Genomic DNA, 72,089 nt, shown 5'->3' with positions numbered 1-72,089 from the left:
TGAGGCCCTGCCTTAAAATAAAAAATTAAGAGAACTGGGGATGTAGCTCAATGGTAAAGTACCTTTGGGTTTAATCCTTACTACCCAAAAAAGTGTGTGTGTGTGTGTGTGTGTGTGTGTGTGTTTAAACAATAAGGTTGTGGTGAGGCACAGATGAGAAGTAATAAAATGGTGAAGTCTAGTGTCACCTCTTGCCATTGTTATTCATCATGACCTTCATGTGCTAGGAATTTATACTGTGTAGTTTTGTTATCCCCATTTTGCAGATGTGAAAAGTAAGACTGTGGCTCCTTGCTCAGAATAGTCAGTTTATGTGTGTTAGAAAAACCAGAACTGCATTTTTTGTTCACTTGTCATACAGTGCTTTGTGACCTTCAGCAAGCTATTTGTCCTCATTTGACACTGAAAAAAATCGCCCAAGGCCATGAGGCATGAATTCCCTCAACTTCTCTGTCCTCCATCCTGACACAAAAGTTAGGAACACCTCCAAAGAACTAAATGAATACCTGTGTAAATAGACAATCAAATCATCCTGCGATCCCCTCCCCCCCACCGCACCATGTTTGAAGTCCTGCTTTCTCATTACCATCAACATTGTCACAGCAAGGTCTTCTCATTTTATCACATGGGGCATAGGCGGTGTGTACTCAAAAATACAAATGCTCACGGATTTTCTTTGTTAATGGAGACAGCCAGTGTCATAAAGAATCTTTCACAGGCTGGGGATGTGGCTCAAGGGGTAGGGCACTCGCCTGGCATGCGTGCGGCCCGGGTTTGATCCTCAGCACCACATACAAACAAAGATGTTGTGTCCGCCAAAAACTAAAAAATAAATATTAAAATTCTCTCTCTCTCTCTCTCAAAAAATAAATAAATAAATAAATAAAATAAAGGATCCTTCACTAGCATTATCTGTAGAACTGGACTTCCTTACTATAAAGAATCAGCAGACACACAACCTCAGGAATGTGGGGCTGCCCATGCCTTATTTGGATGAATCAGACCAAAAGCAAATCCAACTGAACTCCACAGTGCCCTGATCTAACTAGCTGGAAATGTTCTATACCAGCAAGTAGAACTGTTTAACTCAAGTGTAGCTTTTCTTCATATAACATTTTATAAACAAATGCTTAATTCAAAAATGTCTCTGAGCCAGAGAGAATGTAATGGGGGGAAAATCAGGATATTAAAAATTATGAAAATGGACTACTTTGGAAGAGAGTTAACTTGTCTTATGTGTGCCTCTTGCCAGAGACCTTGCTTAGCACCTCTATGCTTTCTTGCTTCTGTCTCAAGTACAAATGATAATGTTCCTGCTGAGACCATCAGGAAATATATCTGAATCAGGCATATTTCACCACTTCATGCTTGAAAAGCTTCCTTTCCTTCATGGCTTTAACTTTTTCCGTGGTTCTTCTATCTCTGACCATTGATGGGTTGATTCAGATAGGGTCTGGCTATGTTGCCCTGGCTGATCTTGAACCCTTGAGCACTTGGGCTCAAATGAACCTCTTGCCTCAGGCTCCCCCCACCAGAAGCTGGAACTACAGCAACAATGCTAGCTTACCCTTTCCCTTTAACTATTTCACAAAATTCTCCTCTGTCAGAGTTAAACATTTGATCTTGTGTTGTTTCTTCATGAACCCTCCATTTTCAACCTAATCCGTTCCATGGTGCAGATTGTCACATGACTAAACTATGCTTTCTACCTAAACTCACTCCAGAGTTCCAGGTAGATTCTCCCTGACCACTGGCTTCTCTCCATAGCAGCACTGTCACTTCTACTTCTCCCATTCCCCAGGACCCCTCTCTTCCTCTTAACCATCCTCCATATCTTCTCCATCCTAGGCCTCCTCACCCACTTCCCCTGGCCACTCCTGCAGCTCTTGCTTGAGCTTTCATAGCAGTCGTCTGATTCCTCAACCCCAGTCTTTCCTGATACTTCTAGAATGGCCATTTCCCAAACTATATGATTTTGTAACTCCCATGCTAAAACATGGGAGAGGGCTTCTGTACGGAATGTAAACAACTCCTTCAAAATCTGGTCCCAAATGGACACTGAATTTCTCATCCTTCCATCCACCCTACCTAACCACTGTCAGCTTTCCCAAAGCTCATGCCCTTGCCAATGCAACAGGGTCTTCCCTGAGACACATCTCTGTGATCCCTTCTGAGAAGCATACTGTAATGTTTCCAGGACAACCCATTCTGGTCTGCTAACAACACCTGGTCAATCTGTGCATACCTGATCCCCATATGCTATCAACATCACAACTCAGTAAAAGTTTGTTAAATGATGAATGAGTGAACAGCCTTACAAGTAGGTTATCAAAGAGCTAACAAAAACCTAGGCCCTGGACTCTGGGTATAGCATGTAGAAATCCCTGGGTTTGATCCCCAGCACTGCACCCCTCATAAAGAAAAGAAATCAGAAAAGCTGTGTAAAATAACCCAGATTCAAATAGCATCACATTACTACCCCTAAGAGTTGGGCAGACCCAGAAAGTATATTTTTAAAAAATCAGAAAGCCTGTCAAATTCATACCTGGTCAGAGAGAAAAAAAGACTTTCATGGAGGATTGGGGTTGTAGCTCAGTGGTAGAGCTTGCCTAGCATGGATGAGGCACTGGGTTCAGTCCTCAGCACCACATTAAAAAAATAAATAAAAAATAAAAGTTAAATTCTTTAAAAAGACCTTCATGGAAATGATAATTTTATAAAGTAAAAAGATACACTGCTTTACGTAGCAGTAAAGAAGCAAAAATTACCCACACATCCCACCCAAGGTGCATTGTAGGGAGACAGGACTCTGCAGGCCCAAATAGGAATCTTTCTAGGAAAGGTACCCAGGAGTAGCCAAAAGGGCTCTGTCTGCAGCTAGGCCAGAATGTTGTTGCCAGACATCCCAGGTAAGTGGTATATGTAAGAGAAGATGGATTGCAATTTCATTTTTAAAATAATAGATATTGCTATTTAATTACAAATAAAATGTACAGTAACCTTTTCTCACTTTGGTTTATATATGCATTTTCAACAGCTTTTTCCTTGCAGGGGTATTGAGGAGGGGGCGCTGCTGGAGATGGAACTCAGGGCCTGGCATATATTAAGCAAGTACTGTATCACAACTCAACAGCTACCAAGGATTCAACTCAGGGGCACTGCAGCCCTAGCCCTTTTTGAAAATACTTTATTTAGAGACCAGGTCTCTCTGGGTGGCTTAGAGCCTTGCTAAGTTGCTAAAGCTGCCTCTGAACTCACAATTCTCCTGCCTCAGCTTCCCAAGACACTGGGACTATAGGAGTGCACCACCTGCCTGGCTCCACAACAACTTTTTGAAATATACTTCACATACCATGAAATTCACATTTTAAGGGCTGGGGTTCTCCCTCATTGCTACACAAAATTACATATAAGAGGTTGTGAGGGGAATGGGAAAAAAACAAGGAGAGAAATGAATTACAGTAGATGGGGTAGAGAGAGAATATGGGAGGGGAGGGGAGGGGGGATAGTAGAGGATAGGAAAGGTAGCAGAATACAACAGTTACTAAGATAGCATTATGTAAAAATGTGGATCTGTAACCGATGTGATTCTGCAATCTGTATTTGGGGTAAAAATGGGAGTGCATAACCCACTTGAATCTAATGTATGAAATATGATATGTCAAGAGCTTTGTAATGTTTTGAACAACCAATAAAAAAAAAAGGGCTGGGGTTGTGGCTCAGTGGTAGTGTGCTCGCCTAGCATGCATGAGGCACTGGGTTTGATTCTTAACACCACATAAAAATAAAGACAATAAAGTCCATCAACAACTAAAAAAAAGAAATTCACATTTTAAACATGCAATTCAATGATTTTAGCCAATTCCAAGATGTACAAACATCATCCACAATCTAATTTTAAAAATTTCCCTTGTTCCCCCAAAGAAATCTGTGCCTATTTTTGGTAACTCCTTGTTCCCACCCAGTAATTCATTTTAAAATATGTTCTTAAAAATTGATTTAGACTTGTGATTTTGGTTTGGAATATTAGCTTACATTGCATTTTAACCCTTAAAACACTTAAATAAGTTCAACATATTTAAAAGTTTATCTGTATTATTTCATATTCACAGAGGTTTTCTTTGTTAATTTGGACAACCAAGTACTCTTTTTTTTTTTTTAATACTGGGGATTGAACCCAGGGTTTATTTACCACTGAGCTTCATACCTAATCCTTTTTATTTATTTATTTATTTTATTTTGAGACAAGGCCTTGCTAAGTTGTTGAGGCTGGCCTTGAACTTGCAATCCTCCCACCTTAGATTCCTGAGTTGCTGGGATTACAGGTTTGTGCCAATGAACCCAGCTATATAACAAAGTATTTTAACAGGAAATCAAATGTATTACATTGACAAATGTAGTTTAAAATGTTTGAATATGTATTAAAAGAACTCAAATTTGCTATATTTACAAGGAGATTAATATGATTTGTAAGCTAAATTTATTTATGTATTTATTTATTAATACTAGAATTGAACCAGTAAACTAAACCTAAAACCAAGAAAAGAAGTAGTTGTTTTTTTTTTTTTTAATTTTGGGGTTTTTTGGGGGGTACTGGGGATTGAACCCAGGGATACTTTACCACTGACCCACATTCCCAGCCCTTATTTTATATTTTATTTTGAAACAGGGTTTCAATAAGTTGCAGAGGCTGACTTTGAACCTGTGATCCTACTGCCTCAGTCTACCATGCCACTGGGATTACAGGCATGCGCCACTGCACTCAGCAAGAAGTAGGTTTTAAAATAGTAACTTTAATCCCAGCGATTTGGGAGGCTGAGTCAGGAGGATCACAAATTTGAGGCCAGTCTGGGCAACATAGGGAGATCCTATCTCAAATAAAATAAAAAGGGCTGGGGATGTAGCTTATTGGTAGAATGCTTGCCTAGCATATGAAACCCTGGATTCAATCCTTAGTATGGCCAAAAAATATATGTTTGTATGTATGTGTGTGTGTGTGTGTGCGCGCGCGCACTCACATGCACTATTATGTATATAGCAGCTTAAATAGGGACTTAAGCATGGAAAATATGCACAATATAAAATTAATGATTTTGATAATTTTTAAGTATACAGTTCAATGGTATTAACTATATTCATACTGTTAGGCACTTACCATCGCTATCCATGTCCTCCTGTTGGAACACTTTTCATTTTTCCAGGCTGAAACTCTGTATCTATTAAACAATAACACCCCATTTCATCTACCTCTAGCCCCTGAAAACCACCATTCTGCTTTCTGTCTCTATGAATTTGACTCTAGGGTACCTCACATAAGTGCATCCTACAGTATTTGTCCTTTTGCACCTGTCTTATTTCACTCAGCACATTTTTCAAGTTTCATCTATGCTGTAGCACATGTAAAAATTTCTTTTCTCTTTAAGGCTGGATAGTAATTCATTGTATGTCTAAACTACATCTTGCATATTCATTCATATTGACATTTGGGTTGCTTCCATCTTTTGTGCTATTGTAATTCTATTATGGACAAATACTGCCATCTTTGGGGAGGGGTACTGGGGATTGAACCAAGGGGCATGTAACCACTGAACCACACCCCCAGTCTCCCTTTTTAAAATTTCTTAAATTTTGAGATAAGCTTTCACTAAGTTGCTTAGGGCCTTGTTAAGTTGCTGAGGCTGGCTTTGAAATTTGTGGTCCTCCTGTGTCATTCTTCTGAATTGCTGGGATCACGGGGGTACACTTTTTTTTTGGTACTGGAGATTGAACCTGGGGGTGTTTTACCACTATATCCATAATCTTTTATTTTTTATATTTTAAGACAACATCTTGCTAAGTTGTTGAGGGTTATCACTAAACTGCTGATATTGCCTCCAACTTGTTATCCTCTTGCCTCAGTCTCCTGAGTTACTGGGATTACAAGGGTGCCCCAGTATGCTGGGAGCTACTTTCAATTTTTTTTTTTTTGGCAATATATCCAGCAGTGAAACCATTGAATCAAAGAGTAATTTTGTGTTTATTTTTTTAGGAACTTCCATTTTTTAAAATTTGTTCTAATCAATTATACATGACAGCAGAATACTTTTCGATTCATTGTACACAAATGGAGCATAATTCTCTGGTTATACACTAAGTAGGGTCACACCATTTGTGCAATCATCTAGGATAATGATGTCCATCTCATTCCACCATCTTTCCTATCCCCATAACCCCTTTCCTCCTCTCCTTCCCCTTTTCCCAATCCAAAGTTCTTCCACTCATCCCATGGCTCCCCCATTATGGAATAGCATCCATTTATCAGAGAAAACATTCGGCCTTTGTTTTTGGGGGGATTGGCTTACTTTCAGCATGATATTCTCCAACTCCAACCATTTACCTGCAAATGCCATAATTTTATTCTCTTTTATTGCTGAGTAATATTCCATTGTGTTTATATACCTCAGTTTCTTTATGCATTCATTTATTGAAGGGCATCTAAGTTGGTTCCATAGTTTGGCTATTGTGAATTGTGTTATTATAAACATTGATGTGGCTGTGTCCCTGTAGTATGCTGTTTTTTTTTTATATTTTTTAGTTGTAGGTGGACACAGTACCTTTATTTTTATTTATTTATTTTTATGTGGTGCTGAGGATCAAACCCAGTGCTTCGCACATGCTAGGCAAGCGCTCTACCTCTGAGCCACAACCCCAGCCCCTAGTATGCTGTTTTTAAGTCTTTTGGGTAAGAGCAAGGAGTGGGATAGCTGGGTCAAATGGTGGTTCCATTTCAAGTTTTTAAAGGAATCTCCATACTACTTTCCAGACTGATTGCAGCAATTTGCAGTCCCACCAGCAATGTATGAGTGTGTCTTTTCCCCACATCCTTGCCAACACTTATTGTTGCTTGTATTATTGATAACTGTCATTCTGACTGGAGTAAGATGAAATCTCAGAGTAGTTTTGACTTGCATTTCTCTAATTACTAGAAATGTTGAATAATTTTCATATATTTGTTGAGTGAGTCTGAGAAGTATCTGTTCAACTCCTTAGCCCATTTATTGATTGTGTTATTTGTTTTTACTGTTAAGTTTTTTGAGTTGTTTATATATCCTGGAGATTCGTGCTCTATCTTATGGGTGTGTGGTAAAATTTTTCCATGGTACCTATACCATTTCCATCAGCAATGCACAAGGGTTCCTGTGTTTCCACATTTGTATCAATATTCATTATCTTGTGTTTTAAACACATATATAGGCCATATACGATGGCATAATGCCTATAATCCTAGCAGCTTGGTAGGCAGAGGCAGGAGGATCATGAGTTCAAAGCTAGACTCAGCAGCTTAGCAAGATGCTAAGCAACTCAGAGAGACCCTATCTCTAAATAAAATTCAAAACAGGGCTGGGGATGTGGTTCAGTGGTCGAGTACCCCTGAGTTTAATCTCTGGTACCTGCCCCCCAAATATGTACATAGTAGCTATCCTAATAGGTATGAGATTTTATCTTACTGTGGCTTTTTTTTTGGTACGAGGGATTGAACTCAGGGGCATTCAACCACTGAGCCACATCCCCAGCCCTACTTTGTGTTTTATTTAGAGTCAGGGTCTCACTGAGTTGCTTAGTGCCTTACTGTTGCTGAGACTAGCTTTGAACTCACAATCCTCCTGCCTCAGCCTCCCAAGCAACTGGGATCACAGGCAAGTGTTACCATGCCCAGCAGCCCTTCCTGTGGTTTTTGATTTGTGCTTCTCTAATGATTATTAAAGCTGAGCATCTTTTCATGTGTTAAGTCATTTCTAAACTCTTCTTTGGAGAAATGTCTCAAAAACCTTTACCCACTTTTTAAATTGGATTGTTTGGTTTCATTGTGATTGAATTTTAGGAGTTCTTTACATATTCTAGATGTTAACTTCTTATTAGATATATGATTTACAAATATGTTCCTTCATTCTGTAGGTTGCCTTTTCACTCTATTGATAATGTCCTGATTTTTTAAATTCAATAGATTTTTTAAATTTTTTGTACTGAGGATAGAACCTAGGGGTGCTTTACAACTGAGCTACATCTCAATCCTTTTTATTTTTTATTTTGAATCAGAGTAATGTTAAATTGCTGAGGCTGGGCTCCAATTTGTGATCCTCTTGCCTCAGTCTCCCAAATCTCTGGAATTACAGGTGCGCACCACCACACATGACTCTGATTTTTTCCCCCTGCAGAACTAGGGATGAATCCAGACCTCTCAGATGCTAGGTAAGCACTCCACCAGTAACCTACAGCTCCAGCCTCAATGAAGAGTTTTCTTTTCTTTTCTTTTCAGGGGCACTTTATCACTGAGCCACATCTCCATTTATTTATTTATTTATTTTAGTTGTAGATGGACACAATACCTTTATTTTATTTATTGTGATGCTGAGAATTGAACCCAGTACTCATGCATGTTAGGCAAGCATTCTACCTCTGAGCCACAACCCCAGACTTCCCCAGCCTTCCCCAGCCTATATATATGTTTTTTTTATTTGTTTGTTTGTTTGTTTAGAGACAGGGTTTCACTGAGTTGCTGAGGCTGGCTTTGAATTTTCAATTCTCTTCCTACCTCAATCTCCCAGCCTGCTGGGATTACAAGCATGTGTCACTGCACCCGGCCCCATTTGGCTATATGTCACGTTTAGCTCCATAATAACCCACTTTTAATTCTGGTGTGGATTTGGGTCCTACCACCAAATGTAAGGTCAACATTTTCTACAAGACTCTGTTCTCCAGGCTGCTGGGTGATTTTGACAAAGCCCTGGCCATGACCATCTTGACCTCTGCTGCTGAAGGCAGAACTGCAACAAGTAAGGACAGAAACAGGGGAAAGAAGAGCAGAGGGAGATTCAGTCTGCTGTTCAGGAGCAACTACACCATGTGTGGGACAAAATGAAATGTGGAAGCACCTGTTTAAAAATGGTCAAGAGGCTTAAAAGCCGCAAGAGAGAGGAATCAGATTACATATAGAGGGAGACCAATTTGTATCTCAGCAGATTTTTCAACCCAGACCCTCAAAGCCAGGAGATCATGGAACAACCTATACGAAGCTCTGAAAGAAAATGGATGCCAAACAAGAATCTTATATCCAGTAAAACTAAACTTTAGATTTGATGATGAAATAAAAACCTTCCATGATAAACAAAAGTTAAAAGAATTTACAACTAGAAAGCCTGCACTACAGAACAACCTTAGCAAAATATTTCAAGAAGAGGAAATGAAAAGCAATGATGAAAATCAGCAGAAAGAGGTGTTACACTAAAGGAAAATCTAATCAGAGGAGAAACCAAGTCACATTAAATACCAAAAACAAACAAAAATTCCTGGGAATACAAATCATGTATCAATAATAACCCTTAATGTTAATGGCCTAAACTCACCAATCAAAAGACATAGACTAGTAGATTGGGCCAAAAAAAAAAAGAAAAAAGACCCAACAATATGCTGCCTCCAAAAGACTCATTTCATAGGAAAAGATATCCACAGACTGAAGGTCGGGAAAATCATATCACTCACATGTACTGTGGAAGCAAGCAGGGGTTTCCATCCTCATATCAAATAAAGTAGACTTCAAGCTAAAGTCAATCAAAAAGGATAAAGAAGGACAGTACATACTGCTCAAGGGAACCATACACCAACAAGACTTAACAATTATAAATATATATGCCCCAAACAATGGAGCGTCTATATTCATCAAACTCTTCTCAAGTTCAAGAGTCAAATAGACCACAACACAATAATTCTGAGTGACTTTAACACACCTCTTTAATCACTAGATAGATCTTCCAAAGAAAAGTTGAACAAAGAAACTTTAGAGCTCAATAATACAATCAGTAACTTAGACTTAACTGACATATATAGAATATTTCATCCTTCAATAAGAGAATACACTTTCTTCTCAGCAGCATGTGAATCCTTCTCTAAAATAAAACATATATTATGCCACAAAGCAACTCTTAGCAAATATAAAAAGTAGAGATACTACCCATTCTATCAGATCATAATAGAATGAAATTAGAAATCAATGATAAAATAAGAAATAAAAGCTACTCCAACACCTAGAGATTAAATATTATGCTACTGGGGGCTGGGGTTGTGGCTCAGTGGTAGAGCACTTACCTAGCATGGGTGAGGCACTGAGTTCGATCCCCAGCACCACATAAAAATAAAACAGATAAACAAAGGTATTGTGGCCATTTACAACTAAAAAATATTTTTAAAAATATGCTACTGAATGAACAATGGCTTGCAGAAGACATCAAGGAGGAGATTAAAAAATTTTTAGATGTGAATGAAAACACAGATACAACATATCGAAATCTATGAGACACTATGAAAGCAGTTCTAAGAAGAGAGTTCATTGCATGGAGTTCATTCCTTCAAAGAAGAAAAAGTCAACAAATAAGTGACTTAACATTATATCTCAAAGCCCTAGAAAAAGAAGAACAAATCAACACCAAAAGCAATAGAAGACAAGAAATAATTAAAATCAGAGGTGAAATCAATGTAATTGAAACAAAAGAAACAACTTAAAAATTGACAGAACAAAAAGTTGGTTCTTTGAAAAAAATAAATAAAATTGACAGACCCTTAGCTACGCTAATGAAGAAAAGGAGAGAACTCAAATTACCAGCATACATGATAAAAAAAAAAAGTAATATCACAACAGATACTACAGAAATACAGAGGATAATTAGAAATTATTTTGAAAACTTATACTCCAATAAAATAGAAGATAGTGAAGGCATCGACGAATTTCTTAAGTTATACATCTTGCAGGTTGAATCAGGAAGATATACACAATTTATTTATTTTTTATTTATTTAAAAAAATTTTTTTTAGTTATAGATGAACACAGTATCTTCACTTTTATTTATTTATTTTTATGTGGTGCTGAGGATCGAACCCAGGGCCTCATGCATGCAAGGCGCTCTGCCACTGAGCCACAACCCCAGCCCCAGGAAGACATACACAATTTAAATAGACCAATATCAAATGATGAAATAGAAGATGCCATCAGAAGCCTACTAACCAAGAAAAGCCCAGGACCAGATGGATACACAGCCAAGTTCTATAAGATCTTTAAAGAAGAACTAATACCAATACTCTTCAATTTATTTCAGGAAATAGAAAAAGAGGCAGCACTTCCAAACTCATTCTATGAGGCCAATATCACCCTGATTCCAAAACCAGGCAAAGACACATAAAGAAAGGAAACTTTAGACCAATATCTCTAATGAACATAGATGCAAAAAGTCTCAATATAATTCTGGCAAATCAAATACAAAAACATATCAAAAAGATCAAGCACCATAATCAAGTGGGATTCATCCCAGGTATGCAAAGTTGGTTCAACATAAGGAAATCAATAAATGTAATTCATCACATCAATGGACTCAAAGATAAGAATCATATGATCATCTCAAAAGATGCAGAAAAAGCATTTGACAAAAATACAGCACCCCTTCATGTTCAAAACATTAGAAAAACTAAGGATAACGGGAACATATCTCAACATGGTAAAGGCTATCTATGCTAAGCCCCAGGCCAATATCATTCTAAATGGAGAAAAATTGAAGGCATTCCCTCTAAAAACTGGAACAAGACAGGGACGCCCTCTTTCACAACTTCTATTTAACATAGTCCTTGAAACACTGGCCAGAGCAATTAGACAGACAAAAGAAATTAAAGGGATGCGTATAGGAAAAGAACTTAAATTAGCACTATCTGCTGACGATATGATTCTATGCCTAGAAGACCCAAAAAGCTCCACCAGAAAACTTCTAGAACTAGTAAACGAACTCAACAAAGTAGCATGTTATAAAATCAACACCCACAAATCAAAGGCATTTCTGTATATCAGTGACAAATCCTCTGAGAGGGAATGAGGAAAACTACCCCATTTATAATAACCTCAAAAAAATAAAATAAAATACTTGGGAATCAACTTAATGAAAGAGGTGAAAGATCTATACAATGAAAACTACAGAACCCTAAAGTAAAAAAAAAAAAAAAAAAAAGACCTTAGAAGATGGAAAGATCTACCTTGCTCTTGGATAGGCAGAATTAATATTATCAAAATGTCCATACTTCCAAAAGCACTATACAGATTTAATGCAAAATCCCAATGGCATTCCTCATAGAAAGAGAAAAAGCAATCATGAAATTCATCTGGAAAAATAAGGAGACCCAGAATAGCTAAAGCTAACTAATAGTAACAAAAGCAGCATGGTATTGGCACCAAAACAGACTGGTAGACCAGTGGTACAGAATAGAGGACACAGAAACTAACCCACGAAATTACAATTATCTTATATTAGACAAAGTCTCCAAAAACATGCTTTGGAGAAAAGATAGCCTCTTCAACAAATGGTGCTGGGAAAACTGGAAATCCATATGCAACAAAGTGGAATTAAACCCCTATCTCTCACCATGCACAAAACTCAACTCAAATGGATCAAGGACTTAGGAGTACAACCAGAGACCCTGCGTCTAATAGAAGAAAAAGTAGGCCCTAATCTCCATCATGTGGGATTAGGCCCCAACTTCCTTAATAAGACTCCTATAGTGCAAGAATTAAAACCAAGAATCAATAAATGGAATGGACTCAAACTAAAAGTTTTTTTTTTTTTTTCAGCAAAATAAACAATCTGTAAGGTCAATAGAGAGCCTACATCTTGGGAGCAAATTTTTACCCCTCACACATCAGATAGAGCATTAATCTTTAGGGTATATAAAGAACTCAAAAAGCTAAACACCAAAACAACAACAACAACAACAACAAAAAAAAAAAAAACAAATAACCCAATCAATAAATAGGCCAAGGACCTGAATAGACAACTTTTCAGAAGAGGACATTCAATCAATCAACAAATATATGAAAAAATGTTCATCATCTCCAGCAATTAGAGAAATGCAAATCAAAACTACTCTAATATACCATCTCACTCCAGTCAGAATGGCAGCTCTTTTGAAGACAAATAACAATAAGTGTTGGCCAGGACGTGGGGGAAAAGGCACACTCTTACATTGCTGGTGGGACTGCAAATTGGTGTAGCCAATATGGAAAGCACAGTATGGAGATTCCTTGGAAATCTGGGAATGGAACCACCATTTGACCCAGCTATCCCTCTCTTTGTTCTCTACCCAAAGGACTTAAAAACAGCATACTACAGGGACACAGCCACATCAAAGTTTATAGCAGCACAATTCACAATAGCTAAACTATGGAGCCAACCTAGATGCTCTTCAGTGGATGAATGGATTTAAAAAATGTGGCATATATACACAATGGAATTTTACTCAGCAATAAAAGAGAATAAAATCATGGCATTTGCAGGTAAATGGATGGCGTTGGAGAAGATAATGCTAAGTGAAGTTAGCCAATCCCAAAAAAACAAATGATGAATGTTTTCTCTGATATAAAGGGGCTGACTCATAGTTGGGTAGGGAGGGGGAGCATAGAAGGAATAGATAAATTCTAGATAGGGAAGAGGGATGGGAGGGAAAGGGAGGGGGCACGGGATTGGCAAGGGTGATGGAATGTGATGGACATCATTATCCAAAGTACATGTATGAAGACATGAATTGGTGTGAACATACTTTATATACAAACAGAGGTATGAAAAATTGTTCTATATGTGTAATAAGAATTGTGATGCATTCCACTGTCATGTATTTAAAAAAACAGGGGCTGGAGTTGTGGCTCAGTGGCAGAGTACACGCCTAGCGTGTGGGAGGCCCTGGGTTCGATCCTCAGCACCACATAAAAATAAATAAATAAAATAAAGCTATAAAGAAAATACAAATAAAACATAAAACCAATAAAAATTTTTTAGTTGTTGATAGACCTTTATTATTTTTTACTTATTTATATGTGATGCTGAGAATCAAACCCAGTGCCTCACACATACCAGGCAAGTGCGCTATTGCTGAGCCCCAGCCCCAGTCCCTTAACAGAACTATTAACCATGATAAGCCAGGCACACTGTTAACACACCTATAATCCCAGCGGCTCAGGAGGCTGAGGCAAGAGGATTACAAGTTCAAAGGCAGCCTCAAAAACTTAGTGAGGCTCTGCCTAAGCAATTCAGTGAGACTCTGTCTCTAAAGAAAATATAAAAAGGGGTGGGGAATGTGGCTCATGGTAAAGAACTCCTGGGCTCAATCCCTAGTACAAAATAAAATAAAATAAATAAAAAGATAAATACATCACAGGATGTGGGTGGCATGCATGGAAACGATAGGATATTTCAGCAGAGATACAGAAACAATGAAGAGCCAACGGGAAATGATGCAAAAGAAAAATATGATATCAAGATGAAGGAATTTTTTTATAGACTTGACAACAGACTGGGCCCAGCAGAGAAAAGTATCATGAAGTTGAAGACAGTTAACAGAATTTATCCAGCTTGAAACACAAAGAGAAAACATAATGAGAAAAAATAAGACAACAAACAAAACACTAGGAGACAATATCACACAGTCTAACTTACATGAAATTGGAGTCCCAGAAGGTCAAGATAGAATGAAAAGGGCAAAAGAAATATTTAAACAGTTCATTTCCTAAAATTAATGAAATATACCAACTGATTCAAGAGATCAGTATGGGCTGGGGGTGTAGCTCAATGGTAGAGTGCTTGTTCAGCATGCCTGGAACCCTGGGTTCAATCCCCAATTCTACAAAGAAAAAGAAAAAAAAACATTATATTTAGGTACATCATGATAAAACTACTGGACACCAAAGATAAAGAGAAAATCTTGAAAGCAATGAGAGAATAAAAGACAAAACCAGTAAGAATATGGCTGTCTTCTAGTCAGAGAGTGTAGAAAAGCACTTTTTTTGGGGGGTGCAGGGGACTTAACCCAGTGATGTTTTACCACTGAACTACATCCCCAGTGCTTTTTATTTATTAAAAAATTTTTATTAGCCCTTTTAATATTTTATTTAGAAACAGGGCCTTGCTAAGTTGTGGAAGCTGGCTTTGAACTCACGATCCTCCTGCCTCAGCCTCCCAAGCCATTGGGAATACAGGTGTGCTCCACTGTGACCAGCAAAAAGCCCTTTTTAAATGCTGAAGGTGGGGAGGGGGGAGACTGTGAGAAGAGAATGGAATGCACATTAGTGGTATTGGGACATCTTTTTAAGAATAAAGTTGATTCTCATGAGGTCATGTTTACTACTACAAGTCATTGGAGAGCTGGCTTACTTCTGGATTTCCCTTAACTCTGCAGTGCAGCTTAAAGTTCTTGGGGAGGGGGTGTCACAGTCCCTACCTTGAATGGCCCTGAGCCTTGACTTGGATTCCTCTGTCTAAAAAGACCAGAAAATACCCATCCTGTTCTGCAGCTCTTTTGGGGGAATTGGCAAATGTTCTCAGGGAAAAAACTCAACACTAATGTTAGATTTACCTCTTTGGGTTCTTGTCTTCTTCTCAATCTTGGCCTGATAACTCCACATCACCTTATCACCCTATCTTAGACCTTTTCATGTTGCTATAACAGAATACCATAGTCTGGTAGTTTATAAAGAGAATACGTTTTTTTTCCTCACAGTTCTGAAGACTCAGATCAAGATGCCAGTATCTGGTGAGGGCCTTTTTGATGCATCATCCCATGGTGGAAGGTGGTAAAGCAAGACAAGAATTAAGAGAAGACTGAACTTTCTTTTATAGCACTCTATTTGTTACCAGAGTCTAAAGCCAGAACCCTAACTCCTGGGATCTAACAAACTATATCCAGTTACTCACCACAAAAATAAATAAATAAATAAAACAAAAAAGGTAATGGTGAAAAGCATGGGAGGAACTTTCATCAGTGTAGCTACACGAGGAAAACAAAGGACCAGCGTGGTGTCCTTAGGCCTGTCTTCAAGGGATTGACAATGATTTTTAGGTTATATAAAGGGGAATTTAATTTAATTTAATTCTTTTTTAAAGCTGAGTAATATTCCATTGTGTGTGTGTGTGTGTGTATATATATATATATATATATATATATATATATATATATACCACATTTTCTTTATCCATTTATCTGTTAAATACATGTAGGTTGGTTCCATAGTTATTGTAAGTTGAGCTGCTATAAACGTTGATGTGGCTGCATCACTATAGTATCAATTTTAAGTCCTTTGGGTATAAACTGAGGAGAGGGATAGCTGGGTCAAATGGTAGTCCCATTCCAAGTTTTCTGAGTAATCTCCATATCATTTTTTATAATGGTTGCACTAATTTTCAGTCCCACCAGCAATGTATGAGTGTGCCTTTTTCTCCACATCCTCACTAACATTTATGGTTGCTTGTATTATTGACAATTGCCATTCTAACTGGAGTGAAATGAAATCTTAGAGTTGTTTTGATTTGAATTTTTCTAATTGCTAGAGATGTTGAATATTTTTTCATATATTTGTTGATTGATTGTATTTCTTCTGTGAAGTGTCTATTCAGTTCCTTAGCCCATTTGTTGAGTTATTTTATTTTTTGGTGTTAAGTTTTTTGAGTTCTTTATGTATCCTGGAGATTAATGCTATCTGAGGTGCATGTGGTAAAAATTTTTCCCATTCTGGTAAGCAGGAGGATCTCCAGTTCAAAGCCAGCCTCAGCAACTTAGTGAGGCCCCAAACAACTTACAGAGACCCTGTCTCAAAATGAAAAATAAAAAGGGCCAGGCATGGTGGTGCATGCCTATAATCCCAGCAGCTTGGGAGGTTGAGGCAGGAGGATCACGAGTTCAAAGATAACCTCAGCAACAGCAAGGCAACTTGGTTAGACTCTGTCTCTAAATAAAATACAAAATAGGGCTGAGGATGTGGCTCAGTGGTTGAGTGCCCCTGAGTCAATCCCGGCTACCAAAAATAAAGATAAATAAATAAATTAATTAATTAAAAATAAAAAGGGGACTGGGGCTGTAGCTCAGTGGTAGAGCACACACCTTGCACATGTGAGGCACTGGGTTTGATCCTCAGCACCACATAAAAAATAAATAAATAAAAATATTTAAAAAATAAAAAGGGCTGTGGCTTAGTAGTTAGGTGTCTTTGGGTTCAATCCCTGCTACCAAAACAATAATAAAAAAATAAAAATTAAAAAAAATTTTAAAGAACTGGGGCTATAGCCCAGTGGTAGAACACTTGCTTAATGTGCTTCAAGGCCTGGGTTCATTCCCCAGTACTGGGTGGGGCAAAGGAATAAGGAAGGGAAGAATGTACAGATCTCATCAGGGCATAAGCATTAGGTCTTTTACCAGGTTGACAATCTGGAGAAAAGAACCTTGAGGCATATGATATTTTATCACATCAAAATGCCCTCTGGAAATTTGCCCTGACAAGATAATAGCAAAGTTTTATATGAAAAACACATATATCCATTGTACTACTATTTATAAGAGCAAAAAGTTGGAAATAACCTGAAAGTCTTGAGTTTTGTTTGTTTGTGATGCGGGGGATTGAACCCAGGATCTTTTTTTATGCTAAGCAAGCACTCTACAACTGAGCTATACCCACAGCTCCTAAATGTCTGTTAGTATGAGGTTGGCCCATGAGCTATGGCCTATACTTACAATAGAATATTATGCTGCTTTAAAAAGGAAGGGTCAGAGCTGGGCACAGTGGTGCACATCTGTAATCCCAGTGGTTCAGGAGGCTGAGGCAAGAAGATGGTGAGTTCAAAGCCAGCCTCAGCAAAAGCAAGGTGCTAAGCAATTCAGTGAAACCCTGTCTCTAAATAAAATACAAAATGCTCAGTGGTCGAGTGCCCCTGAGTTCAATTCCCAGCAATACCCCCGCCTAAAAAAAAAATAGAAAGAAAAAGAAAAAGGAAGGGTCTGGATGTGCCCATGATGTGATCATATGTTTGCAAAATACATTGGTGTTGATATGGAATCTAAAATAATGTAGAATGAGGGTGAGGAAAGGAGAAAGTAAGTTATGAGGAGACTTTGATATTCTCAGTATTATTAGAATCTTATAACAAGAGTTCAATTCATCAAGTCAATAAATACATACTTAATGTCTGTTCTATGCTGGCCACTGTTTACATATATCATAAAAAACAACAAGAAGAAAGTTGTGTGTGGTTGTGTGTTCCTGTTATCCTGGATACTTGGGAGGCTAAGGTGAGAGGATGGCTTGAGCCCAGGAGTTTGAGGCCAGCCTGGACAACACAGCAAGATAATAAACATCCAAACAGTGATCAGGTGTCCACTAAAAGTCCAACTCCTCAAGAAGTGAAATAACTGGCCACAGAAGACAGCACACAACAAGTAATTTCAGGAACAGTGAGGGATCAAAAAAGTGATGTTTAAGCAGAATGTTGAAGGAGGAAATGTTGGCTGCGAGGAGACAGGGCAACCTGTCCCAGGTCTTTGCCAGAGTAGGGTTGGGGAGGAAGGACAGACGGATGAGGAGACAAGAGCTATTAGCTTCCAGGCCTTTGGTCAGTGATGGGCCTAAAGGTGCCCTCTGGTGACCTGTCCAGGGTCAAGGCTTTCTTCTGCCGTTCTGTTCAGATTCTGAGGCCACCATTCAACCTCAGCTACTGGAAAACAAGCAAGAAACAGCCCAAGCCTTTGTCCTCCTCAAAACTCCCCAGAATGCTGCCTGCTCCTTGTCCTTCCTCCCTCCTCCAGCTAGCCTCACTGCCTCCCACCAGGGGTCCCTCCCAACCCATGGTCTCTTGGTCCCTGCAGCCCTGTAAGCAGAGACTCAGTGTCCAACAGCCCAGAATTCTACCCTGGCTCTCCTCCTTTGGTGGGGTCTGAGGCCCTGAGGCCAGCATTGTCAGTCAGCAGCCCCTGCCCAGTACCCAACTGACTCAGGCCCCATGCGTAGGAGGCAGCAAGGAGTGGCCATGAGCAGGGCCCATTGCTGGCTGCCATCCATGGCAGCGTGGGGGGGTTAATAGGGAGCAGGCCAGGCCTTGAGGACCACTGGAGGCAGATGAATGATGGCCCCTGGGGATGCACATTGAGGCAATCTCCTACCCCCTGTGACAGTCCTGGCTCGGTGGGACTGGGGACCAGTAGGGCTGAAAGTTGATGATCCACTCACTCCTGTCTCTCCCACAGATTGCCGTGTCTATAGGGTCTTCTTTAACTATGAGGTCTCCCAAATTATGAGAAATAGATTTCTGTTGTTTATAAATTACCCAGTCTAAAAGTTTTTGTTATAGCAGCCAGAATGATGAAAGACATGGCCAATTCTAGGTTTCATTCATCTCCATTTTTTTTTTTTCTTTTTTTGTACCAGGGGTTGAACCCAGAGGTGTTTAACCACTGAGCCATATCGCCAGCCCTTTTTATTTTTTATTTTGAGACAGGGTCTCACTAAGTTGCTTTGGGCCTTGGTAAATTGCTGAGGCTGACTTTGAAATTGCAATCCTCCTGCCTCAGCTTCCCCAGCCACTGGGATTATAGATGTACGCCACCACATCCAGCTTTATTTTATTTTATTTAATGTGTTTATTTTCATTCTTTTTGCAGTACTAGGTATTGACCCCAGGACCTCATGCATGCTAGGCAAGCATTCTAACACTGAGCCACATTCCCCTCCCTTTTCATTTTTTTTCAGAACAAATCATTATGTGCAATGTTGGATCCTATTTCTTCAACTTAATCTTGGAAGCATTTATTTTGGTTCCAATTTCCTGGGTGATCTTTGTACATTACTGGATAATGTTCCATGGAGCAGAAGCACCTTAGCTCCTTCATTTACGAACTTCTATCTTTCCTGAGGGTGTGTGTGTATGTGTGTATGGGGTGGGGCATATGGGGAGAATCCTGTCATGTTCATGCTAGGCAAGCATTCTACCACTGAGCAACATCTCCAACCCAGGTATTTTCTTTCTTTCTTTCTTTCTTTCTTTTCTTTTCTTTTCTTTTCTTTCTTTCTTTTCTTTTCTTTTCTTTTCTTTTCTTTCTTTCTTTCTTTCTTTCTTTCTTTCTTTCTTTCTTTCTTTCTTTCCGTGTGTGTGTGTGTGTGTGTGTGTACGTACCAGGGATTGAACTCAGGGGCACTCACCAATGAGCCACATCCCCAGCCCTATTTTGTATTTTATTTAGAGAAAGGGTCTCACTGAGTTGCTTAGCACCTGGCCTTTGCTGAGGCTGGCTTTGAACTGGCAATCTTCCTGCCTCAGCCTCCCCAGCTGCTGGGATTACAGGCGTGTACCACTGTACCCGGCAGCCCCTGTATTTTCTTGACCTTAATAAATAAGCACATAATTTTCCCATTCAAGGAAACCAAGAATTTTTAAGGAAATGGCTGATTTGAAGAAGGAAGGGACAAGGTGAACCCAGAACTAAGCTTGTAGTGCCAAGAACTAAAAACATACTCAAATTCTAATGGGGTCATTAAAAGAATGCAGGAGCCAGATTCTATCATATTTGAGTCAATTTAAGGACTGAAGTCAATAACAGTAATGACGGACAATACTTATAACACACTGAATAGAAACAAATCCAATTTATAGCAATCCTAAAAGATAGGCATGTGTGTCTATCCCCATTACACACGCAGAAAGAGAGGAAGAGAAACATCACTTTTTTGCAGGATCACTGATATTTCAAGGGCCCTCAAGAACCACTGTTGAAATGAGGCTGGCGTCAGGATATCCCCACTCCACAGAGGATTATTAAAGCACACCAGAGAGTCTGCTGGTTACCACTGAGCCAGGTGGCCAAACTTAACATGACCAAGGACGGGACATATCAATATGACAGACCTAACAGAGTACAGTAAAAGCACACAGTTCCTTGGTAGAGTCTGAATCTAAGCAGGAAACAAATTCAAAGACATGTGAAATGAACTCTTCAAAGTGTCCATGTTATGAAGGGAAGAGGAAAAAAAAGTGAGGGGGAATATTCTAGATGAAAAGAAATAAAAGAGCCGTGACAATGAAATGCAATTAGTGATTGCTTAATTGATCATAGATTTAGAGAGAGTTGTGGAGGACATCTCTAGAACAATCAAAGACATTAAAAAATGGGGTATTTTCATAGGATGGTAATGATAAAATTAATGTTTATGGGTAAAATAAATGTATTGTGGTTTTTTTGCTTTGTTTTGTTGTTGTTGTTACTGGGAATTGAACCTAGGGGTGTTTAACCACTGAGTCACACCCAGAGCCCTTTTTTACTTTTTATTTTGTTTTTTAAATATTTTTAAAATTGTCAATGGACCTTTATTTTTTATTTATATGTCATGCTGAGAATCGAACCCAGTGCCTCACACATGCTAGGCAAGGGCTCTACCACTGAGCTAAAATCTCAGCCCTTTACTTTTTAAGTCTTTTATTTTTAAGACTTTGAAGTCTTTTAAGGCCTCCCTAAGTTGCTGAGGGGCTTTGAACCCGTGATCCTCCTGCCTCGGGTTCCCCAGTCACTGGGATGACAGGCATGCACCATTGCACCTGGCATTGCATTGTGGTTTTGTCAGAGAATTTCTATGTTTCTAGGAGACTTGCTCAAATATTTAGGAGTAAAACAACATGATATCGGCAGCTTATTTTTCAAATAGCTCAAGAACAAAAATAGGGTGAGATAAAGCAAGTTGACGTACAATGCTAGTCAATGGCAAATGTGGGTGAAAATAGAGGAGGGTTCACTGAATTATGCTTTCTACTTTTCCATAACCGCGGAATTGAAATAAAAATTAGGCCAGGCCTAGTGGTGCACACCTGTTATCCCAGCAACTTGGAAGGCTGAGGCAGGGAGGATCACAAGTTCGAAGCCAGCTTAGGCAACTTAGTGAGACCCTATCTCAAAATAAAAAGAATTGAGATAAGTAGGGGAGAGTGCTTGCTTGTCTATCATCCTGCTGAAGGCCCTGGGTTCAATCCTCAATACCACGAAAAAAAAAAGACCAGCTTGGAAAGTGGCAAGGAAGGGGACTCTTTGTCAGCCCCTATGAGGTGCTATTGCAGAGCAGACCCAGATTATATGAGTGTTTGCCTCACCCAACACAGTGGGCAGAGTTTATAGGAAGGCAGAGCAGACCTTCCTCTGGCTTGCCAATGCTCATCAGGGGTTAGGAATATGTGTCTGGGTGGTTGGGACCTGTTGGTCCAGGATGTTATCTGGTGAGACCTGATTCAGAACCAAGAACCCTCTGACAGTCTGAGTCTTACTTGAATTCCAAGGGGTCACATGCCCACCACAAGACCCTGCCTTCAGGACAGTCCTTTGGGCACAACTACTCCTGAGAGGCTAGGCAGGGGCAGAGCAGCTGATTGGCCTGGTGTTCACTGATGCCCCTGTCCTGCCCCTCAGTCACCCTCCCTCACTGCTTCACTGGATTCATTGTTGGTTTTTGACCCACGCTTGAGTTCTGTCTTTCCTGCAGTTTCATTTGCGCTCAAAATTCTGAGCTGAAACTTAAATTCAACCAAGGTCTTGCTGTCCTTTCCTTATCATGGGCTGGGATCTCGATGGCCTCCTCATCACTGCCTGCCTGCCCTGTCCATCTAGACCTTCAGTAGAATCATCACTGATTCTTGGCTGGAGAACACATGGGGCCACAGCTCATGCCTCTGGCAAAGAAGTACATTTTTATGAGTTTGCTGCTACACTTAACTCTTCTCTGTCTTCAGCAGGAGCAGAAGCCTGGGGTCCCCCTCCTCAGGAGGTCTTTGTCTCATTTCTTCAAAAATCCCCAGGGATCCTTTCCCTATTTAACTCCACCTATATGTATCTCTATTTGAAAACCAAAACAGTTGTGGGGGGGACATCACCCAACCCTGGTTAACTAATCATGAAGTGTTCCTCTGGGACAGCTCATGAGAGTACCCTGGTCAGGCTGGAGAGAAGGGACATCCTGCTACAGGATTTGTTCTCACATTTCCAGGCCTCTGTTCATTCAGAACATGAGCACATATACATTTCCCTTTTTCCTCCAAAGTTGAAGGCTGTGGGCTGGGAGAGAGGAGTTCCTGTGCCCAGGTGCCAAGCTGGCAGGAGACTTAGAGCAGGGGAATGTAAGACACACGGGGCACCTGAGAGTTGAGAGATCACGTCAGAGTCAGTGGTCACATGGGTGGGATCCTGAGCCTCCTGCCAGATGGACATCCTTGCTCCCTCCTTTCACTAAGGGCACCCTAATTCCCTTTGGGGAATCCCTCTAATATATGTGTCCTGAGTGGAGCTGACCCCACTTCCAGCTCCAGAATTGGGCTGTCATTCAGGGTTTTTTTTGTTGTTGTTTTGTTTTTTTAAATATTTTTTCAGATGTTGATGAACCTTTATTTTATTCATTTATTTATATGCGGTGCTAAGAATCAAACCCAGTGCCTCACACTGCTGAGCCACAACCCCAGCCCATGTCACTCAGTTTTGACCCATAACATTGATGGCATTTGATTCAGTATGTCCAAATCTGGCCAATGTGGTCCTTTCCTGGGACTTTTGCTAAAAATATTGGGAAAGAGACTCCCTTTTCTCCTGGGATTCCTGGGATATGGTTCTCACACCAGGTCATTCACAAGCCCTTCTCCCTGTCTGGCTAACTTTCCCCTGGCTGTGCCACCCTCCTAGGATGTGTTACCCCTGGAGTCTGCTCAGTCCTCAACCCCAGCCACTGTTCTTTCCTTAGCCTCTCATCACATTCTGCCAGGGCAAGCTACATGAATTCCAGTTTCTAATTAATTCCAATTTCCTTCACAAAATGAAAACATGAAACTCTTGTTCAAATTTCTCGAAGAATTTTGTGACAGGGACCTCAAAATGTCAATCCAGGCATGGTCCTTCTGAGCATAGGCTGCCTGATGGCACCACTCCCTGCATATGAAGCTTGAGCTGCAGTGGAGGCCCTGAGAGAGGGATGGCCACCCTGGCTTGGGCTCAGCACTTCTCTACAGCCCTCTCTTCTTTGGGACAATGTCCTGCAAGTCCCAACTTCCTCAATAGCCCTGATGCAGCTTTCCTTCAGAGTGTGAGGCCGGTGCTCTTGGGATGCTCTTTTCCCAGCATTGTGTTCATCTGGTGCTAGAGGGAACATAGGCTGCCTGGAACTCTTACTTTTAGAGACCACAGTGACTGAAAAGCTGTTTCTTTTTATGTCCAGTGTTGACAGGAGGCAAGTCTTCTACCAGCTATCCTGTCATGACCAGAACTGGAAAATCCATGTGTCCTTTTCTAAGATGTAGGTTTCTATATTAGTCATAGATTTGAGTTGCAATCAACAGAAATCAGCACTAGCTAAATTAGACCGAGAAGGAATTTATTGGAAGGCTCTCTCGTAACAATTTAGTGAGAGGCCAGGAGACTCAGACTCAGACAACAGTCAGGAACTAGGGGACTTACCTACAGGGTGTAATATCCTAAAGATAGGCCCAATTTCCTGGTCACTATCTGACTAGCCTGCACTTTCAGTACCCAAGTCTGGACCACATTCCTGCTGGAGGCAGTCATCATAGGAAGGCTTAGACCCAGTCCTCACACCCTGTTGCAGGGGTCCAGGCAAGTGGCAAATGTCTTCCTAAACCTCCATTTATCCAGAACATTTCTGAAAGACAATGTCGATACCCTCTCTGCTTTCCAAATCTCTAAACTAATTTGTTTTATTTTTTAAATCAATAGAAATAATTATTAATGCTATTTTGTATTTACAAGTAATATGCAAATGCCAATTCTTAAATAGATTATTTCCAGAGCAGTTAACACCATTGCTACCGAGATGGTCTTGCTATTCCTACTTTGGGCTCTTGTGAGGAAAGTTGAGAGAGAAGGAAGAGAGAACACAGATGAGCAGGATGCATTCAGGATCTCTGCAGAGAGAAACTGGACAAGCAGGTCTGTCAGCCTAGGGGCTGGGCTACCACACCCTCAGGATTCTCCAGCCTGCCCTCCAGACTCTGTGGTACTGGGAGGCTGCAGTCCCAAGAAAGTTTGGCTTACAGACAGAAAACACTAGGCAACACTGACTGGCTGTGTGGTTTGTTTTTCTTCCATCACTGAAGTCCAGGCTAGTCAATGCAGGCCAGTATGATAGCTCCACAATCACTGGACACGAGACTCTTGTCATCTTGTCACTCCACCACTCTCAGGTGTTGGTATGGATTTAAAGTCAAATGCTGACTGTTATATCTGCATTTCAGAAGCAGGAGAAAAGAACAGCATAGAGGAGGACAAGAAGACACCCTCAAAATCAACCCACAGAACTACAGTGTCCCACCACCTGCAGTCACATGAATGACCACACAGAATTGCAAAAGCAATGGGAAAGGCTGGGTGTGGTAGCACACCCCTGTAATCTCAGTGACTCTGGATGCTGAAGCAGGAGGATCATTAATTCAAGGCCAGAATTGGCAGTTTAGCAAGACTGTCTGAATGAATGAATGAATGAATCAATGAATGAATGAATGGAGTTGGAGATGTAGCTCAGTGGTAAAGCACCCCTTGGTTCAATCCCCAACACTGAGAAAGAAAGGAAGGGAGGGAAGAAGCAATGGGAAAGTGTCCAGCTGATGATCAGAGTTATAATCACCCAGGCAGAGGGAGGGGGCTGGTGCCTGGCAGTTCTTATTATTCTGTGCTTAAAGGTGCTTCCAGCAGTGAACCCTCAACCCCATGCTGTGACCCCTGGACCATCAGGTCTTCCTTGGTCACCAATTCTAGCATAGTAGAATGGCAAACACTTCTTTGACCAAACCTGCAAATATTCACTGGACACGGGTGAGCACCCTATGCTGGCCTGTAGGACACATATCCTTAGCCAGGATGTCCAGGCTGAGCGGTAATGAGGAGGGACAGTCATGCTGCCAGCCTGTAGGTGCATTCAGGCATTCTACATGCTGGAGTTAATTTCTCTGACAAATATTTTTGACACTGGGAAACATTAGGATTATGGTGCCTTTATAGAGCTTATAGTTCATTGAGAAAAGAGTTAAAAATCAAAGTTTCCAATGCAGCCAATATAGAAAGCAGTATGGAGATTCCTTGGAAAGCTTGGAATAGAACCACCATTTGACCCAGCTATCCCTCTCCTTGGACTATACCTAAAGGACTTAAAAACAGAATACTACAAGGATACAGCCACATCAATGTTTATAGAAGCACAATTCACAATAGCTAAACTGTGGAACCTACCTATTTGCCCTTCAGTAGATGAATGGATTAAAAATGTGGCATATGTACACATTGGAATATTACTCAGCAATAAAAGAGAATAAAATCATGGCATTTGCAGGTAAATAGATGCAGTTGGTGAAGTTAATGTTAAGTGAAGTTAACCAATCCCCCCCACCAAAAAAAAAAAAAACACAAATGTCGAATGTTTTCTCTGATATAAGGTGACTGACTCATAGTTGGGTAGTGAGCGGGGGTATGGGAGGAATAGGCGAACTCTAGATAGGGCAGAGGCGTGGGAAGGGAAGGGAGGGGGCGGGGGTTAGCAATGATGGCGGAATGTGATGGACATCATTATCCAAAGTACATGTATGAAGACATGATTTGGTGTGAACATATTTTATATACACATAGAGGTATAAAAAAATTGTGTTCTATATGTGTAATAAGAATTGTGATGCATTCTGCTGTCATATATTTTAAAAATAAAAGCAATTTTTTAAAAAATCGGAGTTTCCTCTGGTCAACTTTTTTTTTTTTTTTTTGATAGTGCTGGGGTTTGAACGCAGGCTCTCAAGTATGTGGGCAAGTGCTCTATTGCTGAGCTGTACTGTAAGCCCCCAAGAATGTTTAATTAGGCTCCAGACCTGCCTCTCAAGAAACAGGACAGTGATTGAAGGAGTAAATGACACCAGAAAGGAAGCTCATACATGGCAACATGTCTGAACTGTGTGAAAGATGGATGTATTAGAAAAAAATTGTTCTAAGCTGGGCAGAGTGGCACACACCTATAATCCCAGTGTCTCGGGAAGTTGAAGCATAAAGATTGCAAGTTCAAAGCCAGCCTTGGCAATTTATCAAGGCCTTAAGCAACTTAGCAAGAGTCTGTCTTAAAATGAAAAATAAAAAGGGCTGGGGGTCATGTGCAGTGATGCATGCCTGTAATCCCAGAAACTCAGGAGGTTGAGGGAGGAGGATTGCAAATTCAAAGCCAGGCTCAGCAAAGACAAGAGACTGTGTCTCTAAATAAAATACAAAAGAGGTCTGGGGATGTGGCTCAGTGGTTAAGCACCCCTGGGTTTAATCCCTGGTTAACTGCCTCCAACACAAATTTTGCTCTAGATTAAAAGAGACTAAAGGAACTCAACAACCAGCTGAAAAATGTGAACCTGGATTGGATTCTGGATTGAAAATAACAGTTATAATTGGAACATATGAATATAGCATGATGCTATGGAATTATTGTCCATTTTCTCAGGTGTGGTAATATGAGAACATCTTTATTTTTCTAAGATGCATGCTAAACTTATTTAGAGATTAAGTGTTTATTTTGCCTGCAACTTACTTTCCTAAATTGGTAACAAAAAAAGTGAGCATGTGTATTCAAAAATATACATGGGTCTGGGGCAGAGCCCAGAACAAAGAATAATGTGGCAAAATAGTAACACTTGCAGCATCTCAAGGTAATGTGTGTGCTTGTACTATTTTTTTAATATTTATTTTTTAGTTGTAGATGTACACAATGCCTTTGTTTTATTTATTTATTTTTATGCGGTGCTGAGGATGGAACCCAAAACCTCCCACATTCTAGGCAAGTGCTCTACCGCTGAACCACAACCTGAGCCCTGTACTATTTTTTGACTTTACAAAGGTACATTTCATAAATTAAAAAGTTGGAAAAAATAATCATGCCACTATTTAATCTGTCAGAGCAAAGACTGTGAAAGGTGGTTCATAGAAATGAGGCTACAGCAGAAGGTCCCACATGTTCTAGAAGCAGAAGCCTTCCCCAGGACAGAAAGGTCCACCAAAGCCTGAACTAGGTGAAGACACCGAGATTTTCAGTATTGGGGCTGGGGAGGCCTGAAACTGGCAGGGGCCAGAAATTGAGACTTCATCTTAAGGACCATGGGAGGCTTCCTGTACTCCCCCTTCTAACAGTTCTTCATCCTGGGCAAGTGCTCCCCATTCCACTCAAGTTGTAGCTGGGCCCATCAGGGCAAGCCAACCAGAGCCCATTCCTGAGATTTTCACCTTGGAATCAGATTGAGTGACAGTCAGGATCTGTCTGAGTGCATTTAATGAGAAGTAGGATTTAGAAGCCCAGGCCCCAACTACACAGAGCAGCTGTGTGAGAATGAAGCTTACCTAGAGGCTGAAAGGTTTTTCCAGAGGTGTTTCTGCCCCCCTCACCCGTCCTTATGGCCTTTGGTGTCCCTTTCAGAACTGTTACTTTTTTTTGGTAGGGGTACCAGGGAATGAACTCAGGGGCACTCAGCCACTGAGCCACATCCCCAACACTATTTGTATTCCATTTAGAGAGAGGGTCTCACTGAGTTGTTTAGCGCCTTGCCATTACTGAGGCTGGCTTTGAACTTGTGATCCTCTTGCCTTAGCCTCCCCAGCTGCTGGGATTACAGGCATGAGCACCTGGCTCAGAACTGTTATTTTGAGCCCCTTCCTTCCTAAACTGGTTTGAATCAGCCACTCTCACTTGTAACCTGTAGAGTCCTGGTTAATACATCATGAAAGACTTAGAACAATGGAGGGCCTAACCAGGGCAGAGCTGATGTTGGAGGGTGGGAAGGGGTTTCCATTAATTCTGTTGAGTCACAGCTGAGACAGGAATAATTTACAGATAAATGAAAATAAATATAAAAATCCAAGCTTCAACAAGTATTAACAAAAGGAATAGACCCTAAGACTGACTTCAAGACTGTTGAAGATCCAGTAAAATTAAGGGTTGGGGGTTCAGCCTGGTTTGGGCTGGCAGGGACACAGGTGTATGCACATATCAAACCCCACTGTACTTCACATCAATGTATTCCACTTTCTGATTTTTATTTATTTATTTATTTTTGGTGTGTGTGGGGGTACTAGGGATTTAACCCAGGGGCACTTTACCACTGAGCCACATTCCCAGCCCTTTTTATTTTTAGTCTGAGACAGGTTCTTGCTAAGTTGCTTAGGGCCTCATTAAGTTGCTGACTAGCTTTGAACTTGTGATCCTCCTGCCTCAGCCTCCCAAGTCACTGGGATTACAGGTGTATGCCACAGCACCAGTTCCTGGCTCCTCTCTTTGAACCGACCTAGGTCAAATCTGCCCTGAATGGTCCCCAGTGCTGGCATGTAGACTGTTTCAATGGCTACTGGGAGCTTGGAGGTGGCAAGGAGCCTTTGAGTGGGTAAAGCTAAAGGAGCAGACTGGGAAGCTGCTCCCTGCACGGGAGGCCCAGTGGAAGGGATTGCGGCAGTGTGAGAGGGGAGGCCAGCCTCCCAGATGAATTAAAAAGTGTTCCCTCCTCTCCAATGTTTGTGAGAGTTCGAGAAGGCCTGCTGTCTGTTCTTCAATGTTTGGCAGAATTTACCATATAGTCCTGTTGTTGTTTTTTTTGTTGAAAGGATTTTTTTAAGGCTTTAAATGTTTTTTTTAAGTTGTGGTTGGACATAATACCTTTATTTTACCTATTTTTAGGTACTGAGGATCGAACCCAATGCCTCGCACATGCTAGACAAGCACTCTACCAGTGAGTCACAATCCCAGCCCTAAAAGGATTTTGATGAATGTGTCTATGTTTTTGTTATAGCTCTGTTCAGATTTTCTTCTAGGGTCAGTTTTATCATTGTCTACCAATCTGTCCATTTCATCTAGATTATTTGTTAGCATAAAACTGTTCATGGGGCTGTGGATATATTCAGTTGGTAGAGTGCTTGCCTTGCATGCACAAAGCCCTGGATTCAATCTCCAGCACCATAAAAACAAAACTGTTTGTAATATTTTCTTATAATCCTTTTTGTAAAGTTTGTATTACCATTTCCATTTTTTTCTTCTTGATTGAACCCAAGATCTTTCGCATGCTAGGCAAACATTCTGAGTTATACCCCCAATCTCCCACTTTCACTGATCAGTTATTTTTGTCTCCCCCTCCCCCACACACACACCCCTCCGGTACCAGGAATTGAACTTGTGGGCTTTCTGCCATCCTTAGCCCCCAGCATTTTTTTTTTTTAAAGACAGAGTCTAAGTTGCCAAGGCTGATCTCTAACTTGCAATCCTCCTGCCTCAGCTGCCTGGGTCACTGTGATTAAAGGTGTGCACTACTGCAACCAGGTTGTTGTTGTTGTTTTACTAGTTAATGGCTTATTAAACTTATCAAACAGCCAACATTTTTATATTCTAATTTTTCTTTTCTCTATACTAATTTTCATTTCTTCTGCTAATTTTGGGTTTAGTTTGTCCTGTTCCTAATTCCTTGAGATATAGAGCTGTTATTTATTTAGGTTCAGGGGTTGAACCCAGGGGCACTTTTACCACTAAGCCATAACCCCAGCCCCAACCCAGCCCCCTTTTATTGGATAGGGCCTTGCTAAATTGTTTATAGCCTAAGTTGTTGAGGCTGGCTTTGAACTTGTGATCCTCCTGCCTCATCCTTCCAAGTGGCTGAGGTTACAGGCATGCACTATCACACCTGAACTGGCTCACTCTTTTTAAAAAATATTTTTAGTTTTTTATGTGGTGCTGAGGATCGAACCCAGTGCCTCACATGTGCTAGGCCAGTGCTCTACCACTGAGCCACAACCCCAGCCCTCATTATTCTTTTTTAATACAGGCATTTTACAGGTATAAAGTTCCCTTAACACAACTTTTGCTGCTTCCTGTTTCAATTTGTTTTCATTTATCTCAAAAGTATTTTAAATTTTCCCTTATGATTTTGACCATTGGTTGTTAAAGATTGTTAATTCTCATAATTTGTGAATTTTCCAGTTTTCTTTCTGCTATAAGTTTCTAGTTTTGTTCCATTGTGATCAAAGAACACAGGATTCCAATCTCTTAATTATTGAGACTTGGTCAATCTTGGAGAATATTCTCTATGAACTTGAGGAAAATGTGTTTTCCTCACATTGGTGGTTCTATTAAGCCCAGTCAGCTTCTTTTCAAGTTGCATATACTTAGCACATACATGAGAATATACTGACATGAGAAGCCCAGGTGAAAATCCAGGAGGCCACCACTCACCTTGAAGATTAGAGCCTCGCCAGCATCTTTGCTCTTCCCTGAGTGCACCTGTCACGTCTCCACAGGTGAACATGTGTGGATTCCCTTCCCTTCCTTTGTTAGTACATATGTACAAATCCTATGCAACTCATATTGATTTTGAGCTTTAGAAGAATGGCATTGTACTGTTAGAGCTTCTACACCTTTTATTTCACATTGTTTCTGGACCTGTTCATGTCTAGAATGTTCTGGCACAGTAATCCCTTATCCACCCTCTGAGGATGGACTTTTGGGTAGTTTGCAGCCTCTTGCTGGTCCCAGTCTCCTGGTTTCTCTCTTCTACTTAGGAGCACCCAGACTTGCAACAGGCTGTGGGGATGGGTGATGCACAGCAATGAAGTGGCACCCCAAGTAAGGGGGGCCTGTTTCCCACTCCCCCAGAGTGGGTTGTAGTTGAGGGGACTCTGTTGAGCATTGTTCCCACATTTCCTTAGCTCTGGCATTGGCCCACTGTTGTTCCTACGTTTTTCTCCATTTCAGCTCCCAGGGCTTGAAAGGGGAGACAAACTGGGAAACAAAGGCTCTTTAGGGGTCAAGAAGGCCCACCTGTGTAGTCTCAAATGTCACTGGCACTCAGAGCTGCCAGAGGACCTTCCCATCCTGACACCTCCCTTCCTTCTACCCCTGTAGCCTCCAAGCTCCCAGACAAGCACCTCCTCCAAGACGGGCCATGGCAGCTGGCCAATACCAGGCACTCCCCTCTTCCCTGGGTTCCTATTTCCCTCACAGTTCTAGTTTCTCTTGCTAGATGGGATGGCCCTGGGGGGGGGGGCAGGGACTCAGGGCTCAGGACAAGAAACACCTGGATCCTACCAAACTGGATGGGCAGATGGTAGCCAGGATTAATTCTGCACCCTCCACAGGCGGCAACAAAGAGAGGCCTCCTAGGGACACAGCCTAGTGCTTGTCAGGCCCCCTGGCTGGGTTGGGGCACCCAAGACAACTGGCTCCCTGCCCCAGGACACACCCAGGAAAGGTGACATGATGGCAAATGTCACCCAGGCAAGCCTGGGACACTTTACAAAATAACTCTCCAGCTGAAGCCAACTTGGAAAATTCCAGGGAAAAGGAAATTTACCATGGGGCAGGAATAACTGAGGCTTGGTTCAGAACATACAGAGCTTGATGTAGGGCACCAAAAGCCAGCTGTGGGTTGGGCCTGGTCCCCAAGGGAGACCACAGTGCCCCCAGCACGAAGGAGGGACTCATTCAGGCCCACCAAGAGGGAGTCCTTTAATAGAGATTGAAGACAGGAGACAGGACAGGGTCAGGAGCCCTGATTGCACACGCAGGCCCCAAGCCAGCAGATGCAGTGGCTTCCTCCTCCCCACCTGGGTGTGGGCCCACAGGGTGGAGATGGAGAGGTGGTTTTAAAAAACACAGCTGTACTAATTCTTCACTTTCACAGAAAAGGGGAACTTGGGAGAGCAGCCCACTGGAGAAATATTACACAGAGCTGAGTCTGCGAGCCCACCCTGAGCCAGCCAAAGCTCAGTCTCCTCCCACTGCACTGTCGCTCCCCCAGCTGTCTGCACACGGGAAGGGCAGAAAGCACAGGGAAGACTGGGCTGGCTGTACAACAGAGGAACATGCTGACTTAAATAGCTTTCCCCTCCCTTTCTCAGCTGTTAGTGTTTCTACACTATGTACATTGTTGTGCTTTATAGCTCCCCCACCCCCAGCCTCTGCCTGAAGCTTAGGGTGGAGGGAGGAACCCCACACCACACAATGCTGGCTGGGCAAGAGCTCTAGGCCCCTGAACTATGCATTCTGCTTGGTTCTGAGAGCAGGGGCTGCAGGGCACAGGCCACTGGAGCTGCAGGCCAAGGACACAGAGTCAGCCAAATTGCACACCCGACTCTTCTCCCAAAAAGGAGTGGAAACAGAAGGGTCAATGCTTGACGAGATGCAGGCTGGGTGGGAGCAAGCAAGGGTGGAAGGACAAGGTGCAAGGCTGTGAGATTAGGGGCACAGGGTGTGTGTGCAGTGGGTGGACAGGGCACCTCAGCAAAAACCATTCTGTAGCAGTGAGCCTGGTGGAGGGAGGGTGATGGTGGTCTAGGGGCCCCTCCATTAGAGCACAGGCTGCTTCTACAGTTCAGGGCTGGGGACAACAGTGGCAGACCCTGGTTCTGGACATCTGATGAGGAATTTTGGGGAAGAGTGCCAGGTGTTCTGTGGGGCTTGGAGAGGAGGGCAGGCTGTGGTGATGTCTCTGAGTGTGTCCCTGCTAGGCCAGGGGTTAACACAGGATCAGTTGTTCTCAAAGAGAGACAGCAGGTCATCATTGCTGTTTGTCGGGAGGTCAGGTGGGCCCAGGTAGGACAGCAGCTCATCAGGGTTGGTCAGTTCTGGGAGTAGCTGAGGACAAAGCAAACATGTTAGCAACTCTGGTCTCAGACCCATCATGCCCAAGTGGCCATACTGCCCCTGCATCCAAGCCCTGTTCCTAGGCCCGGCAGGGATGCTAAGTGGCCCCTCATCTAATGAAGGATGGATTCCTGGGCCTCACTGACAGCCTACACAGTTGTCTGAGATATCCCAGTGAAAGGCTGTTCTGGGGTCAGAAATAGCTCTTGGCATGGTGCTCAATACTACCAGGCACCAGAGTGCCCATCCAAGGTGGCCCAACTGTGCATGGAGGTGCACAGGCCTAAAAGGGGATCCCCAAGGTGATCCTCAGGCAGAATATAGATGGCAGAACTTCAGCCCCCTAGAATTTTCTGCTCTGGACTGCTTGTTCTAATCTTTTTCATGTGGAACTTCAATGAATTTCCACCATGGTTCAGGGATGGTCAACCCTGTCTTTCATGCACTGAGCTTGGGTTCACACACCACCCATGCATGTGTCAAGAGGCAGAACCACTGAATGAGCAGACAGGTCAAGCCAGATTCTAAGGAGTGCAGCAGAAACTTCCAGCCCAGTCTTCTTTGAGGACTCTTCATATAGCTACTGCAGCATCCAGCCAAGCCACTCACTAACCACACATGGTACCTGGCACCTCACAGATATTTCAGATACTCAACACATGAATAAGAGCTGCATTTGGTTGACATTATCTGGCTGGCTCTCCCTGAAGGATCACTGTCTTCCCTTCTACAAAGCAGTGACCCAAGGACAACACACAAGCCAACTCCAGCAACTCCCACATGCTCCCCACCACAGGGCCTAGTACTCACATCCAGTGCTGGTTCTGGGGCCTCCCCTGCCCCAGACATGCTGGGGGGCCCCATCACGCCTGTGGCAGGATTGAAGGCCAGCTCACCAACAGACCCTGAGCTTGCTTGACCCAGGGGCTGCCGGGATGCTGGGGGAGGGTTTGGATGGTGCAGTTGGGGACCTGGGGGTGCCCCAAGGTTGGAGGTGTGTAGCCCTGGTGGCCCAGGATTATGGGCTGAGTCCAAGTGGCCCACTGGTGCCATCTGAAGATGGAGAAAAGACATGTTAAAACAGCTAAGGGGCTCCCTGAAAGACCTCACCCCTATCCCCTGGATCCCTTATATATCACACTGACCTGGCCTGGGAGGCAGGGAGCAGACTTCTCTGGAGTCAGGAGACTGCTGGGAATGTCAGACTGGTAGGAGATGGGAGGTGGCCCCGGGGTGAATTCAGGAAGGCTTGGGGTGCTGGGTGTGGGGGGTGGGAAGGACTCCGGGAAGGGTCCAGGCCCCAAGAAGCTGGAACCTACAAGAGGAAAGTCAGGTTAGAAGGGCTCATGTTGGCAGAAGGGCCAGTAATGTGCCAGCTGAGGCACAGGTAGGACGTAAGAGTGCTCACCCATAGACAACAATGATTTGACAATTTTTTTTTTCATTGCAGCAAGAAGGAACTGGTCTTGAGATGATCCTAGGAGTGGGGGCCTCCAAGGTGATGGAATGGGACCCACCACAACAAAGTACACTGTACCTGCACAGTGGGTCCCCACTGGACACTCCAGCCAGGAGCCAGTCAGTGGGAGTGTTATAGCCAAGAGCTCCTTACTCTATCTAAATTGGGGGAAAGGGCCATGGCCAAGACTGTACCTCTACCACCACATCCTTGGGATGGAATGTGTAGGACAGACACCCTTGGCATGTTTTGGTTGGATATGGGTTTTTTTTTTTTTAATATTTTTTTAGTTGTAGTTGGACACAATATCTTTATTTTATTTATTGTTATGTGGTGCTGAGAATCAAACCCAGCACCTCACACATGCTAGGAAGTGCTCTACTGCTGAGCCACAACCCCAGCCCCTTGGTTGGATATGTTTACAAAGCAGGTGCATGACCTGCATAGTGACAGTTCCATAGGCCAGGAGACTCCTCTGGAGAGGATGAGTCGCTGGTCCAGAGTCACCTGAAGTTTGAGGCTGTGTGTGCTGTACTCACCCTGGCCAGGGTAGTCGCTGGGGGCAGGGGCTGAAGGGGGCTGCAAGGGGGTGAAAGGAGCAGCACCGGGGCCCAGGGCTGCAATCATCTCCATCACGCTGGGCATGAGCACATGGGCAGGGCTCATGGTGCGGCAGCGCTTCAGCACCGGCCCATCTGGCTCCTCCTTGATGTGCACATCAGGTTTCACAGGCACTGGCTTCCAGCTGCATGTGGGGTCGATGGTGATCTCCTCATAGTCGGAGCTAGGCAGGGACACATGGGTACTGGTCATCTGTCTACCAAGCACCTGCTGCCCTTCAATCCCAAGGAAGTTTCCAACCAGACTTTCAACTCAAACACTCTGCTATATCCAGAGTGCTTTCAGGTGCTATGCATGATGTGGAGCCTGGGATTGATATACATGGGAGACATGGCACTGCCTCTGGTCTGGAATTGAGTCACTCCAGGGTAGTGAAGAGCTCAGAAGACTACACTCATCCCAGGACTGCCCTCTGGTGGCCACAGACACGGGGTGGCAGAAAGAAGACACTTACTTCTGAATGTATATCAGGATGCCCAGCATGTACTGGTCCACCTCCAGGCCCTCCAGCAATGCTGTCTTGCTACAAGTAACAAAGGGGACATGGCTTAAAGGCCTTACCCAACTTCACCCTGGGCCCAGACCCCATCACTTCTCAGGCCCAACACCTATGTGAGGTGTCTGTGCATAGTGACCCCGTGTGAGGCAACCCTGCATGAGACGACTGTCCAAGATGATGCCATGTGAGGTGACCCTGTACACAGTGATTACAGAAGATAACCCTGTGTGAGGTAAACTTATATGAGGTGACCCTGCATGAGGAAACTCTGCAAGTTGCCCTTGTGTAAGGTGACTGTAAGAAGTTGTGAGGTAAAATGGGCACAAGGTAACCCTACATAAGAATACCCCATGGATGATTTCTACCTCTGGGGAATACTGGCCAAATTATATTGTTACATTGTGTGCAAGTATGAATATATAACAACAAATCCTACCATTATGTACAACTATAATGCGCTAATTAAGAAAATATGGGGAAAAAAAAAAGGTTTCTGCCCTGAGCTGAGCCTTCCTGGTATGTGCTGTGACTACTTCCAACAGGCTTGTGTATTTGGAAGTTTCACTTATAAAAGCCTCTGAGGACGTGGCAGTTTCTCCCTTGTCACACACCATGAAACTCACTTGCATACGGGGCACCTCCAGGTCCCTCGCTCACAGTTGAGCTGTAGGTATGACTCCAGGTCAAAGCACTGCAGAGATGGGAGACAGGTCATTTCTCACTGTGGGCTAGGGTGAGGGTGATATGTTTTCTGGATTTCTGGAATATGTCTTAAACCCAGGGGTGCTTTACCACTGGGCTACTTCCCCAGTCCTTTTTTTTTTTTTTTTTTTAATATCTTTATTTTTTATTTATTTGTTTTTATGTGGTGCTGAGGATTGAACCCAGTGCCTCACACATGTAAGGCAAACGCTCTACCAACTGAGCTACAACCCCAGCCCCTAGCCCTTTTAATTTTTATTTGGAGACAGGGTCTCCCTAAATTGGTAAGGGACTCACTAAATTGCCAAGGCTGGCCTTGAATTTGTGATCCTCCTGCCTCAGCCTCTCAAGTTGCTGGGATTATAGGCACATATCACCATGCCTGGCTCCGCTGTAACATAATTCTAATGGACCATCCCAAGCATCTCAACTGAACTGGAACCCGCTGTGACCAAAGCAAGAATTGGGCAACTGTACTGATAAGGAACCATTGCCAGACACCATGTTAAAGGGAAAATTATAGTACAGAGCAGCATGTAACAGAGAGGGAGGAGAATGTAGTTTCTTGTCTAACACTGGGTATTTCTGCAAAGACAGAGACTTTCATGGTAGGGCAGGAAGAAGACCACACCCGCATCCTTATGCTTTTTAACAATGGAACCCTGTGAATGCAGTAGCTAGTAGAGAAGTGAGTAAAATGGTGATTATATTTAGAAGAAACAAAAGCCTAACCTCGGGGCAGCCAGGCCCAGCGGCCTCCATGGCAGGCCTGGTCCATGGCCTGTTGGCTTAGGTGTTCAGATTCCACTTCTGCCCCAGAGGATGAGGCTGAGGTGTCAGCTCAAAACAATTTTTTTAATTGTTGATAAACATTTGTTTTTATTTGAAGCTCTTACAATTCAAATATAGCTATGAACAATAATGTGTACATTTCTGTCGGATATATAGCCAGAGTACAACTGTTTCACTATGAAGCATACATATTTTTAAAAATGATATCTATAGCTTTCTCAAGTAGTTTTTCTAGTTTAGATTCTATCCAATATGATCTCAAGTTTCTAGTTGCTCCACAAGCTCAAAATATTTTAAAGGCAGCAAATTTGGGCAAAGTTCTGCAGTGACCACCCACCTACCTGTATGTGGCGACAGTCATGACCACGGGTAGGGAGCTGGATTCTGCGGAAGGTGATGGGGCACTTCAGGGACACCTTGATAGCTGTCTGTTCCACCCCATCCTCTCCGTTGGGCCCAGGGGTGCCAGGGATGGTGCCACTGCTGAAGTTCCGCTTTACTGACAACAGGGGAAGAGATCTGAGTAAAGGGTTCGCAACATGGGGAGGCTATGAATGGGGATGTCAGCCAGGACACTGAATGATCAACAGCTCCAAGATGTTACTTAACTACTGCCATCAGCTAACTACTGCCATCAGCCTGGGAGAAGATGCATTGTGTGACATGGAGATGTGCCACATGAAACACTGTTCAGCTTGGGCACAGCCCCAGTGGTTGTGGGTGGGGTCACTCACTCTTGGTGATGCAGTGCTCAGCAGGCAGGAGGCGCTTCTTGAGTAGGCCCTGCAGTACGGAGCGGACAGATGGACGATGCACCAGCTGCAGCACGAAGAGGTGGGACTGCAACACAGTGGGGGATATTGTATGCAGGGGGAACACAGGTGTGGGGATGTGGGGACATGGTTTTGGGGAACACAGCTGGAGAAGAGTAGTTACGTCAGGGGTACCAGGCTGGGAAGGGAGGGGTTTGGGGTGAGATAGTCAAGGGGAGAGGACCAGACCAGCCATGTTTCTCATAACTAGGCCCTATCCTCCTGAGTGCTAAAGCACAGTCAGGATGCTTTCTACTTTCCTGGAGCCCAGGAGACTCTGGCCTCAGGCTGCTGGTGCTCTTGCCCATACTCAAACATCTCAACAGCTCTACTGGGCATTCTGTTCTTGTTCATCCACTGCCTAGTTCTCACCTTGCCATAAAAACACAATACCTGAGCTGGGATTATAGCTCAGTAGTTGAGAGCTTGCCTAACAACCCTAGGCTCTAGGTTCAATCCTCAGCACCACATATAAATAAATAAATTAATTAAATAAAGGTCCATTGGCAACTAAAAAAATATTAAAAACAAAATACCTGTATGCCTTGTATATCTCCCTGCTCATGGCATCCAATCTTACTGACACTGTGTCTAGTTCAAACCTCCTAAGTCCCACAGAATGAGGATTCTGAGCTGTCCCATCCCCAGGCCCTTGTTACATAGGTCCAAATGAGATCCTGATGGCTGGAACCTGGGTGATGTTGAACCTGCTATGGATGGAACTCTGTGAGCTTGCTACACAACTTTGTTTCTCTCATAGTATCAACATGAGTATTAAATCTAGTAAATATAATCTAACTGGAAAATAGCTAGGATGTTTTTAACTGGATCCCTTTCTTAAATGGCAAATAGAAAAGAGCTTAAAATAAAAAGTGATAACAAGAAGCAATGTCTTTTTCTTTAAGCTCCATAGCCCACAGCCTGGCTCTGGGCCCACCCATCCTCAGCCCATCCATGACCCCAAGGATAGTGATCCAGGTGGTGTTTCAGCCAAGCCCTGCCCATACCCTGCAGGATACTCACGCAGCAACAGGCGGTGACGGTGATCTGGATGGTGTTGCGGCCAGGCTGGCACACGTGTTTCAGGTAGAGGGGCTTGTGTGAGGTCTTGTTATCTCCACGCTCGATGGTGAGGGGTGTGGCATTGACGCTGACCTGCACGGAGGCTGGCCAGTTGGTGTTCATTTGCCGGTCTTCATGGTGGTAGCACTTGAACTGCAGTTCCAGGTCAGGCCTGCAAAAGGAAAAGGATGATCAGAGACTTCACACTGAGTATGGATGGGGGTGGAGGGGCTGGGGCTGGGCCAGTGGGGATCACCTCAGCATCAAAGTCTTGTAGACTGAGTCTCGAAGCTGGAAGACGTGGTTGCTCACAGCCAGGTTGTGCTGCAGGCGAAAGGGCTCCAGGACTACCCCATCCCTTACAGGGAAGGTCAGCCGCAGCTCATCACAAGGACCATTACCTGGTGACAAGAGACCATGTTGGCTATAAACTGGACACCAACCAGAGCATCTATAGTTACTCAAAGAGGGCATCCTGGAGCCCCTTGCCAGGTCTGCTCTGAAGACCTGAGCTGTGCCCCACAGCCAGGGCCTCAGACAGCATCTCTCCTGAGACCCTGGGCCATAGATCCTAATGTTCATCTGCCTCAATTACCCAGCCTAGTGTCCACTGAACTATGACAGGGGAACACGAACCCAACTCACGCAGAAGATGTTTACAATGTTTTTTTAGAAACCAGAAGGCCAGGATGTCAGTGGCCATCACCCAATTGCTCAATTTGAGGTTTCAGGATTCTAACTTCTGCTGTGATGGTCTCCTTGGAAGCAGGGGTTCTCAGCTAAAGATAGGCTTCAATTTTATATAAAAAATTTTGTGTCTGTGGATATTTTCCTGTAGATATCTATAGCTCTAACAGATCTGCGCAGGGCCATGAATAGAAAACAAAGGTAAAGGCCCAGAACCATACAGTCTATCTTTAAGATGGAAACCTTAGCTTTACTTGGGATCAAGCAACTGCCCCTGCTCTCCCAAGCTCCCACAGGGCGCTAGAGCCCTGGTATTCCCCATGTCTGCCTAGTCTGTCACAGCTATTGTCCTAAGAGTGAACACTCACCAGAGGGCGATGGGTGCAAGGAGCTGAGACCTGGTTTGAGGTCAGGCAGGAAGGGAGACTTGACCTCCTGGCTTGGGGACATGTATGGGACACTGCTGCTGGGCGTCATGGGTGGTGTGGGATTGCCTGGCAGTGGGGAGCTGGGGTAGCCAGGGATGGAACGGGCAGGCTATAGAGATTGAGCACAAACAGTTAAAGCAGAATGGTAGGATGGGTGGATTAGAGTTGTTCATGTAGCACCCACTGGGAAACATGAGAACAGAGGTGGAGAGGAGGCAGTCCCTCTGTCCACATGCCCACCCTGTGAGCCTCCCAGCCATCCACCCAGCCGAGCCCCATACCCCACTCAGGCCAGGCTGGCTGTAGCTGACGCTGCCCCCGTTGAAGCTGGTGCCCTGCCCGTTGAACTGTTCTGCAGGCTGTGGGAGAGAAAACTGAGTGCATGTGGGCCCTGCCCCCAGTTGAATCCCCCGGGCCTGATCCTAGAAGTTCACCACAAACAGAGCTGCCAATCTGCATAGTCTTTATGCTCTGTTGTATATCCCACATATTCCATAAGACACATTACCAATATTATAATGTAAAAAGATACCACTATAGAAAAGGGGTGACTCCACACATGGAAGGGGCTGAAATGACACAGGTGCACTCAAACCTCCCCTTTTTATCCTCCTCCAGCTGTACCAACTTGCCCACCCAGACTCCTAGTGAGGTGCTCTCTACCCACCATGTATCCAGATGGTGTACCACCAGTAGAAAAGGCTTGTTCCCTAGATGGGTTTCTCTACAGCAAGTAGAGGGAATGGGGACATTTTCCATAAAGAATGTCAGAATGGCTTGAGTGCTTGCCTGCTGCTCCCTATGCTGAATTTCCAGAGATTCATGAATCTTGTAGAGGTTCCTTTCAGAATTGAACCCTGCACTGGCTGGGACCCCTGTGAGGTTCCACCCACTCCCTGACTAGCCTATACCCCTCAGGGACAGGACTGCCTCAAGGTCCCCACTATTCCCATGACAGTGGGCCTGGCATAGGCCAGGGGAGCTGGCCCTACCTTGTAGTGCAGTCCTGCAGGGCCTGGTGCAGACAGGGACTGGCCCATGCCCTGCTGCAGGGGTAGTCTGTGCCCAGGGTAAGAGGGGGAAGGGGCAGGGGGTTGCCCGGGGCCGGGCGCATACTGGGCAGTGCTGGGCGCGTACTGGCCTCCTTGTAGGTACTGTTGCCCTGGATACACCTGAAGAAGCAAATACCCCAGAAAGAAGAGGCATCAGCAGGCAAGTAGTGCCCCATGTGCTGGGGGCAGGGTCCCCTGGTCCTGCTGAGCATGGACAATTTTCTCACTGTAGGAGCTGCTCTTACCACTCGGGTGGGGGAAACAGCACCCAGGGCCCCAGGTTGGGTAATCAAGACACTCACCTCCGAGTATGCTCTCTTGACCCCTTGTCGGGGCAGCGGCTGGGCCTGGGGAGGACCAGGGTACCCATGCTGGGGTAGGCGCTGCCCTGCATACAAGGGCGTCATGCCTCCTGCCCGAGTGGGGTTCATGGCCATGGGGGAGAGGCCAGAGGGGCCCATCATCCCTCCCATGCCAGTAGGGTTCATGCCAGGGGGGACGCTGGGCCCCCGGGGACCTCCATGCTGCAGAAACTGGTTGTTAAAAGACTGTCCAGTCCCCATCTGGGAAAAGAAAAAGACAGAATGGTTTACACTCCCCCCACAAATGGGCACATGGCTCACTGGTGCTGTGGGCATGTACCCCTTGCTACGGTTTCAGGGCCTCTCCCCCTTCAGACTCTTTTTCTTCCTACTCATTTCTCTTTCACTGGTTTCATAAGCCCCCAGTGAGCACATTCCGTGCTTGACCCCAACACCTTGCTGAGATTCCCCTGGCCAAGTCCCACACACGCTGGCTGCCAAATGGGAGGAGTTGGGGGGTTGCCCTCACCGCTCCATATTGGCTCAGCTCCTGGCTCTGCTTCTCTTGCAGGGCAGCCACGGTGGCTGTGGCTGTAGCTGTGGCAGTGGCTGCAGCGGCAGCCACGGCAGCTGCAGCTGCTGCTTGTGTGAAGTCAGCGGAGGGTCGTGCAGCATGTGAGGGGAGACCCAGTCCCCCTGGGCCACCTGCATATCTGCAAGAGACACAGGACTGCCACACTCTCTGCACAGACTCAGCCTAGGGCCACACAGCACTTAGGGGGAGCCAGTTCTTTCCAGACTCTCCACGGTAGCTGCTGGAGCCAGTGGGGAAGCAGAGAGGCAATGTCCAACAGTTCAGAGGTGCCCGCCAGGTTGATGGCTTCTAGCCATCTGTCAGATGAGGGGCCCTGCTTACCCGGTGGTGAAGCTGGGGCCCCCAGGGTAGCCCCCACGGCCATACACACTTTGCTGCACGTAGCCCTTGCTAGCACCACCTTCAGCAAATGCCTGCTGTCCCAGGCACTGCGGGGAGGTCAAGGCGGAGCTGCCACCTGCCACACCAGGCATCATGGAGCCACCAGCGGGGCTTCCTGCAGGGCCCATGGGGTTCCCCAGAACCTACAAGGAAGTGGGAATCACCAAAAGGAACAGCTAAAGCACCCTCTTCAAGCTGTAGCTCTAAAGTACTAAAAACCAAAAGACCTGGTTAGTGGCGGTATAGGGGACGGGTGGGGGCGGGGGCGGTGGGGGAGTACCTGCCCATAGGTCAGGTTGGGGTGATTTGTGGAGGCCGGCTGAAGACAGAAGAAAACCTATGGGAGTGTGAAAGAACCAGCACCCAAGGACCTGAGAGAATCAGGAAGCCCCATCTTTATGCCCCAACCTCCCCATTTAAGTTCCTTGTCTTTCAGAGCTCTAAGGCACTGCCAAGGCTCTCACTGCTTGGGGGAGGGACTCAGGTAGGTGCTCACCTGGCTCTGTGTTGCGTTGCCGACTCCCCACACGGTAGTGACCACGGATAGCGACCCAGCAGGCTGAGTGGCGCTTTGTTGCCAAGGCACAGACTCGTATGCAAATGAACCATCACTACAGGAAGAGTGGCTGGTGAGGCCTAGGTCAGGAGGCCACAGGTGCCCAAGAGCACAGGGCCTGCAAGGGACAGGCCACAGGAGCCCACACTCACCCGTGTGGCGCAGGGGGCAGGGCAGGTTTCATGGGGTTCATGGAGTTCATTGGCGATAGAGCAGCCCTACAGACCGGGTCTGCCAGTGCTTATCTGGGACTCTGTTGCTCTGGCTGCTGGACAGGAGGGAAAGGATGTGAATTTAGATGCCACCTGAGACCCTTTTAGCAGAGTAGAAAGAGCCCAGGGCCACCAGGCCAGCCCCTTCTTCTGCAAGGGATGGCTAAGCTCCAGTGGTAGGTAGGACAATGGAAGAGGCTGATATTGGCTCACCAGCCCAACCTCTGTGCCTCACACTCAGCCCAGAAGCTGGCATGAAGCCTTTCTGACCCAGGGTCTGCCACCCAGAATCCCTGGATCCACCCTGGAAACAGACTGATTCCAAAAACTTGCCACACTCTCCCCCACACCAAGAACTGGATATCCATCCATGTAAAGCTATTAAAAAAAAAGTCACCCCATAGTGATTCGGGGATAGAGAACAGGTTGCCAGAAGCCCCTCAGGAGGTGCTGGCAGGGAGGACACACAGGGCCAATAAGGGCATCACCAACTTGGGATCTTGATCAACCTGGGCAGGGACCTAGAGAGGGGCAAAGCTAGTGGGGGCTCTAAATAAGAGGTTGAAAAGGTCAAGAAGCAGGTACAGAACAGCTACCTTCCAGCCTGGCATGGGGAAGGGGGATGTGGGATACCTGCTGAAGCAGGGTATATGGACCAGCAGCCCAGCCCCTGGCTGGCAGGTCCTTCTAACCAAGAGAGCAGCATAGGGGCTCTAGGTCAGGGAACCTCAAAACTGACTCAGATGCCACGGGACGAAGGGCTGCCTGAAACTGCAGGCACAGGGGCCATGCAAGCAGTCCTACCCCTGTAGGCCCATCTGTGACATTCAGAGTAAGTTTCCAACCAGGCAGAGACATACAGAGCACAACAAGTGGAGGACTGATAGGCACCAAAGCCTTGGAAGGGACCCGATGTGGCAGGTGTTTATAAGCAGGGGTGGGGAAAAGGGATGCTGAACCACCTTTGTAGGGTCAGGGTAGGTGGACCACAGGGATGTGGTCATAGTACACAGCAGGTCAAAAGAGTACAACAGGCAGGTACTTGTAGGACATGATGCCAATACTATGGAACTCAGCCTGCTGTACTGAATTTGCTGCCCCAATTAGTGAGCCACAGGAATCTTTGGTCTGTTTCCAAGTGCCACATTCCTCACACTGCCATAAGCAAGACCCTTACTCAAGCCAAGCCCAGACACTCCTAGGCCCCACTCCTATACTGCCTCCTTCACCCAAAACTGGTACTACCTTCGGTTCTAATATATATAGGTCACCCCTACAGAGGCACATAGGGCAACCGGTAAGTGGTTCTCAGGAAGCTCCTGGGGGAGGCCAGGCATGTTTCACCCTGGATCTCACAGCCTTTGGGGGCTGCAAGGCTGCCACACACACACACACACACACACACCCCGCAAAGCATGCTGACCTCCTGTGGTTCCCATCTTGCCACCCTAATACTTACAGGGCCAATCTCTTGCCCAGGAGAAAGAAGGTATCTGACATGAAGGTAAGCCTAGCACCCACCTAACTTTGTCTCACCCATATCTCAGTACTCGCTGAGGTAAAGCATCCTTATCTGCTCTGCAAATACTGACCTAGAACCTCAGCAAGGGTGAACCATGCATCCAAGGGTTCAGAACAGGTAAGAATGAGAGGTGACTTAGCCATGCCTTGGCAAACGGGACACCTGGACCTCCACTGGCCCTTCCCACACCCAGCAATAGGCTTCGTGGGAAAGGAAACCAATTAGAGGAGAAAGGAGGAAGTGGAGGGATGTCCCAGCTACACCAGTCAGGTCCCCTGTCCTCAGAGATAGCCAGATCCCTTAGCCCCTCCTCAAATCAAGTCCTGACCCGGGAAGCTCAGGCCAGAAAAAAGCAGGGAATTAGGATGGCCCAGCCACGCAAGGGGAGGCTGGCATCCCTATCCCCACTGCCTTTCCTAGGATGATGACCCACTAGGAAGGGGGACCTGCCAAAGGCAGAAACTTCTTCCCAGACCCGTTGGATAGGATCTGGAGCAACCGTGAGTATTTCAGGAATTAGAATAGAGATATAATAATGAAGACTGTGGTACTAACAGAAGGACAGAACTATGAAATCAGACACAAAATATATCCAAAGATATAAAAGCAATTCAGTGGAGGAAGATCAGTCTCTCCAACGAATTGTGCTGGAATAACTGGACATCTATAGTAAAACTAACAACAAAACAACAAAACAAAAACCCAGGGTGAGATGGGGGTATCTAGGGATGTAGCCCTTTGGTAGAGTGCTTGCCTGGCATGCATGAGGACCTGGGATTGATCCCCAGCGCTGGGGAAACAACAAAACAGAAAACAACCCAAACCTTACACCTTATACTGAAATTAAACTCAAAATAAACTTGGTCCTAGGTATAGTTGGTAACACAAAATTATAAAAAGTTTAGGAAAATTGGAGGAGAAAACCTTTGGGATCTAGGCTAAGCAAAGAGTTCTTAGACTTCATACCAAAAAACATAAATCCATAAAAGAAAAAAATTGATGAAATGTACTTCATCAAAATTAAAAACTTTTAAGGACAGGAATGTAGTTTAGTGAAAGAGTGCTTGCCGAGCAGGCAGAAGGCCCTGAGTTCAATCCCCAGCATGGCAAAAAAGAAAAAATAATTTTTTTTTCCTCCATCTCAAGTGGTGCACCCCTGTGACTCCAGTGACAACTCAGGATGCTGAGGCAAGAGGATCCCAAGTTTGAGGCCAGCCTAGGCAACTTAGTGAGATCCTATCTCAAAATAAAAAATAAAAAAGGCTAGAGGTGTGGCTCAGCGGTACAGTGTCCTTGGGTTCAATCCCAGCACCACAAAAAATAAAAATAAAAAATAAACTTGCCCTCTAAGAAAGACCTGTTAAGAGGATGAAACAGCAAGTTGCAGAATGGAAGAAACATTTGCAAACCACATATCCAACCAAGGACTAGTATTTAAAATGTACAAAGAATTCTCAAAAAAAAAAAAAAATCCAATTAGAAAATACACAAAAAAAACATGAAGAGACACTTCACCAAAGAGGATATACAGATGGTAAATAAGCATATGAAAAGATGCTCAGCATCACTAGTCAGCAGGGAAATGCAAATTAAAACCACAAAAAGACATCACTATACATCTAACAGAATAGTTAAAAAATAGTGACATCATTAAATGCTGGCAAGGAGAAACTGGATATCTCATTGCTGGTGGGAATGTAAAATGGCACACTGCTTTATAAAAATGAAGTCTATTCTTTTTTTTTTTTCTTTTCTGGGAATTGACCCCAAGTGTGCTCTACCACCAAGTTACCTCCCCTGCCCTTCTAATTTTTTTGAGACAGGATCCTACCAAGTTGCCCATACTGGCCCTGAACTGGCAATCCTACCTCAGCCTTCTGAGTAGCTAAAATTACAGGTGTGTACCACCTGCCATTTTTAAAAAATATTTCTTTTTAGTTGTAGATGAGCACAACATTTTATTTTATTTATTTATATGTGGTGCTGAAGATCAAACTCAGTGCCTCACACATGCTAGGTAAGCGTGGGTTAGCCATTTCTTACAGAACTAAGTACTCAGCCACTAAACTATGACATAGCAACTGTATTACTGGGTATTTACTTCAGAGAAATGAAAACTTTATATTCACATAGAAACCTGTACATGAATGTTTATAGAAGAATTATTTGTAATAACCACTGTTAACAGCTAAAGGGTGGAAACAGCCCAGATGTCCTTTGGTGGATGAATACTTAAATCAACTATGATACATTCATAGCCTGGATGCCAGAAAAAGAAATGAACTACTGATAACACAAAACCACCTGGATGAATCTCCAGGGAACTATGCTGACTGGAAAAGCCAATAGCCAATTCCCAAGACTATATATTGTATGATTCCTTTACTTGGCATTTTTTTAAAGCCTTTTTTTTTTTTTTAAGTTGTAGATGGACACAATACCTTTATTTCATTTATTTATGCAGTGCTGAAGATGGAACCCAGGGTCCCACATATGCAAGACCCCAGTGTCCCCTGCATGCAAGATAAGCACTCTACCCCTGAGCCACAACCTCCAGCCCTACCTGCCACAGTCTGGCTGGGCACAAAATAACCGAGCCACCACGAGGCACTTGTAGGTTCAAACAGGAACTACTTTATTGCCTGAACTCCACCAGCACTCCACACGCACTCCCTGGGAACTCTCCCAGCTCTCAAAAGTAGCAGGAGCCGCCCTATTGCTGGACAGCAGGGGTCTATATACAACTGAATACACAGCCTGTTTCAATCCAGCATCATCCAGTCACAGCAATTATACACAGCTTAACTTAATTATCATCTTAATGGCTCACTGTCACCTCTCAACCATTCTTCTGGCAAAATGCCAGGCGCCATCCCAACTCAGCTGTGGCTCTCAACACCTACCTGGCATTTTTGATACACCAAAATCAGGGAAATGAACACACTGTTGGTTGCCAGGGTTAAACGTAGTGGGAGAGGTAAATTTGTAATTTTGGCAAGAGGGAGGTGGGAGTGAATATAAGCCAGCAACAGGAAGGAGCCTGTGGACTGTATCAATGTAGTGTCCTGTGGTGATGTTATACTACAGTTTTGCAAAATGTTACCATTGGGGGAAACTGGGTAAAGGATACAAGGGACCTCTGTATTATTTCTTAATAATTGATTCTACAATTACCTCAAAACAAAATTTTTAATTATAAACCTAGGAGGAAGTGGGGGGGGCAGGGGGAGGAGGGGGAGGAGGAGCACCACCACCACCCTCTTAAGAGCTGTCCTGGGCTGGGGATATAACTCAGCTGGTAGAGTGCATGCCCTGCATGCACAAGGCCATGGGTTCAATCCCCAGCACCAAAAAAAAAAAAAAAGCTGTCCCGACAACCCTTCCCAACAGCAAAGCTGGTTGGGTTGGCCCAGCCCACCTTGCTGTGCCAAATCAAGCAGTGAGCAGAGTCCTCTGCCTCACTTCAGGTTACACAGGACAACAGTTCCCCCAATTTCAGTGCATGAAAATCAACTCTCAGCCTGATGAGAGGATGCCCTGCCCCACACTGGATCAAAAGGTTGGGCCAGGGCACCAGCCTGCATTTCTAACACATTTACAGGTGCTACTGTTTCTGCTGACCACAGTAGGGGAGCCTCAGATCTAGGAAATGCAGAGAGCTGGGGTGAAGGGAGATACAGAGTTAGGTGTAGGATGAAGAGGAACCCATTGCAGCCTCATGTGTCACATGGGACTGGGGAATTCCACCTACAATGCTTCTCTGCTATGGGCAGAGACCACAGACATTTCCAGTTCCCCTTGAGTTTTCCTCTCTAAACTGAGAGGATTTCCTGTCAAACTCTTGAAGTGATACCTCTGGTCTCCTGAGGGCATTTCTTTCTGTAAATCCCCCAATTCCCTGGGTCTGGTATCTTATGACCCTCTGCTCCTGACCACAGAGCGGTGTTCTGTGAATTCAGACCCTCCTCCCACCTTCTCCTCCCAGGAAAGGCTGAGAAAGAGGCCAGGTCACTCAAGGTCTGGCCTGCCTGGGGGCTTTCCTCCCATACTCTCATTAAGCTGAAAGCTAGAGCCCTGAACATAGGTGCTCTGGCTTGGGGTCAGTCTAGAAGGCAACAAGTCTTTTTAGAGGTCAAGTCACATTTTCCTCCAGAAATAGGACTTCAAAAAACTCATTTTCCATTCCAGAGGTGCAGGAGGTTGAGGCAGGCGGATTGCGAGTTCAAAGCCAATCTCAGCAAAAGTGAGGCGCTAAGCAACTCAGTGAGGCCCTGTCTCTAAATAAAATAGGGCTAGAAATGTGGCTCAGGGATCAAATGCCCCTTAGGTTCAATTCCTGGAACAAAAAAAAAAAAAAAGAATTTTTTTCCCCAGATTCCTCTTTCCCCAGTGTCCCAGAGCAGCCACAACTAGTCAGTAGGCAGACTCTCTGAAGCAGGCCACCCTTTCTCAACAAGCTGAAAACAAAGCAGACTCTCTGCCTTCAAGTATGTAGGATCAAGCCAACTCAAGAGAGGATGGGGTCAAAAGGTCTCCAAGAAACGACAGCTTTGGAGCCTGGCACACTAGTACATGCCTATAGTTCCAGCTATTCAGGAGGCTTGGACAGAACGAGCACTTGAGCTTAGGAGTTTGGAACCAGCCTGGGCAACAAAGAGATCCCTTTCACAAAAAGGATCCAAAAAAAAAAAGAAAGAAAGAAAAAAGAAATGACAGCTCAGGAGTGAGAGAGGAGCAGAGTCTTCAGTGCCAAAAGATGAAGTGATCATGTGCACAGGCAGCTGGAAGTCTTGCCTCCCCTACCTGGGAGGCCACAACACTGACTGGCCTCACTGTGGGCTAAAAGTCAGGATATCAGATTTCATCAAGAAGTTCAGAATAAACACTGACCAATAGTCCAGGCATGGGGCATTTCAGTGAATGGCTAAAGGGACAACCCAAACCTGGCTTCAGTTTACAATGTGTAAAATGGGTATCTGGTAGCCACCCTAGGACTACAGACACATGACACGACTGTCTTTGTCATCAGCCCTTGAAGATCAATCCTAATAATGAGGATGCTCCCCAAACATGCTGGGCCTACACTCCCAAAGTCCTCCCCTGCTCTTTCTCTTCACTCCTACTTCCAAGCTTGTGATCATCGCCAGGTGTGACAAGGGCCCCAGTTCAGTACTGCTGGATGCAGTTAAGATTCCCTCACTTCTCCTGTTACCACTCTCAAGTGTCAAGGGATGCCCTCAGTTCTAGCATGCCAGGACTTGGTGATGAGTCTTCCACCTTATCTGTATCCACAAGTCACATGTTTTGTTTGTGTCCCTGTGAAATCTGCTACAACACAAATGACTTAAAAGACATCACCACCGATGTTCTTGTAACTACTGGAAAGAGGATACCCTAGGGAGAAAGGGATCAGAGCCTAGGGGACTAGGCAGAGAGGGGGTTTTTTGTTTTTTTCTTTTTTGAGGACAGGGAAGGTGATGGGGTAAGCAAGGCAGCAGGCTGTGGGGATAGATACCTTGAGGGAACAGGACACCTGGAAGACATAGAGCACCTGGGAGGGGTAAACAAAGCACTGGGTGGTGGGGATAGGATATCTTGGGGGCGGTGGCGACCAGGACACTTGGGAGGGGGTAGAGACAAGGCATGCCAGGAGAGTAGGGCACCCTCATGCCTGAGCTTCAGTATGTCAGGTTTGGACAAGGGTGGCCTCATGAAAACCACAGCTGGGGACTGACAGGTCAGTGTCGTCCGACCCAAAAGCAGCGCATTCTCTCCTCTGGTCTGTGACGACCTCCAAGGACCCCTAATGGTGGGCACACAAGTGGGAAGAGAGGGTCGCACAGTGAAGGTGAGACCGCCTGGCCCCAGAGCCAGGAACCGCCAGGTTTGGGGCGAGGGCCGGATCAGTTTCCTTAGCTCTGGAGGAGCCTGAAGGCCGCTTATACCCTTCGGTCAACCCCCAACAAAGGCTCGGGGTAAGGATGAGACGAACCAGACACCCACGGAGACGAGTATGCCCAAGACCACGACGCAAGCGTGGCAGGTGTTTGCAGGTGGGCGGCAGAGCCCACGGCCTCCAACCCAGCCGCGAAACCCGCCACAGGCGCTGTAGCNCCCCGGGCCCCGCTCACCTCCTCCCGGCCTGGCGCGGCCCTCGCCGCGGCGGCCCCCGGCCCGCGCCGTTCCATGCGCTCAGCCCGCCCTCCGCGCCACCCGCCGCCCCTGGGCCGCCGCCGCCCGCGCCATCGCGCCGCCGCCCGCTCCGAGGGCACAATGGAGCCGCCGCCGCGCCGCTCATGCATATGCATGACGCCGCGCCGCCGGCCCCGCCTCCCAGGCCAGAGCAGCGGAGCCCCGAGCCAGCGCTCGGGCGGGGGTGTCCATAGCCTGCGCGGCGTAGAGCAGTTAAATGGGCCAGGACCGCGGGCTGCCCGGCTGACAGGAGACGCGACTACACCGTAACCTGTGCCCCTTGCCCCCTCCACACCTTTCCGAACGCAGCGTCGGCGGAGCCACCGCGCGCTTCCTGCTCGCTGTCCGCCGGGGGCGGGGCGGGGCCTGGGCGCTGGGGCGGAGCTGGGAGGGAGGTGTGGCCGAGCAGGAGGCGGGGACTGGGGAAGGCGGGATCTGGGCGGGGCTTGGCGGGGGCAGAGCAGAGTGCGCGGGGCCTGGCTGATGGCTGCTCCGGCCTGGTCAGCGGGCGGTTCAGTTCGGGCCTTTCAAGACCGGGGAGTGTCTCTCCTCTTGCCAGGTCCTGGCCAGGCTAGTTTCGCCGCCTTCTCTTCGTACCGAACTCTTTAACTCTTCGCTCCGGCTGCGGGATGAGGAAGGACACAGCGGGGAGTCACCTAAGGGACCGGGCTCTTGATAGGGACCTGAGAGGCCCCTCATTAAAACAGAAAAAATTCCTGAACAAACTGCTACACTCACCACTGAATTCTCTCTTTCCCACAGGTCACCTCCCTTGAAAAGTCACTATTGAGAACTTCCTCCTGTAGGAAATAGCTTCTCTTTGATCATTTGGTATTATCATTTGCTATTATCACCCTTTAAGTATTCTGGATTTTTTCCTACGCCAAGGAAAGGAAAGACCACATTCTCCGATTACCCACAATTATGATTATTATTATTGTGACAAAGTACTTATAACGAAATATATCATTTTGATTATTTTGAAGTGTTCAGCTCTGTGGCATTAAGTACATGCATTTTGTGCAACCACCACCACCATCCCTCTTCAGGATTTTTCATCTTCCCCAAGAGAAACTCATATCCGTTAAATACTAACTCCTCATCCCCACCCGCCCAGCCCTTTCTACTTTCTTTTTATTTTTTTTAATATTTATTTTATAGTTGGACACAATACCTTTATTTCACTCATTTATTTTTTTACATGGTGCTGAGGATCTAACCCAGGGTCCTGCGCATGCAAGACAAGCGCTCTACCGCTGAGTCACAACCCCAGTCCCCCTTTCTACTTTCTGTCTCTGTGAGTTAGACTTTTCCAGCAGTACCTTACATAAATGGAATCATACAGTATTTTGAAGTGGGGATACTGGGGATTGAAGACAGGGTTGCTTTACCACTGAGGTATGTTTCTGGTTCTTTTATTTTTGTGTGTGTGGACATACCATATTTAGTTTATACACTCATCAATCAGGCATACCCTACAATTAATTTTTAACATTGCTGAAATTTCCTCCCTGAACCTTGTACTTTGTTTCTTGGGGGAAATCATTAGTTCATTGAACAAATGTGGCAGGCCTGCAACATGGGAGTCTTCTCTGACTGAACGCTGGATTCCCGCCACCACCACCACCCCCCCCCTTCACCAGAACAGACAGACCAGTTGCCCTTGGAACAAGCATATTAGATGGGGAAAACAAATGGAAATGTCTCAACAGGTAACAATGTATCCATCAGGGAGAGTGTCAGGAAGAAAAATAATGCAAGACCAAATGAGAGGAGTGATGTGGCATAAGGGAAAGTTTCTCTGGGGAGCTGGCCCTAAAGAACAAAGGAGAAGTCAGCACAAGAGACCCTGTTCATTCTGCCTCAGAGAAGCTGTGTGTTTGCAGGGAGTTGCAGGCAGGTTTATGGGAGAGACCAAAGTGGCCACACAGTACCCAGGTATTCCCAGCACTGGCAACTCTGTCACCCCCACCTCTTCCGCAACTTCTGCCCCACTACTCCTGCGAAAGGACATTTTGTGCCTGCTCCTTTCTAAATGGTGCTTTAATTGATTACTATGTACATTTAGGAAAATTTTATTTACTGGAAAAAAATCTGCCTTCATGAAATCTTCCCTCTAAAATCACTGGATTATTTGGCAGCTTTTCAGATATTAGAAGAAACTTTTAAAAAATTTTTTTCTTATGCTTTCATTTTAATTTGTCCTAAGAATTTTGGTTTATTTTTGTTTTGAAACAGGACTCACTATGTTGCCCAAGCTAGTCTTGAACTTCTGGGTTCAAGTGATCCTCCAGCCTTAATAGGAGTCCTGAGTAGTCAGGACTGTAGACATAGATGACATTGCCCAGCAAACATTGTTGTCATCCCCCACCACCACTGACCTAAACCCTAACCCCTCTTATATATCTTTATGTTGTAATTATGGTTTACACAGTCATGCCACACATAACAACATTTAAGTTAAGGACAGATTGCATATTTGATGGTGATCCCATGAATCTATGTCACCCAGTGACATTGTAGCATTTTAGTTTGTGTAAGTGCATTCTGTAATGTTGGCACAATTAAATCTTCTAATGACACATTTCTTAGAATGTGTCTGTTGACCCAAGACTGTATAGGATTTTTGCATCTTTATTTTTTCACATCAGCATAAACCTTTTCCTTCTTATAAACATTATCTGTAACCCTCATAGCATAAATACTTGAAAGATTTATTTACAAGGATGTTTGATATTATGATCTTGAAAAATTAGACACAAATTATATTCAATGATTCAAGGAGGTTTTTAAACATTTTATTTTTTTTCATTTTATTGGTACATTATACATTGTTACAAATTCATACATGCACACAATATATCAGTATAATTTGGTCAATTTCATTCCCCAGTCCCTTTGCTCCCCTTCTATTTTCAGGAGATCCCTCCCCAATATTTTTTCTTTTTTCTTTTTCTCTCTAGCTTCCACATATGAGAGAAAACAAGATCTGTGGCTTTCTGAATTTTTTTTTTATAAATCAATTAGCTTGTATTTAGACACTTAAAATTTTGCTGCTATAAACAGAAATGACAAGTATGGTATCTTCTACAATATAGCCCGTAAGTTTGCATAAGGATTTACAGTTTCTAGTGGTGGACAGAGAGAGAAGGGGTGGTAGGATGTGATGTTTATGAGGTAGGATGTAAGAATATAGATGTATTGAAATATAAGATGAGTATGAGGGGAATCAAAAGAAGCTGGCTCTTAGCAGTAAGAAAAAAAATAAATGGGGGGCAACCTCATGCAAGTTCCCTATTGCCTCCACAGACTTTCTGAATTTGGTTTATTTCACTTAGCATAATATTCTTCAATTCCATCCATTTATAAGCAAATAACATAATTTCATTCTTTATGGCTGAATAAAACTCAATGGTGTATATACGGCACATTTTCTTTATCCATTCATTCATTGACAGACATCTGGGATGATTCATAATTTGACTAAATTGTATTGCTATAAACATGATATACATGTATCACTCTAGTATGATGACTTTAATTATTTATGATAAATACAGAAGAATGGAATAGCTGGATCATATGGTGGTTTCATTCCTAGTCTTTTGAGGAACCTCCATATTGATTTCCATAGCAGATGCTAATTTAAAATACCCAAAAGAGTGTTCCTTATCCTCCAAATCTCTCCAGCATTTATTGTTGTTTGTGTTCTTGATTGCTGCCCTTTTAACTGGAGTGACATGAAATCTCAGTGTAGTTTTGATTTCATCTCCCTAATTGCTAGTGGTGTTGAACATTTTTTTCATACATTTGTTGGCCTTTGTACTTTTTAAAAAATATTTGTTTTAGTTGTAGGTGGACACAATAACCTTTATTTTATTTTTATGTGGTGCCGAGGATTGAACCCAGAGCCTCATTGTGCTAGATGAGCACTTTACCACTGAGTCACAATACACCTGGTACTTTTTTTTTTTTAAAGAGAGAGTGAGAGAGGAGAGAGAGAGAGAGAGACAGAGAGAGAGAGAGAGAGAGAGAGAGAGAAAATTTTTTTAATATTTATTTTTTAGTTATCGGATACAACATCTTTGTTTTGTATGTGGTGCTGAGGATCGAACCCGGGCCGCACGCATGCCAGGCAAGTGCACTACCACTTGAGCCACATCCTCAGCCCCCTTTTTTTTTTTGAAGAGTGTCTTTTTAATTCATTTACCCATTTATTGATTAGGTTATTTGTAGATTTTTTGTTTTGTTTGTTTGTTTTTATTTTTATTTATTTATTTAATGTTTGGTGTTAAGTTTTTTGAGTTCTTTATATATTCTGGAAATTAATCCTCTGTCAGCTAACAAAGATTTCCCCCCATTCTGTATGTTCTCTCTTCACACACTTTTTTCCTTTGTTGTGCAAAAGCTTTTTAATTTGATGTCATACCAGTTATTAATTCTTGATATTATTTCTGGAGCTTTAGAGTTCCTATTTGAAGAAGTTACTACCTCTACCTATATGTTGGAGTATTAGCCCTACCTTTTCTTCTAACAAATTTACAAAGTTTCTAGTCTAATTCCTAGGTCTTTGATCCACTTTGAGTTGATTTTTGTATAGAGTGAGAGATAAAAACCTAGTTTCATTCTTCTACACATGGATATTCAGTTTTCCCAGTACCATTTGTTAAAAATACCACCTTTTCTGCTGAGTAGGGTGCACGTCTGTAATCAGCGATTTCAGAGGCTGAGACACAAAGATCGCGAATTCAAAGCCAGCCACAGCAAAGGCAAGGTGCTAAGCAACTCAGTGAGACTGTGTCTCTAAGTAAAATACAAAATAGGGCTGGGGATGTGGCTTAGTGGTTGAGTGCCCCTGAGTTCAATTCCCAGTACCAAAAAAAAAAAGCTATATTTTCTCCAACATATGTTTTTGCCACCTTTGTCAAGGATCAGATGACTATATTTATGTGGGTTTTCCTCTGAATCTTCTATTTGGTACCATTGGTCTGTGGGTCTATTTTTATGACAGTATCATGCAGTTTTTGTTATTATAGCTCTGTAGTATAATTTGAAGTCTGGTACTGTGATGCCTCTAACATTGCTTTTTTGTCTTACAATTGCTTTGGCTATTCTGAATCTTTTATTCTCCTAAATGAATTTTAGGACTGTTCTTTCTAGTTCTGGGACGAGCATCATTGGTATTTGGATGGGAATTGCATTGAATTTATAGATTGCTTTTGGTAATATGGTCATTTTGACAATATTTTTCTGCCTGTCCATGTGTATAGGAGGTCTTTTCATCATCTGGTGTCTTCTTCAGTTTCTTCAGTGTTCTATAATTTTTATTGTAGAGGTCTTTTTATTATAGAAGTCTTTCACCTCCTTGGTTAGATTTATTCCTAAGTTTATTTGTTTGTTTGAAGCTATTGTGAATGGAATTTTTTCCTGATTTCCTTTTCAGCAAATTTATTATTGGTATGTAGGAAAGCCACTGATTTTTGTGTGTTGATTTGTATCCTTGAGATGTTTTTATTATGTTTGTACTCTATGCCTGACACTATTTTCAGTGCTGAAAAAATGACAGTGAGTAAAACTGAAATCTTCACTGTTTATGGAGCTTATGTTAGGAAGCTAATAATTACCCTCTAGTAGGTAATAGTTAAATGGAACACACTAATGGGTCTCTACTTTGGTTTGAATATAGGTAGTGTCCCCCAAAGGTGTTAAGGACTTGGTCAATATTGGGACATTGGGAGGTGCTGTGGAATGGACCTTTAAGAGGTGGAGCCTAGTGGACAGTCCTTAGCTGGGGTTGGTGGCGAGGACCTTTAAGAGAATTGTGACATTCCAGTCTCTCAATCTCTTTCTCCTTTCTGATTCATGATGTCAGCAGTTTGTCCCATCATGTGCTCTGGGAACAGGAGGAGATTTTCCAGGAATTCAGGTGCCACCTCTTTTTGCTTCTTTTATGGTTCTTTCTGGTCATTGTCATGGCAATTGTCAAGTTTCGTGGCGCTGGGGTATGTCATTTATCAGATAGATGGAATTCTAACAAAGGCAGAAGTTTCTGGGTTACTCTGGCAGTCATTTTAAATCTAACCAGTTTCAGGGAGCCCACCTGAAGAGAAACTTCTTGTCTTGAGGCATCCCATCCTCAAAGATAAGCAAGATTAGGGCAGGGTAACAATGTGATGCTCAAGAGAAGACAAAGAAGCCTCCAAATGGAAGTTCCAGCCAGAAATGTCCAATCTGAATCTGATCTTGAGGAAACAAATCCTAACAGAGGCTCAGTCCCAGAACTGGCCCAGACTGGAAATATCAGGCCTAGGGGACTGGTCCAGATGAGAGGAGTGTAGAGATAGTGTTGCCAAAAGCTCAGTCCTTGTCCTTCATGCCAATAATGAGGACATGGTTTTTGAGAAAAAGGAAAAAGAAGGTTTTTTGCTTTGCTGGCAAAGGAGAAACACAGGGGACTCCCATCCCAAAGGCTGTGATTCTGCATGAAAGGAAAGTGAGGAACCAGGAGACGGGCAAGTGAAAAATGAAAGACAGAGACCAGGCAGTGATACACACGAGTTATTTGTTAGAGCTGACAAATAAAGGCCATCTCTCTACAGGAGACAGAGGCAACACAGGCTTGGGGTTTGAGACTTTTATGGGGAAGGCTCAGGGATTAGAGCCGGGTAGGTCCTAATGTGGGCTGTTAAGGGTTGCATTGGTATGAGGGAGTGGTGAGCCTTTCTCAGAAAGGCCCTTGGGCAGGAGAGTGAAGAAACTTTTTCTTAAGATGGTAGTTGTCACTTAAGATGGCCATCCAGATGCTAAGAAAGGACCTTACACTGAGCATCAGCAGGAACGGGGGCCTTTATTGAGGTGATTTAAAGGCTACATTCCATGTATTTTCTGGAGTTATAATCCACTTGTTAATTTGGGAGATGTTCATTTCTGAGATCTTCTGGTGCCATCCCCAAAATCTGGATTACTTCATTACTATGGATGGTGTGCACTCAGGGACAGGTAATGCTGTCTAGGATAGAGAAGAAAGGTAATCCTGTTTCCCCTGAGATTAGGGAGTGGAAGAGATTAGGAAGGAGCAAGGAGAGAGGAAGAGAAAGAAACATGTCCATTTTAAAAATCAGTTGCAGTGGCAGAGCATCAAGGGTAAGATTCAAAGCATAAAGTGGACCACTATTATAGTCACTTGACATAGAATGGGTGCAGCGCAGTGGGGGAGGCACCGGGTACCACACCAGAGTCCCCTAGGCATAGTTCTGTTTTTGCAAGGATTGTGGAGGTTTTCTCAAAGTTATTTATGGAAAAGCAGTCCTCATTTTAACTCCTCAGATATCTCTGTCTTCTGAAAGTTTCTGCACCCCTTCTCTCTTCTGCTTCCCTGTAGTCTGGCTCCATCTCCCCTGGAGGCCAAGGTTATGCCTCTATTCAACACTTTCATCTTCTCTCCTGCTAACTGGCTCAGTCTTTCCATGCTTCTTAAAGTTCTGAGAGAATCAGTGATTAGCTGGTTTCAGCTACTCTGTGGTCATCCACAGCCAGTGGTGAGGAGGAGAGAGGCAGACAGTGGACATGGGGATAGTCCACATGCACACCCATGGTACAAGGTAAGAAGTCAGGGGAAGCTGAAGGTGGCATTTGGAATGCTTTGTCTCATTCACCTTGTCACCTGAACTTGGGACCAGTGAAGTAGCTCCTAGCTGGCCTCCTGTTGCCTCCCTTCCTCTACACTTACTTCCTGTACAGATGGTTGAAGACCTGATTGCCTGTCACTGAAAGTCACTTACTGCCTTCATGGGGTCCACTGGGACCCAGCCTCTTTGGAAGATGTACCCTAAGCTTCACCCAGGTCCTACCTAGGCTTCCTCCTAGGAACTGTCTAGGCCCCCCTGCACAGGTTCCACTCATTCCCCACCCAGGCATGGCCCTAGTTCCACCAGGGCACCCTCAGTCTCTTCAAGTCCCACGCAGGACCTGCTCCAAACCTTATCCAGCACACCAGCCAAACTCTGCCCCAAGCCCCACCCAGGTCCTGTACTAAACCCACCTCCTCACCCACTCCCTTCACCAAAGTCTCAGACAGCCTTGTTCAATCCCCACCCCAGTCTTGCTGAGGCCCTGCCCAGGCTCCTACCCAGGCTGGGCACAAGGCTTCAACCCAGGCACCTCCAGTATAAGCTAAAGGTATCAGAATTTTTAAAATAGCGTTTATTAGTCGCGTGGTGGCATACGTCTATAATCCTAGCCTCTCGGGAGGTTGAGGCAGGGTCGCAAGTTCAAGGGCCTACCTCAGCAATTTAGCAAGACCATAAACAACTGAATGAGACCCTGTGTCAAAATTAGAAACAACAACAACACATAATAAAGGTGTAGCTCAGTAGTAAAGCATCCCTGGGTTCAATCCCCAGTACCAAATATACATATGGAACTTTTATTTTTTTCTTCTTTGTCAAAAAAGTAATACATGTTCACTGTGAAAAACAAGTATATGGGGGCTGGGGCTGGGGCTCAGTAGTAAAGCACTTGCCTGGCATATGTGAGGCACTGGGTTTGATCCTCAGCATCACATAATAAACAAAATAAAGATATTGTGCCCATCTTCAACTAAAACAATATATTTATGAAAAAAACAAGTATATGAAATAAAATAACATTTACTACACTCTGTCTCTTTGCTGTTTGGACTGTATTTGTGTGTTCTTTTGATATTCCATGGGGAATATTCCTACAGCACTAGAACCCACTGCCTGCATTTATACAAATGGAACTGGCTCAGCACCATCAACCACAAGCTCCACCTGAGCCACTCACCCACTCCACCCATGGTGCCCTTCAAGTTTCCACCAGCAGGCCCCATCACTGTGGCCCCAAACTGGTGCTTCTTCATGTACTTCCAAACCTTCCAAAACCCAGGTTAGGCAAGAGGCCAGATGAGGACAAAAGTTAGCTATGCCCCAAACCCTGATGGCTGGTCACAGAGGTATGAAGGAATTTCAACCACAGCTTTCCGAATGCCATCAACTCCTGGATTAGTTCCTGGAAGGAGCCATAGCTGAATGAAATGCCGCTTCCCAGCACCATGAGGCAAGCAGCTCTGCCCTCTTCCTAGCCACTGGGCCTCCCATGGCCATGACCCAGCATGGCCTTCAGCCCTGGCCCTTCCTGGTGCCAAATGCACACTCTTGCTCCTGTGTACTCAGTCAGTGAAATTGGGCAGGAGAGGGGAGACGAGACCATGTGCATGCAGCTTAGTTCCTAAACATTCCTGTAATGCACCTGCAAGGTGAGGGCATGCGGTGGAAGATGTATTCCTGTTTGCCAATTAAAATTTGTGTTATTTTCTAACATTTACTTCTAAGCCCTATTAACTCCTCCCTCTCCACAATAGACATCAACAGCACAGGGTTGCATTGGGACAAGCACTCAGTTCTGTTCCCTGATTTCAATTTACCTTCCTGACTGACCTCAAGGGAGCCAGCCCCATATGCCATGACTGGGTGAATTGATTCCTTTACAGTTTGCCCTGCACTCTGGGAAGAGACCACAACTCTTACCTCCTGTATCCACTTCATGGATGACCTTGCCCCTGATTTCATGAAGATATACAGGTGATGCCGAGAATGTCTCCAGGTGCCCCACCACCCTGCCCCCAGCTGCCCCTGCACCAAGGTGCTTTGCTCACTGTGCTACAGCTCCCACCCCCAGATGTTGTTCCAGGTAGTAGGCTGAATGGTGGCCCCCAAAAAGTATGTCCACATGCTAATTCCCAGAACTTGTGAATATCACTTAAACAGCAAAAGATGTGACTAAGTGAAGAATCCCAAGAGGAGGAGCTGGTCCTGGATGATCCAGGTGGCCCCAATTGCACCCACATATGTCATCATAAGGGTGTGGATGAGGGAGTTTAGAGACAGATACAGACAGAGGTCATGTGAATTTGGGGCAGAGACTGGAGGTATGCAGCCACAATCACATGATAGGTGGAGCCACCCAGAAGCCAAAGAGGCAGGAGGGGACAGGAGCACTCACAGATGCTTGGCCTGCCTGCCCTTTGATTTCAATCTTTTGGCCCAGAACTGGAAGACAATAAATGTCTATTGTTTTCTTTTTTAATTTAATTTTATTTTTTAATTGTTTTTATTTTTTAAATACATGACAGCAGAATGCATCACAATTCTTATTACACATATAGAACACAATTTTTCATATCTCTATATATAAAGTATGTTCACACCAATTCATGTCTTCATACATGTACTTTGGATAATGATGTCCATCACATTCCACCATCATTGCTAACCCCTGCTGCCTCCCTGCCCCTCCCACCCCTCTGCTCTATCTAGAGTTCGTCTATTCCTCCCATGCTCCCTCTCCCTACCCCACTATGAGTCAGTCACCTTATATCAGAGAAAACATTCGACAATTGTTTTTTGGAGATTGGCTAACTTCACTTAGCATTATCTTCTCCAACTCCATCCATTTTCCTGAAAATGCCATGATTTTATTCTCTTTTATTGCTGAGTAATATTCCAATGGGTATATATGCCACATTTTTTAATCCATTCATCTACTGAAGGGTATCTAGGTTGGCTCCACAGCTATTGTGAATTGTGAGGCTATAAACATTGATGTGGCTGTGTCCCTGTAGTATGCTATTTTTAAGTCCTTTGGGTATAGACTGAGGAGAGGAATAGCTGGGTCAAATGGTGGTTCTATTCCAGGTTTTCTGAGGAATCGCCATACTGCTTTCCATATTGGCTGCACCAATTTGCAGTCCCACCAGCAATGTATGAGTATGTCTTTTCCCCCACATCCTCACCAACAATTTTTGTTATTTTTCTTCATAATAGCTGCCATTCTGACTGGAGTGAGATGGTATCTTAGTTTTGATTTGCATTTCTCTAATTGCTAGAGATGATGAGCATTTTCTCATATATTTGTTAATTGATTCTATATCCTCTTCTGAGAGGTGTCTGTTCATATCCTTGGCCCGTTTATTGATCGGGTTATTTGGTTTTTTGATGTTTAGCTTTTTGAGTTCTTTATATACCCTAGAGATTAGTGCTCTATCTGATGTATGAGGGGTAGAATAAATGTCTGTTGTTGAAGCTACCCCGGGTTGTGGTCATTTGTTACAGTCATTTGTTACAGGACTCTGGTACACTCTTGAAATCTCTCCAGAAATCTCTCCATCTGGTTCCTGTGACATTAAATGTTTCTTCTCTTGTGACACATCATCAGCGTCTCTCACATAAACCTACTTCTCCTTTGGTCCACTTCCTCATTTTCTTGTCCCCTCAGGAGTTGTCTATCACTGTCCCTTTACCTGTCCCCGCCACCCCACCGAACACCTCCAGTCAGCCTGTGCCTGTCAAGGGCAATGAAGACAGATTGTGGCCACTATACCAGAGACCTACCTATAGCCCAACTCCAGGCTCCACTCTGTGCTTCTCCTCCTCGCCTTCTCCACAAGACATGGAGTACCCAGGCTCTATTCTCAGAGGTAGCCTCTTCTCCACACTTGTTCCCAGGGACTCCTGTGGTCCTATGGTGTGGGAGACCGACCTTGCACGTGACTGGGTTACACTCCCCGGCTGGGTGCTGAGGCGCTCAGTCCCAGAAATGTGGCAGAGTTTTCCCCACCCTTCTTGGGTGTGATGGTCGGTGTCTTGTGCATGGGTGTGACTTGCTACAGCCCCATGGGTGAAGCTATGCTCACCTGTTCCTTTGTAATATAACCCCTTGCCCTGTTTAGGATAGAATCTTCCATGGAAGCATCTTGTGTGTGTCTCCTTCTCTTACTGAGCCCTTGGGTGTGGCCTACCCAAATGTCAGTCAACCTGCTGACAGTGGACATCATTAAGATAGACTCAGCCCCCTGAAACCTGACCCCTTGCCTCATTTGAATAGCTTCTCAATAAAAGGGGTCAGCGGGTGCTCTCTATCTCTCTCTCTCTTTCTGCGGACCCTTAAGGTCAGAGGAGCCGTCATAGCAACCCCAAAGAAAAAGGTATTTGTGTCTCTTGTGTGGTTATTTCATGCAGCCCAGTTAGCCCAGTTTAACTGGAGTGACCCCTGAGCCTTTTAGTAGCGAGAACAGAAACCCAGCACTATGGCTTAGACACATCTTCATGAAAATGACTTGCACAAGAGCCATCCTCCCTTTCCTGAAGGTCTGGCCTGTATGTTCATCTGCCTACCAGACTAGTCCTCTATTTCTGATGCAAATCTCAGCATATCCAAAATGGAACTCTGGCAGCTCATCTAGCTCCTGTTATGCCAGCTCCTTTGATGTCTCCCTATGAAGCCAGCTGCAACACTGTCCTTGCAGCTGCTAGAATGACAACAGGACACTGCTCTCCTCCCTCACCCATTGCTGTTCCAAATCCCAACACCTATCACCACCCCATCCTGTGCCCTTGCCTTAGCTCTCCGCAGCTTGCTCTTTTTGTTCTTAAAACAAAACAAAACAAACAAACAAACATAAAAAAAACACTCTTTTTTCCCCCACAGTACCAATTATTGAAGCCAGGGCACTCTACCTCTGAGTTATAAAAATTTAAAATTTTTAAAATTGTTATTTCCAGACAGGATCCCACTAAGTTGCCAAGGCTGATCTTGAACTTGCTCTCCTCCCGCTTCAGCCTCCTGAATCACTGTGATTACAGGTGTGGGCCACCATGCCCAGCTCTTTTTATTCTTACTAACAGCTGGAGTGAGATATAACTCACATTCCATGTAATTCACCTATATAAAGTAATGTTACATATCTTCACAGGGTTGTACAATTTGAGAGCATTTTCATGACTGCCAAGAGGAATCCAGTAGCCACTAGGGGTCACATCCCAGTCTTTCTGCCCTTACCCTTGACAAACAATACCTACTTTTTCTATGGATGTGCCTATTTCATATATTGTATATGGAATCATACAATATATGGGTAGCTTTTTGTTGTTTGTTTTGTTTCAATACTCAGGATTGAACCCAGGTGTGCTCTACCACTAAGCTACATCCGAGTCCCTCTTATTTGGCGACAGGGTCTTCCTTAGTCTCTTAGGCTGCCCTTGAACTTGCAATCCTTCTGCCTCACTTAAGCCTCCTGAGTAGCTGAGATTATAGGCGTACACACTTGACCAATATGTGTTCATTTATATCTGGCTTCTTCACTGAGTGTAATATATCAAAATTCTTCTGTTTTATAGCATGGGTCAATGCTTTATTCTTTTTTATAGTTGAATAATTATATAAACATGCCACATTCTGTTTATTTGTTCATCTTTTGGGGACATCTGGAATATTTTTGCTTTCTAACTACTGTGAATAACGCTGTCATGAACATTTATACACAAGTTTCTATGTGGACATGTTTTCATTTCTCTGAGCATGTCCCTGACAGTGACATTGCTAGGTCATACAGTAACTCTGCTTAACCTTTAGAGAAACTGCCAGACCCTTTCCATAGCAGCTGCCCTATTTTACATTCCTACCATCAGGGCATGAGATTTTCCATTTTTCTTCATGCTGTGTCCCTCCCCAACCCCCAGTACAGAACTATATCCCAAGACCTTTTTTTCTAATTTTAATTTTGAAAAAGGGTCTTGCTAAATTGCTCAAACTGACCTCAAACTTGTGATCCTTCTGCCTCTGTTCCCCCAGTAGCTGGGATTGTAGGCATGAACCACTTGCCTGGCTCCTACATGGCTCTTTGTTGTCTTTCTTCAAGACTGTTTTGGCTATTCTAGGTTACTTGGATTTTTTAAAACAACTTTATTTTTAATTGATACATAACCACTGTATGTATTAGGGTACAATGTGATGTCATGATATATGTATATATTTTGGAGTGATTAAATCAAACTATATCCATCAGCTCACACTTATTACTTTTTTATGTTAAGAACATGTAAAGTCTACTCTTATACTTTTGAAATATACATACATTATGTTAATGTACATTACATTATGTTAACTATAGTCACAATGCAACTTATTCCTTCTGTCTAAGGAATAAGATGTTGGTCAAAGGGTACAAGTGGAAGGGGTTCCCTGTCCACCATTTCTACACTCCAGATTCTGGTACCCTCCATTCTACTCTTTGCTTCTATAAAATTTTATGTTTTTGGATTCTACATGTAATGAGGGCATGCAGTGTTTGCCTTTCTGTGCCTGGCTTATTTCATTTAATCATCCACGTTGCCACAAATGACAGATTTCCCTTTTATAAAATGTTGAATAATATTCCAGTGTGTGTATATATGTATATATGTATATATGATATAATATGTGATATAATATACATATTATATAATATATCTATATGTCTATATCACATTTTCCTTATCCATTCACCCACTGATGGACACTTAGGTTGACTTCATTGCCGCAGTCCGGCTGCAGCAAAATAACCAGGGGGTGACGAACAACTTGTGTAGAGTGATACAGCAGGAGTAGGAGCCGTTTATTGTAGAACTGGAGCGGTATATATACATTCCACACAGCTTATCTTAATTAACATAAACTCGATACAGCAGTCAACCAATAAGGAATCTCCACACTTAATGGCTCTCTGGAGTTACTTCACAAACCACTTCCTCTGGCATTTTGCCAGGCGCCATCCTGACTTGTTTACAGACTCTAACAATTCTCTGGCAAAATGCCAGGCGCCATCTTGACTTGTTTACAGACTCTAACACTTCATATCTTGGGTATTATGAATGGTGCTGCAATAAACATAGGAGTGCAGATGTCTCTTTGACATATTGATTTCAGTTTCTTTAGATATATACCTAGAAACAGGATAACTGCATATTATGGCAGTTCTATTTTTTGAGGAAACTCCATACCCTTTTCTAAAATGACTGTACTAATTTATATTCCCACTAACAGTGTACAAGAGTCCCTCTTTACACATCATTGGAAAAAATTACCATTTATCTTGATGATAATATCCATTCTGAAAGATGTGAAGTGACCTAATCTTTTTTTGGCTTTAATTTTCATTTCCCTGGTGATTAGTGATGTTGAATACTTTTTTGTATCATTGACCATCTGTATGTCTTCTTTTGAGAAATGTATATTCAGGTCCATTTCCTATTTTAAAATCAGCTTTTTTGTTTTCTTGTTATTGTGTTATTTGAATTCCACTGAGCTATAGTCCCAGCCAGTAATTTCATCTTAATGATATCAAGTCATTTGACCTATGAACATGGGTCTCTTTCCATTTATTTAGATATTTAATTTTTTAAATAAGAGCTTAGAGTTTTCCAAGTATAAATTTTGTACTTTTTTGATAAATTATTCCTAAGTATTTTATTCTTTTTGATGTTATTGTGAATAAAATTTTTTCTTAATTTCCTTTTCAGTTTGTTTATTGTCATTGTGCAGAAATATATATACACACACACACATTGTGTGTGTGTGTATATATATATATATATATATATTTTTTTTTTGTACTAGGAATTGAACTCAGGGAACTCAACCACTGAGCACATCCCCAGCACTTTTTTGTATTTTATTTAGAGACAGGGTATTACTGAGTTGCTTAGTGCCTCACTTTTGCTGAGGCTGGCCTCCTGCCTCAACCTCCAGAGCCACTGGGATTACAGGCATGCACCACCACACTTAGTCTTGTATATTGTTCTTATATCCTGCAACCTAGCTGATCTAAATTACTAATTCTAAGAGATTTTGTGGTGGGTTCCTTCGTTTTTTCTATATAAAAATTAGGTCATCTGCAAACAGAGCTCATTTTAGTTCTTTCTTTATAGTCTGGATACCTTTTATTTCATTTTCTTGTTTAATTGCCCTGGCTAGTATCTCTAGTACAATGTTGAATAGAAGCAATGAGTTGGGATTGGCCTATCTCTGCCCTTACCTTAAATTCAGCAACCAAAAGAGCCCTTTCAAAAACAAGAGTGTGATGTTCCTCTTCTGAGAAGAGGAACTGCCTGGTGCAGTGGCACATGCCTGCAGTCCCAGCAGTTTGGGAGCCTGAGGCAGGAGGATTGTGAATTCAAAGCTAGCCTCAGCAACTCAGCGAGGTGCTAAGCAACTCAGTGAGACTCTGTCTCTAAGCAAAATACGAAAAAGGGCTGGGGATGCGGCTCAGTGGTTAAGTGCCCCTAAGTTCAATCTTTGGTACCAAAAAAAAAGTCAGTGTAATGAGCTGGGTGTGAAGGTGTGTGCTTGTAATGCCAGCTTGGGAGGCTGAAGCAGGTAATCACAACTTTGAGACCAGCCTGAGCAACTTAGCAAGACCCCATCTCAAGATAAAGAAGGGCTGGGATGTAGCAGCCTGGGTTCAATCCGGACTACTGCAAACAACAATAAAAACACGGTAAAAACATGGTTTCCCATTGTGCTCCTGGTAAGATGAATCCCAAATCCTTATAGGTTCTCCACATTGGCTCCCTACACTCACTGGGCTCCAGCCACACTGATTGACTTGTTAACTCCCAGCCCCATCACACTACTACATCCTGTACTCTTCCCTGTGTTACTCCTTTCCTAGATTTCTATATGAGATGTTGTCTCGTTTGTACCCACTGTATCTTAATTTTTTGGAAGCAACTGAGTGACAACACAGAGAGGTAAATGCAATTAAAAGAAAAAAGTAAGGTTATAGTTTTCTAGAAATATGAGTCATAGCATATCATGCAAGGCCACGTGGGGAAGCACCAGAATGGCTCAGGAGGCAGGAGCAGGAGCCAGGGGAACTACTAGGCCCACACTTTTAGTAGGAGTTTTTGTATGTAAAGTGAAGCAGCAGGACAGGGTCAGCAGCTGAGGGTTGGCTAGTTTGAACAATTCTGGTGAATTTGGGGCATAAAAGCTGTCTTAGACTTCCACACTCAGCCAGATTTAATGTGGCTGTCTTTCCCCTCTCTGCCAGGGTGGTGTGAGAAAACCCTTAGTGGAGTCAAGACTCTGACTACCCCTCAAGTGTTGATACTACCCCATACTCCTGAAATATCAGTGGAGGTCACATGGGGTACTGTTACCGTCTAGGGGTGCTGGGTTCATTGTCCCTGTTCAGCAAAAAATTGAAGAACAGGACACAGATAACAAAAAAAATTAGGTTTATTGAAAAAAGATTGAGATACAGAGACAGACTTCTCTGAAGAGAAGGAATCCCAGAGCTGGGAATCTGGTGGGGGAGTTTGGGCCTGAACTTTTTATATCTCGGAATTTCCTCCTTTGCTTATCTTCTCCACCCACTCCTCACTATTATTGATTGGCGTCTCCTCTGTCCATGTGTTTATTTGAGTTTTTCTGTTGGATCCCCTGCTTAGGAACATGAATACAGAAGTGTCTGTTTGATTGAATCCCCTGCTTGTGTCCACGAGCACTTCTATCAAGCAGGAAGTTGACCTCATCGGAAGACCCTTTGCATGCTCCTTTATTCTGGCCCTGCCCTGGACTTCTTCACCTGCCATCTTGCCCAGACTGCCTAAGCCCTTCTATATCTCCCTCAGTACCATAGCAAGATGCTCAGATCCAGTCAGGGAGATGTTATGTGGAGGCTTAGCATGAAGCAGGAATTCCCACCCCACCAAGCTGCAACAAAGAAAACTTCCATAGATTCCAAAACTTCCAAAAGCCAGTGAGAAATACCCACCTGGCAGTGCTTAGGAGGCACCCCACCATCTCCTGTTGAAATGGTGGCACAATATCCATTTAAAACACTGTTTAAATAGGATACAGAGTATCATAGCAAAATACTCAAAATGTTGGGTTTTCAATTAAAAACCATTTCATATACCCAAACCCAGGTAGATCTCAAACTAAATTTAAGAAGACCATCAACAGGTAACAACGCCAAGATGACAAAGATATTAGAATTATCTGATGAAGATTTTAATTAGCCATCATATAAATGCTTCAACAAGCAGTTATAAACACTCTTGAAAATTTTTAAAAAGAAAAGGAATGGAAATAAAGAAATAGAAAATCTGAAGAAGAACCCAATGGGCCTGGTATAGCAGTGTATGCCTGTAATCCCAGTGATTTGTGAGGCAGAGGCAGGACAATTGCAAGTTTGAGGCCAGTCTCAGCAACTTAGTAAGACCCTATCTTAAAAACTGAAATTAAGGGCTGGGGTTATGGCTCAGAGGTAGAGTGCTCGCCTACCATGCTTGAGGCACCCAGGTTCGATCCTCAGCACCATATAAAAATAAAATAAAGATATTGTGTCCACCTATAACTAAAAAAATAAATATTTAAAAAAACTGAAATTAAGAAAAAAAAAGTCTGGGGATGTTTTTGCTCAGTGGTAGAGTACCCCTGGGTTCAGTTTTCCAGTACCCTTCCCAAAAGAAGAACCAAATGGAAATTTTAGAATTAAAAAAAAAATACAATAACTAAAAATTTAAAACTCAGGGGATGGACTCAATGGCAGAATAGAGGGGACAGAGGACCAGGGAGTTGGAAGATAGAACAGTAGAAATTTTCCAAACCCAACAACAGAAAGAAAACACATAAACAGAGCCTCAGGGTTACATGGGACTATAATAAAATATCTAATATTTGTGTCATCAGAGTTTTGGAAAGAAAGGAGAAAGAGGGCAACTGAAAAATATATTCAAAGAAACAATGGCTGGAAACTTTCCAAATACGACAAAGATATAAACCTACAGATTCAAGAAATTGAACAAATTCCAAAGAGAATAAGTCCAAAGACATCAACGTTAAGAACATCATAACCAAACATCCAAAACCAAAGAGCAGCAGGACTATGGATATCAGAGAGAATTTCCTATCAGAAAGCACAGAGGCCAGCAGGCGTGGTGGTTCACGCCTGTAATCCCAGTAGCAATTTAGTGAGTCCCTAAGCAACTCAGAGAGACCCTGTCTCCAAGTAAAATATAAAAAAGGGCTGGGGATGTGGGTCAGTGGTAAAGTGCCCCTGGGTTCAATCCCTGGTGGAAAAGAAAAACAGAAAAAATAAAACATGGAGGCCAGAGGGAAGTGGCGATTTTTTTTTTTCAAGGATTGAAAATAAAAGAACTTCAACACAGAATCCTATATACAGCAAAAAACACCCATCAAGAATTAAGGGGGCCGGGAGCGGTGGCGCATGCCTGTAATCCCGTGGCTTGGGAGGCTGAGACAGGCGAATCAAGAGTTCAAAGTCAGCCTCAGCAACTGCGAGGCACTAAGCAACTCAGTGAGACCCTGTCTCTAAATAAAATACAAAATAGGGCTGGGGATGTGGCTCAGTGGTCGAGTGCCCCTGAGTTCAATCCCTGCCTGGTATTAAAAAAAAAAAAAAAATTAAGGGAAATCAATATCTTCTCAGATGAAAGAAAACTAACATAATTTGTTGCCAGCAGACCTACCTTAAAAGAACAATTAAAGGAAGCTATCTAATAGGAAGGAAGCCGGCATGGTGGTGCACACTTGCGATACCAGAAACTTGAGACCCTAAGGCAGAATTGCAACCAGCATAGGCAATGTAGCAAAGTTGTTATGGCGCATGCCTGTAATTCCAGCAGTTTGGGAGGCTGAGGTAGGAGGATCATGAGATCAAGGCCAGCCCCAGCAAATTATTGAGGCCCTAAGCAACTTAATGAGGACCTGACAAAATAAAAAAGGGCTGGGGACATAACTTAGTGGTTGAGCACCCCTGGGTTCAACCCCCAGTACCAAAAAAATAAATTAAACAAAAAAAGGAAAAAAAAAAAGCTTAGATATGTAAGTTATTGACGGACTGCCCCGGGTTCAACCCCCAGTATAGGGGAGGGGAAAAAAATCACAATGAAGGAAAAACTTAACAAAGAAAGAGGAAAAAAGTCATTCAATAAACCTTCTTTCTTATCTTGGGTCTTTTAAATTATGTTAGGTAATTGAAAGAAAACTTATATGATGTTTATGTGGATTTAAAGTTTGTAGAGAAAGAAAAATTGTCTTATAAATGAAGCAGGGAAAAGGGATGTAAAAAAAGGTTAACACTTCACTTGAACTGCTAAAATGATGACACAGTAGACTAATGTAATATGTATATATAATGAAATACCTGTAGCAACCACTTGGTATGATATAAAGAAGCCATAGCATAGATGAATATCAATGGTCATGAAGCATCATAGACCCAGTCAGGTACAGTGGTGCATATCTGTAATTCTATCTTCTCCAATGGCTGAGGCAGGAGGATCACAAGTTCAATCCTGGCCTGGGCAACTTAGTAAGACCCTGTCTCAAAATTAAAAAAAAAATCAGGGGCAGAGGGAGGAGCTAGGGATGGAACTCAGTGGTAGTCTTTGTCTAGAATGTGCAAGGACCCAAGTGCAATCCCCAGTATGGGGGGGGGGCGGGGGGAGAAGCACCATAGATAAATAAAATGGAATTATAAAAATGTTTAACCCACAGGAAGGCAGAACGGAAAGTACAGAAATGAAAAATAGAACAGAGAACAAACACAAGTGTGAAGAGAACCTACAGAACTGGAGAAAACTTTGCCAGCTACTATTCTGATAGTGAATTGATAACCAGAATATATAAAGAGCTCAAAAAACCTAACACCACACACACACACACACACACACACACAACTAACAATCACTGAATGAATGGACAAACCATCTAAAGAGACATCTTTCAGAAGAAGAAATACAAATGGCCAACAAATATATGAAAAAATGTTCAAATCCTTAGTAATCAGGGACATAAAATTCAAAACAACTCAGAACAGAGCAGGAAGGAAGAGCATGAGAAGAAGATTAACATTAAACAG

At 43.7% G+C, this 72,089-nt stretch overlaps 1 protein-coding gene across 10 annotated transcripts; it reads right to left on the bottom strand.

The window, feature by feature from the left end:
- Positions 1 to 31,245: 31,245 nt before the first annotated feature.
- Positions 31,246 to 51,751, bottom strand: Zmiz2 (zinc finger MIZ-type containing 2). Of its 10 annotated transcripts, none has more exons than XM_048786549.1 (19): positions 51,657 to 51,751; positions 43,588 to 43,700; positions 43,376 to 43,490; positions 42,820 to 43,022; positions 42,433 to 42,616; positions 41,904 to 42,164; positions 41,542 to 41,721; positions 40,831 to 40,923; positions 40,490 to 40,658; positions 39,691 to 39,835; positions 39,396 to 39,606; positions 38,295 to 38,400; positions 37,902 to 38,059; positions 36,690 to 36,757; positions 36,022 to 36,090; positions 35,486 to 35,730; positions 34,633 to 34,802; positions 34,298 to 34,540; positions 31,246 to 33,478 (listed from the first exon to the last, which is right to left on the bottom strand). In XM_048786549.1, exons 2-19 carry the CDS (start codon positions 43,635 to 43,637, stop codon positions 33,371 to 33,373), a joined length of 2,778 nt encoding a protein of 925 aa, XP_048642506.1. In that variant the 5' UTR covers positions 43,638 to 43,700; positions 51,657 to 51,751; the 3' UTR covers positions 31,246 to 33,370. The 10 variants fall into 10 exon arrangements, with proteins under 10 accessions (XP_048642506.1, XP_048642505.1, XP_048642503.1 ...); XM_048786548.1 differs by having other exon boundaries at positions 43,588 to 43,703; positions 51,657 to 51,743; XM_048786546.1 differs by lacking the exon at positions 51,657 to 51,751 and adding an exon at positions 51,301 to 51,445 and having other exon boundaries at positions 43,588 to 43,703.
- Between the last annotated feature and the right edge of the window lie 20,338 nt (positions 51,752 to 72,089).

The sequence above is a fragment of the Marmota marmota genome, unplaced genomic scaffold, assembly GCF_001458135.2.
Source record: "Marmota marmota marmota unplaced genomic scaffold, marMar, whole genome shotgun sequence".
NCBI classification, from domain to species: Eukaryota; Metazoa; Chordata; class Mammalia; order Rodentia; family Sciuridae; genus Marmota; species Marmota marmota.
Note: the sequence above shows the minus strand (reverse complement) of the source record. Positions and strands in the feature narration are given on the sequence as shown.

Bases quoted from the DNA above. Each gene is read 5' to 3' on its own strand.
- Zmiz2 (XM_048786549.1), bottom strand. From the start codon at position 43,637: ATGAACTCCATGAACCCCATGAAACCTGCCCTGCCCCCTGCGCCACAC. The intron at 40,659-40,830 runs GTATGGGGCTCG...CAATCTCTATAG, and splicing joins GCCAGCCTGGCCTGAGTGGG to CCTGCCCGTTCCATCCCTGG. The intron at 39,836-40,489 runs GTGAGTGTTCAC...TCTTGTCACCAG, and splicing joins CTTGCACCCATCGCCCTCTG to GTAATGGTCCTTGTGATGAG.